At 43.3% G+C, this 72089-nt stretch overlaps 1 long non-coding RNA gene across 1 annotated transcript; it reads right to left on the minus strand.

The window, feature by feature from the left end:
• Positions 1-7364: 7364 nt before the first annotated feature.
• Positions 7365-47791, minus strand: LOC116815402 (uncharacterized). The gene is made up of 3 exons (XR_004371474.1): positions 47537-47791; positions 8198-8283; positions 7365-7692 (listed from the first exon to the last, which is right to left on the minus strand). It is a non-coding gene; the product is annotated as an uncharacterized LOC116815402 (long non-coding RNA).
• Positions 47792-72089: the final 24298 nt, after the last annotated feature.

Genomic DNA, 72089 nt, shown 5'->3' on the forward strand with positions numbered 1-72089 from the left:
TGAGTGATGCTGACCACTGGTTTTGCTTGTGCACCTATTGCTGATACCCAAGAACACTATCCGCTGGCTGCAGTGTGGGCGGGGCTAGGATAGTCCTGCAGGGAAAGATGGGAAAACAGGGCAGCTCCTGTACAGCTGCAGGGTGGGTCTGAGCAGGGCACGGGGCAGAGGTAAAGCCGGAGCAGCCTGGTTATCCTAGAGAGCCATACTCTGCAGCACAAGGGATGCAAGGAGCAGACAGCCCTGAGATGGAGCTTGCAGTGTGGATTTTCCTCTCTCCTTCCCTCTCTCCCCCTGTGTCTTTTGAGTTCACACTTTAAATCTTGGTTTCTCCTTCAAGAGAATCAGTGAGCAACTTTTATTTTCTGACACTGGGCGCAAATTGCCAGAGTTCTGTTCCTTCTCCTTCTGAGCACACACTTGTTCTTGTTTGTGCTTCCTCTTGGCCTCGTTAGTCAATATTGCTAGCACATAAAAGCCCTGTCCTAAAGTGGAACACAGTACATGTTTCCTGAGAGTATGGGAGACCTCCTGCCCTCTCACTGGCTTTCCTCTCTCCTAGACATCTCCAGTGAGGTTGGGTACAGAGGTCTTTGTGATGTATAGATACAAATCCAGTGTTTCCTGGAAAACAACGGCTTTTGGAGATGACTACCAGGATTCCTACAGGGGATCTGTACGTTCTATTGCACTGAGCTCTCATGCAAGGATATCTTTCTCTCTCCCAGTCATGCCTTTCAGGGACTCAGGTTCAGTGATCTTCAGAACCAGGAACTGTGTTGTCTGGAGGAATCTCAGAGAAAACATCAGAATTGGGCAAGTCAGAAAGAGTTGAGAATTTACAAACTCTTGGGAAAGTAGGATTCCATCCATGCCCATTCCAACCTGAGGCAAGGGTCTATTTAAATTGCTACCAGTCTACTTCCTCTGGGAAAACTGCTCTCATGTCATCAGTTCTGTCTTGTCAGGAAAACCAGGCTCTCAAACTCCAGTTCCTCTGAATTATTGTATGGTTCTTTTTGGCTCCCGAGCCTCTTATTGTCCAAAAGTTGAGTGATGCAAGGAACAGCAATTGCAGCTTACTGTATAGGAGACAGAAAACTGTGCTTCATTTCTTCTCCTGGCTCTGTGAAGGTCTCAGTTGTTAAATGCTCCACTAGAGGGCTCGAGTTCATGGACACAAAGTTCTGTGCTACCAAGGAAATGGACAGGTCAGAATATTGCAGATTATTAGGTGCAGAGAATGAGTTTAACCATCAAGGTCATGGCGTTTGCTTAAGGAGTCCTGCTGCCCCCAGATGCCTGTTTAATTAAAGCTCCATTTACTCTCAGGCAATTCTCTCCATTCCCATCTCAGGTGGTAGATTCTCAAGGTCTTTGTGAGTAACATTTCCCCTCAGAACCTACCCCCGCTCTCCCTTCCTGATTCTTTCAGCAATGGTGCAGTGACATCATGATTTCATGCCCTGGGAGGGACTGTCATGTCACAAAGCTTCACCAAATTAAGACGCAGCTGAGATGGAAATAATTCATGAAAGCTGCTTTGTGATCCTAAGAGGGAAGCACAAACGGGTAAAGTTTCCTTATTGTTCCAGTGTTAAATATCTTGCCAGGATAGGCAAGTCCTCGTCCTGTGAATCTTACAGGCAAGAGTCTGATTCAAAGAGGCACTGAGAAATGCAACTCCCATTGACTTCCCTTTGAGCTGTAGGTACTCATCACCTTACATGGTAAGCCCCTTAAACCACAGACCTGTAAGTTAGAATACAGAGCTGTACAAAACAAGCACACAACATTACACTTGAAACTCTCACGAAGCAGGTGGGGTCAAAGAGGCAGCAAGGAGTGGGTTGCAGCACACAACAGGCTGTGGCAGGCATACAGGGCAACAGGATAGAAAGCAGAAAGTCTAGGATAGGGGCATAGGAGGCAAAGGGAGTGGCTGAAAAGGAAGCATAGGCAGACTTCAGATTACAGACCCCCTTCACCATTGCCCTGCGTCACTTACTCACACCAGAGCAATGGGCTTGCAAAGTGGCTGTAAAACCTCACTGCTCCAATCTGACTGTTTCACACTCACTTTGCCCATACTATGGGGGCAGGCAAAAGTGAGCCTGGCCCTTTGGACAGAGATGTTGTATCATGTGTGATGGGTCATTGGGTGTGAGTGAGAGCAATGTGCGGGCTAACATTGACTTGTTTCCCTTTAGTCAAAGCCATCAGGTATCTGACTTTTCCAGCTCTCAAATTCACCTTGCTGCATTTCAGCTGGATTTCCCTTCACTCATTGCACATTTCTGTGCACGTTTATCTTTCCTGAGCGTACAGCCAGCCAGCATCAGTTATCCTGGGACGTGTGAACTCTAATCACATCATTGGATCACTTAGCTGAAGGACAACAGCTGGCATGGAATGAAAGGTGTGAATCACCAGAGTGTGAAAGGAAAGGAGCACCGAAGGGACTTAGGTGAACTGGCAAGTGTCCAGTGAGAAGGTACAGAGGTCAGGAGTCTCCTGAACTCTCCTCTGCCCTGGGGCCTTTCAATGCCCTCCATCTGGGTCACTTGCACCCCGCCCGAGGTTCATTATCTGAAGTGTGGACTAGTTGTCACTGAGACACAGACAGCTGGAAGGAAATTGATTCTGAAGTCACTCCTGCTGCTCCAGCCACACTCTAGCTTTTAACTGGTGAGTGCCTCTGACTGGCTACATGACCCAGGGAATCCGCTTGTGCCCACACACTGTCTCTCTGCCACCGCCACTGGGGGTGCATGACAAGCCAGCTCAGGGGACAGGGTGCAGGTGTGGCGTCCAGCTGCTGGTATGCTCCTGCGAGCCCACAGGTCTGTTCCAGCAGCCAGGGATGGCTGGCGACTCAGGACACCCAGCCACATCCCCTCTCTGTGCCTGAGGCTGGGAGACATGACGACAGCTCCACACCAGCTGGGGATTCCTTTATGTACCACCACCAACCGGGGCGGCACACTGGGACCCTCATTCCTTTCCATCATGGGAGCAGGGCTTGGTGACCTCTCGAGGTCCCCTCCAGCCTGACATTTCCCTGATTCAATGCACTCTCCGGTCCCATTGTCGCTATCTGTGGTATGGGAGTGGCTCCAATGGGTTGGGCCTGCCCACATGCATAGTCACAGACTGCCCCTGCCCCAGTGGACATGACACAGGGTGGGGTGAGAAACAGAAGTGCAGAAGTGACTGTCATGGGCTGTGGTAAAGCTGGCAACAGAGACCAGGTCTCTGCCCCCTCTCCTGTATCTGACCCACAGCATTCTCCTGGGGGCAGCATGCAGTGTAGCTCACAGCAAGGCAGGAATTGAATGCGAATGCCTCTCCCCATTCCCCATACCCCGCAATCCCTGCTGATGCCTGAGATGTTTTGATCAGGCTCTTGTTGTCTAAGCACACAGTACAAAACTCTTTCCCCTGCGCTGAGCAGAAAAGATGTTGAAATGCCGTTTCCTGTGATAACCGAAAGTGGAGGGAATTCCACCTGTAATTCTTGTCAAGCAGAGGGATCTCTTTGTAGTTCAGTGAATAATTCTACAGCCGATGTTAATTTAAAAACAAACAAACAAACAAACAGAGATGAATACATTTAACGCTGGAATTATTTCCAGTACATTTCAGCCTCTTTTTTTCAAAGTGCTGCTTTAACAATCTCAGATTCAGGAGGAGCCGGGTTGGGAAAACCTTCCTTGGCTGGGTTCTAGGCTGCAGCTCTGTCTCTCAGCCCCCTACTGATGGCTTTGCTGTACGATGCTTTATCTACTCACCAGTTACAGTCCAGGGGCCAGTTCCTTGTGACTCCATTGATTTCAATAGAGCTCTGCTGATTTATACCAGCTGAGGATCTGACCCAAGTCCTGCCATCGCTGCTGATCTTACGGCCTGGGATGCTGCTGGGACTGGTGATGGGATCTGCAGCCTTTTGTCCGTGTGAACTCGGCTCAAGTAAGCAATAACCAAGGGTGACCAAACAGTAAGTGTGAAAAATCGGGACGGGGGTGGGGGGTAATAGGAGCCCATATTTTAAAAAGCCCCAAATATTGGGACTGTCCCTATAAAATCAGGACATCTGGTCAGCCTAACAGTAACCAAGGGTCACGGCTGAGGATAGATCAGGGGCCTGAGTGTGGAATGTCCCAGTGCAGGCCCATCACTGCAGACACCCCCATCACCCTGATTGGCACCCTCAGGGGCTGTGTCGGGGGCTGCGTTGCAACGGCATCTCTAGAAGTGAGCCCTGTAGCGGACTGCGCAGCCTAGGGGAGAGGCTGCCCTGGCCTGTGCCCCACCTGGGGTGGAGCTGGAGCGAGAGGCTGGATCCAGGGCTGTCAGCCTAGCGCTTTGCAGCTGCGGCCTATTCAATTAAAAAGAATAAGCCAGAGCTACCCTGAGATTTCTGGGGAAGTGGGCGAATCGTCATCGCTCTCCTTTCTATCCCAGCAGGAGCAATCTTAAACACTGCTACAAGGCCTTTACACATCTCATAAAACAATTGCTGAGCCTTGTCCAGCCCCTGTGGGGCACCGGTGAACCAGAGCGCCGCAGAGAAACAAGAGCGCTCTGTCTCCCTCCCCTCCCCTTACGTAAAGCCCAAGTGTCTGCCAATCTAAGTGCAGTGCTGTCCTCACCAATCTGCACCTGGTTCTTTCCTCTGAGCCCCAGGGCCACGTAGAACATCACCAAGAGAGGGAAAGGTAGGCGTTGGGAGGGGGGCGCAAGGCTTTCAGAACTCAGAGTGCTCCCAAATTCCAGAGGCTTTAAGAAAGAATCACAGTTACTGCTCTGTCTCATGCCCCACTGAATTCTGGAAGCCGGGTGCAGGTATCCCCTGCCCCACAGGGAAGGTCCTAGGCTGGCAGCATGTTATTTAAGCTGCAGATTAAGCCTGCTGGCTAGCATGCCCAATGGAACAGCATTTCCAGCCTTATCCCTAGGTTTGGAGGGCAGGGTAAAGTTTCCCTTCCCCACTTCTTGGAGATTTCTGATGAGACTGGGTTCCAGGAGGGCTGCGCATAAACCAGGGCAGGTGGTCTGGTGAACAGGTGTGTGGAAGGTGCCCCAGGCAGAGGGCAGCACGGGGATTGCGAGGGGGTTGTGGCAGAGCGAAATGGCATGGGGCAAGGGCGGTGGGCTGTGACAGTAAGGTCAAGGAGTCTGAATGAGGTGTGATGGTGGGGGGAATCTGGCAGTAGCCAAAGACTGAGGCAAGGGGGGGATAGGGGTTTGGGGGATCCCCAGGGAGGGGAGACCCAGATACTGTGAGGTACTGCAGGGGGCAGAACCCTGAGAGAAGGAGCACCAGGGCCTGGGAGGGACACCAGGGCCAGCGGCAAGCGAGACAGTGTCTCCTGAAGGTGCTTCTGAGTGGACACAACTAATTCCCAGGACAAACAGCAGGAGGCACCACGCTGGTGAGTTGCCGCATCGCTACAGACCCCCACAATTCACTACTGTGGATTGTGATTAATGAGTTAGACAACAGGAATTGGCTGACGACACGAGAATTTTTCCTTGAAGAAAAATGTCTTGGTAATAGCCAATGGTGGTAACGGATACATTGGGGAAAGATGGGTGGTTTAGTTAGTGCAGGGCAAATCTCCAAAGGTTTGAGTTGAGATAAAAGTTCAGGTCTCAAACTAGTCAGAATGTACACGAGGTAGCATATAGTTATAGGTGTACATCTGATTTTGTTTGTATCTGCGTTACTGCGACAATGTGCACAGTCATGATAAGTGTGCACATACCTGACTAATAAAAGATTTAACCAACCCTCTGCACAGGTACCTGTGATAACTATACATGCAAATTAGTTCATTCAGGTCTGAAACTGCCCATGCATTTTTGCATGGGCAGATGCACATGTGTATTTCTGAAAATCTGGGCCCAGATATTTATCCAAACACTGAGTCTGAAAAATTGGTCTGGAAAGCTCATGGAAACCAGTGGCCCCTCATGAATTTCATTTCAAGAAATACAACAGCATTTTGGCTTCCAATAACAGTTGGAAGCCAGAAGTTAAGAAATGAACAATCATGATAAATAATAGGAGGGAAAGTCATTGAAACTTTTTTTGAAATCCCAAAAAGATTTCATTTGGGATCTGATCTGAGTTTGAGTGAAGGTTCAGGTCAGTTCTCTTGTTATATGAACCAGTTCACCAATCCCTAGTTTTCACCAGACGTCCTCTGTAAAGTGTGCCTGCGTGTGGCAGGGTCTCTGGGAATGATACAAAGAAGCTCATTTTGGAGCATGTTTCTAAGTGTAAAAGAGCATCAAGGCAGCTCTTCTCTCATGGTTCCCAATGCCCTTTGCGTAGCACTGATAAGAAAATAGAAAATACCCAGCAGATTAAGATATGTGCTTTCCATTCTGATAACCATTATCTGATCTAAATTAGATGCAGTGGACCCAGCCGTAATGAACTGGCTCCCGCCTCCTCTGTTCTGTTCACTTTTATCTTACAGTGGTTGGCCTACTGTATCTCTAATCCTCCCATCTTTTCATTTTACACCTCCTGTTTCCATTAAAAGCTTTATTTCCTCAAAGCTCTGGATGGCAGGAATTCAAAATTAACTCAGAATGTTTCCTGGTGTAAGCCACTGTTGCTTAAATCTGACCCCTACTGCTGACAGGCCTGCAAAGCCTGATAATGCAGTGATAGGAAGTGCAAATGTAGAGCCCTGCCTCAGTCCAAGGGGTGGGGGCGGAGGCGCAGCGTGAGCTATTTGTGGGAGGGCAGGAAAATTCTTTGATAACCATATGGCAGTGCAAGAGAATGTCACATTGGGAGCTCTGGGGTTAGCCAGAGTGATGGCCTGTTATAGTCCTACATGTATCGAGCCTGACTGTGCTTCATTTCACACCCGCGTCCAGCTGGCATGAGAGGAGAATCACAACCATTGGAGGTTTCAGGACCTCGCCTTCTGAAAAGAGTTGCTCCAGTGGGTATTTCTCTCCTAAAGATCCTCCTCCAAGCAAAACAGAATGATTGTTCATGCTGTGGAGTGTTGTGCCTCTCCGGACACTTAGGGCAAAGACACACTCCCTGCCTGATTTCAAATTAGGGGCCAGGATTTTCAAGGTACCTAGGTGCCTAAAGATGTGGATAGGCCCCTGTCCTGCTTGATGTTACCTTGGTTTCAATGGCAGATGCTTAACTTGTTTAGGTACTTTTGAAAACCCCACAAAGTGCCTACCCTCATTTTTGGGTGCCTAAATATCTTTGAAAAGCAGGTCCCAAGAACCAGAAAGAATAAAAGCAAAGACTGCATGAGACAGCAAACAGTGTTTACGGCTCCTCTGACAATTTACAGTCATTTGAACACAAAATGGCTGCCCGTCTCTGCAGATGGTTGAGTCCTTGCAGGTTTAAAGGTGCAGAATGCGGAAACCAAAGGCATCACAGTTGCACGATTAAATACGCCACGGGGGAGATCTCAGATGGTTAGATATTTAGTCTGCACAAGATTGTGAGAGTTTGGATGTTTCTCCCAGCCTTTTTCCAACTTCCTGGGCTTGCAAATTCAGACTGGAAGCCTGATGTCCATGTGCTTTCTTGTGAGACATCTGGAACACCCAGCTTCCCGTCAGGTGGGAGGAAATTATCCTGTGTATATCACAGTACCGCCTGCTTCCAGTTCCAGCCATGACAAGAAGGTACAGGGACAGCTGGGGAAAATGACAAAGGACAAAGAAAATGCTAATTACACTTGTATTGGGTGGAAAAGATTCAGGTCCACATTGGACTTGGCTGTCAGGAAAAGGGTGGGGGAATCTAACTTTGTACCATGAGCCCGGTGGCCAGATGCTAAGATTGAAGCAAGCACTCTCTGTGGAGTACTAAAATGTCCTTGCATTTTTAGGTTCCTTTCCAGAACTCCCTTCCTGCCCCTCCCTGACTCATACATTCCATCAACCCCCCATTCCCTATCCCCTCAGCATAAATAAAGAAATATAAAATTTTCTTTCTGTTTCTTCCCACCCCATGGTGTAAACACAAGCCAGGACAGCCCCTTTGCCCTCTCAGTGGAGGTTGGCAGAGTGATTCCTGGGCAGAAAGCCCAGTGCTCTTTGCCTCTAGGCACAGTGGGGAGATCTACGGTCAAGCCACTGAGCCAGTGGCAGCCCCCGCAGCCCCCTATGTATTAGAGTTTCCTCCTGCTCTCTCATTTACCAAGGTGGCTGAAATGTGGCTGTGTGCAGAAAGAATTAAAACTTCCTCTTGAGAAACAGGATCTGCAAACATTAACATTGTTCCACCTGAAAAGCATAAGAATAAATCAGAAAGGGGTGACATGCATGCAAAGAACGAATAGTAATAAAAATGATGTGCAAATGTGCCACAGAAAGGTAATTACTTTTCCCTTCATGGCTTACACTTTACAATCTCTTCTTGGGAATTTGGGAAATGGAATTAGAATGAGGAATTTGTTTTATCTGGAGTGTAAACTTGAGCTGGGAGGTAACTGCCCTCCATTTGTATTCATCTGCGTTCGTCTGCGTTGACTCCTCAGCCAATGAAAGCCATTAACCTTCCTGCTACACCTGTGAAATGAGCACGCAGGAAGCTGTGGAGAAAGTGATATAGCACACACGTCACCCAGCACATTTGCTGTCACCAGGGCCGTGTGGATGCAATTTGCAGACCTCCCTGCCCAGACGGAAAGGATCAGGGCTGCCAGGGACTGCCTTTGCTGATGGATTATTTTGTCACATCAATCACATTGTTGGTGGAATCACCTGTATGAAAACCAATCAGCTTGCTGCCATCCCATCCCATGTGGGTCTCACTGGGGCTGAGGGCGAGCAATGCTAATGACATTGCAAAATGATGCTCTTTCTTTTAGAAAGAACTCCTTGGATCCTTGGATCACCTCTCCCCCGATCACCCATCCCTTCAGAGAGCCCTGTATCAGAGCCACAACAGCTATGTAGATGGAGACAGGATACTACAATAGGCAGACCCCTGGTCTGATTCATTATAGCAAGCCTTATGTGTCAACATTCCTAGGATTGCAAAGCATGCAGTAGAAGAGAAGGATTATGTGTTATGTCTTAGAGTTAGCATACATCTATGAGATATGTTGCATTGAACTAAAACACTAACTTACATTCAGTCCCATCAAGTATCTCTGTAGAATTTGTAAGAAGGAAAAATAAACATTATAAAAGAAAACTATCTGAAGCAAATGAGTTTTTAAACTGTTGATGAATCTAACTGAAGTGACTTCAAAATTATTTTTCACTATGAGAGGAAGCAGATCTTTGTGAAATGAGCAGGAAAAGAAAATTTCAACTTAAAAGTTTTGGAATGATAGCAAAACAATGTATCTATTATGTCCTCACATCTGCATCCAAACAAATAGATGTATAGTATTACTGAAGAGAATCAACAGGATGAGATGCTTTGTCATCAAAAGCAACCTCTTGCTGACAAGCTAAATGAATGTTACTTCACATGACAAAATCAATTCTGCTCTCTATTTAAAAGCCTTTAAACACAAGAAAGGTGATCTGTCTTCTTTATAGTAGCTGCAGGTTGAAAGGAATGGTGCCATATTAAAAAATCTGCTGGTGGAAATCTAAAGGTCATTTTCATAGCATCAACATAACTTTTTGTGTATGTAGGAAAAGAGTGAGGAGAGGAGCATGGCTTTGATTGACCTTTGAAGTTATATTAATCTTCTGGAAAGTAAAAAGTTTTGATTAACCCTCACAGCAAACTTAAAACAATTGGTTAAGTAGCATCTTCATCCCCAGCAACAAAAGTCCTCTACTCATGCACAGCAGGAGCAGAAATGGTGCAGGATTCCCTCCACCAGTCTGTTCCCGTCTTGGCTGGGAGAAGCCACCTGTAGGAATGAATATTGCAGCTCAGTCTCTGTGGCCCATCTAGTCTTCAGCATCTTTGCTCAGATAGCCAAAGGGGGAGGGAGGGAAGTCTGTGAACTAGGGTGACCAGATGTCCCGATTTTATCGGGATTGTCCCGATTTTGGGGGATTTTTCTTATATAGGCTCCTATGACTCCCCCACCCCCTGTCCTGATTTTTCACACTTGCTGTCTGGTCACCCTACTGTGAACTCCTGTGTCATTTTCAAATGCATTTAACAGAGTTGGAATTTTCTGAATCTTTTTTAAATGATGTTTAATATTTCAGCATGGCAATTTTGACTAATGTCTGCTGAGAGTTTTTAGTAGCACTGTATGTGAACATACTGACTCATTATGACTTGTGTGGAATGCTTCTGTGTCCGCCATTGTGGTAAGAATTGACATTGCAACTAGAGCTGAACAAATAATGGAAAAAAAGTCAGACTGTTCTTTAGAACTGAAAAGTGAATTAGAGATTGGACATATTTGCAACCCTTTTGTGAGCACTTTCCAAGAATATTTAAGTGCCGGAGCTTTATTAGCCAGAATGCTTGCAAAATACAAATTTTAGCTTGAATGCCTGAATATTTCTTGACAGTGAATGTTGCTTTGTATATTCAGCTGGAAAATACACGATTTGTGCTGTTACATAAGCCATCATATCAGGAAACAGAAAGAACAGTGTGTGACTTATAGAACCAACCAACACAGTGCGAAGTATGAATATTACAAAACATTACATCTTTGAAATTCATTTACTGTTGATTAGTCACATGGACTGTTTCTGTTAATTGGTTGGATGACACTTGTAACTAACCAGTACAGCCTTTATAGACAATGATATTGGTAGGTAAGTAGAAGATAATCCAGTAAGGGAACAGAAACATTGAATTACCAAAGGGTACAAATTGTAATGTTCCCTGAAGAAACTAGGAGACAGTTATGAATCCATTTGAGAATTTCACTGTCTGTTCACAGGCCTTTCACAAACAAAGACAAAATGAACTGTATAAATGTTTCCCTATAATTATTTGCTCAGGTCAAACCAAAACCATCCAAGTACTGTGTACTAGGCACTATAACATCCTAGGCTCTATACCAGCATCTCATAGCTCAAGGAATATGTTTCTCCTTGCTGAACTTTCCAGTTCCAGGATGTGGGAAGTACAAGACCCAAAGGTAGTTTAGTGTGAACAGCAGGAGAACCAGAATCTGTTCTCTTGTACACGTAGTACAAATCTCCCACTGATATCAGTGGGAAGTATGCAGGTAGCCGGAAGGCAGTGCATAGACTTCTTATTCTGCATAGCTGATCATTTGCTTTGGAGGGCCAGACCTTTCAGTCAAAGTGCCTTAGTCAGCATATCGGTATTTCTGGGTTCTGTACATTTACCAAGTTTATAGCAATTCATCCTTGAGTTTTCTGCTTCAGCATGTTGCCAAGAGAGACACTGACAGATAAGAGAGAACAATTGCACATAACCTCAATCACCCAAGGATAACAAGGCTCAATACATCTTTAAGATATTGGTAATATTTGTATCTATTCAGCTTTTTCAGTGCTAAAGGCAACAATTTATATCTATTAAGAGCAGACAGTTGGATGTAAAGTTGACTTCTGGCATGCACCTTAGCCCTAGTTTCTCCTTGATGGGTGCCAGATATACTCAAGGATTTTGCCTGCTGCTCATATGGGCATTTAGTCTCAGAAATGTCATTACGCTCTAAAGAGCGGCTTTGAAGCACCAGCCCTTCAACCTGCCCAGCTGCTTCTAAGACTTTTATTACTTTGCTGGAAAAACATAAACATGCCAAAATTCCTGAATTGTACTGAAAGTCTGGCCTGCAGATGATGCAGCCTGGTATTCTGCTACTGACTGATTAAATGGGGAAGGTCACTTCAACAATATAATATCTCGAGCTGACAAGCTGATCATTGAGTCATCTCCTTAAATCTCTTCAGTTAATTTCTTTGCAGCACTCTTCAAGATTTGAAAATCAAAACCAAACTGAACCCTGATGGATTTATCCCCTGGAGTGTACAGCGTTCTCTGGATTTCCCTCCCACTGTGCTAAGATGTCACACACCATGGCCACCACTTGACAAAGCATCCCTTTTTAGGACAGTAATTAAGTGCTGTCCTGAATAGGAATGAATTTAAGCACATACTTAAGTGCTTTCCTGGATTGAGGCCCATACAAGTATTGTAGCAATTAAGCACATGCATGGATGTTCCTGAGCAGGATGTGTTGTTGCTCTGTGTCTGAGTACAGTATAAGATTTTCCCTGGAATATGAGGTTAAAGTGACACTGCCAAGGCCCCAGATTGAATACTGAGTACAGATGTGGTCTCCTCATCTCTAAAAAGATATACTGGCATTAGAAAAGGTTCAGAGAAGGGCAATTAAAACGATTAGGGGTTTGGAACGGGTCCCATATGAGAAAAGATTAAAAGAGGCTAGGACTTTTCAGTTTGGAAAAGAGGGGACTAAGGGGGGATATGACAGAGGTTTTTAAAATCATGAGTGGTGTGAAGAAAGTGAATAAGGAAAAGTTATTTACTTTTTCCCATAATATAAGAACTAGGGGCCACCAAATGAAATTAATTGGCAGCAGGTTTAAAACAAATAAAAGGAAGTTCTTCTTCACGCAGCACACAGTCAACCTGTGGAACTCCTTGCCTGAGGAGGTTGTGAAGGCTAGGACTATAGCAGAGTTTTAAAGAGAACGAGATAAATTCATGGTGGTTAAGTCCATTAATGGCTATTAGCCAGGATGGGTAAGGGATGGTGTCCCTAGCCTCTGTTTGTCAGAGGGTGGAGATGGATGGCAGGAGAGAGATCACTTGATCATCACCTGTTAGGTTCACTCTCTCTGGGACATTTAGTATTGGCCACTGTAGGTAGACAGGACACTGGGCTGGATGGACCTTTGGTCTGACCCAGTCTGGCCATTCTTATGTTCTTAGATTGAGGTTTTGTAAAAAATAAAGCCAAGTGTTTAATGAAAGTTACTTTGAAACATAATATTTTCACAACTGCTTTTAACATCTGTGAAAATGGCTTGATATACCAGTAATTTAACCATTGCTGTGCAGTGCCTTTTAAGGGGTGGCAAGGGCCTAATTTGTTTAGGTGTTTTTGTCAATCTCACCAGGTGCCTATCTGCATCTCTTAGACATCAAAATTCCTTTGGGAATCTGGGCTTCTGTCACAACACATTTTTGTTTAGTATAGTTCCAGTGTGAATGAAGAAGGCAATAGGTATTGGGTAGCCCACAAGAACCAAGAAATGAAACAGACTAATTTGGTTTCCTCATCTCAGATGAGTGAAAGGTAAGAAGTAAGGCATAATTCAGTAGATTACATTTGTCGGATTATCTCGTTAATAATCAGAGATTCACTGGAAGAATGGATAAGGTAAATCCTTTGAATCTATTCATATTAATTTTGTCTCTTTAATTCATACTTCTTATCAATTTTCTTCTGGCTCTTGCTAGTTTCCCAGATGCCACTAGATTTCTGATGAGAAGTTATAACGCTTCCTTTGACACATTATATGTACCTTGTCTTTTGGGCGAATATTTGGCAGGTATATGGGATTATCATCATTCTCTTATCTATCACACTACAGATAGGTAAAGCATCTGTCCATAGATTTAATATTATTATTTATTATTCTTATAGCAGTATAAGTGTCTGTCAGAGACAGCACTCTATCCCAAAGTGTTTTCAGACTAATGATAAATATAATTATTAATAATTAGCTCTTCCATCTCTAGAATTCAAACATCCTTGCTAAGATAAGTATCATACTGAATAATAATACCTACATATCTGGTTCTTCATCTGTAGATCAAAGCACTTTGCCAAGGTGATCAATGTCATTATCCCGACTTACAGATGGGGAAACTGAGGCACGGGGTGGTGAAGTGACTTGCTCCAGATCACACAGCAGGTCAATGGCAGAGCCAGGAGTGACAGCTAGGTCTTTTGACTCCCAGTTCACTGGCCAATCCACTAGGCCATGCTGCCTTCCCTTACAGCTGATCCACTGTGATAATGTTACAGTTTTGCTCTCATGGATTACCTGAATTTGTTCATCTCACTGGGCAAGAGTGAGGCTAAACCCTTTTTTATGTTTTTCTTAGGGGAGCCAGTAGGAGGTAGCATATAACTGATCTGAAATAGACTTTTAATATTACCTTTTGTTAGCAAATTATTGTTATTAATATTGTTGTTATTAGAATTAGAGAAGCATCTGCAGACTTCAGCACCAGAGTGCTAAGGAAAGGTACACACACATAACTCAGTGGCAGTCCCTGCACGGAAGAGCTTACAATCTAAATATCAAATGAGACACAACAGGTGGACATGGCAAACAGGCAGGAAGAGCACAACACATGAGGACAATGACAAAGCATGATAAGCAGCAGTCAGGGCATTATTGTCAAGTGTTGTGTAGGGACCAAGGCACAGTTAGTTTTAAGGAGGGCTTTGAAGGGAGACAATGAGGTGGCCTTGTAGATGTTTCTGTGGAGCTCCTCCTTTGCCTAAAGAGCAGCAAGGGAAAAAGAATAAATGAGCTTGTTAGGAAATTTTACAAAAGAGCAATCAAGACTAGCATCATCTGTGGCACAGAGACAGGAGTCGACATGGCAATAGCAATGAATGCATGCCATTTCCTTCAATACTGCACAGTGCCTGCAGAGCAAACCTCTTGATGGACAGTCCTAGAAATGGAAATATAATCAGGAGCTGTGCGCATATGTCAGAAAGAGAATAGACCCCATGGATCCCAAATCAGCATGAAACCTAAAAACTCACACATTTTGCAAAATATGTAAATTATTCTTCACTAAAAGGGATCTTGAAGAATGACTGTAGTATGTACAGCAGTGGATGGCCTTCCACCCTTGGAGTCTAGCCCCCTAGCCTCTGCTGATTCTAAATCCTGTGCAGCCGACTGGAAATGTAGCAATGATTAACTCTCCTGGACATGGAAGCAAAAGGAATGTTATTTTTTACCAAAATTCTGTGTCTCTGGAGCCAGGGATTGAGATGAGGCAGCAACATAGGCTTTTCGAGAAGGGATAGAATCCCTGCCCTACTGAAATCTGTGGGAGTTTTGCATTGCCTTTGCTGTGCCTGAGATTTCACCCCCTCACCAAGGTGATGCAATCTCCTGCCCAATCAGGACGTAATGGAAAAACAAACTATGCCATTCAGTAGTTTTATATAAGTTTTATTTTGTTCTCAAAGAGCATCTCAGACAAATGTAAATCTATTATGCAATCTTCATTTGAGTGAGTTAATCCCACCACAATAATTAGGGAGCGAGACAGTCTGTGCTATGGGCACATCTGTATCCCTGCTCAGAGAAATCACTAATGCTTTTATATTCTCGACGAGAAGGACAGGAGCCAGATGGCTTTGGGAATGAGGTCTCCACATATAGCCAGGAAGTTTGCCTCCTTCTCCTTTGGAATAAAATAGATTCTTGCCTGAAGCCTCCTTATCCTGGCATCTGATTTTTCATTCTGAATGTTGTGAGTCTCAGGTTTGTTCCAGGGCGCATCACACGCACTGCAACGTGTCTAAGGCATCGGCCCTCCGTTTAGCTCACCTCCTCAGACCTGATTAGCCATGTTGGGAGCTCCCCAGAGGAAAGACTACCAGCCTTGTATACTGTTGGTAACTCACATGAGCAGCACATAGCCCACTCATTGTCTCCCTGGGTGCCACAGACGAGTCTGACCACTTAAAGTGGAATTATTTCTGGATGGCAAACCATAAAGTTAATTTGGTGCTAAACCCTTTAAATGGAACCAACTATTCAAGTGTTAGTGTCTCTTCCGGAGGTCTCTGCCAGACAGAGCAGTTAAGGGTCTGAAGCCAGAAAAAGCCTGTTGTACAGTGGCCATGGTAGAAGACTGAAGTGCTATTGTTGAGCAGGGCCTCTATTAGGCCTCTAGTATTCCAGGAGTTAGAAAACATTGCCTATTAGGAACTCATCCCCTGGGTTTCTCACATTCGGATAGGCACTCGTTGGCCGGCAATGCTCACATAAATGCTCTGAAATGGAAACTGACATTTTCAAAGCAGAGCACAACCAAATGCACAATGCACTTGCACTTGAGGAGCCAGCAGAACTGTAAATTCGGAGCTGCAAGCAGGCATTAAATCAGCAGTAATAGCCCACCGAATAGCACTAACTCAGACAGAACCGTCGGGATGTTTAAGTAGATGCACTGCCCATGTTCAGTTGCCTTTTGCTTTTGCTCTTTCTCATGATATTCCTTAGCCTTCCCATTAGTCAAGGGGTATCTCTATTTGCAGTCAATTATTGTCACTACAACTCTCCTCATTAATTTCTGAAAACAAAATTCATAATACAATAAAGCAGTAAAGGAATCAAGTGTTTGTGCAACCACCTGGTCCTCAAAATTCAATCATACTCCCAAATGCATTTTGTTTATTTTTTAAATTGTTATTATACTGTGTTAGGTTTCAATGCACAGATGAGGAAGCCTGGGGTGCTGAAACAATTTCTATAGTGGGGGGGCTGACAGTCATTTAACTGAACTGCAAACTCTGTAAATAATGGAAACCACTTCAAGAAGGGGAGTGCTCAGTGCCCCTAGTTCCAGCACCTCTGGAAGAAGTAGAACAAAGGGCTACCTTTGCCTTCTCAGAAATATCGTAGAGCAAAAGTATCAGTCTCTCAATGCCAGGAAATGGAGACATGACCGCTTAAAACAGCTCAAGATTTTCAAAAGCAACGAGTAATTTTGAAGGTCTCCACTTTTGGGGTGTCCTGATTTTCAGACAGTGCTGAGCACCTGCCTTTTAAAACCAAGCCCACTGTGCTTACCTCAGGGCACCCAGAATCACTAGTCACTTTGAAAAATCTTGGCCTTTAGGACTGGCCAGGGCCACAAGAGTTACAAATCTAAGTTTTGAAAAGTAGATAAAAGTAGTGTCTTCTGGTAAAGTCATTGGAATGCTGCAAAACCTCTAAAGCTACTGCAAATGCTCAATTAATAAAGTACATTCGTGGTTAAGCTTTACAAATGACGCTATGGAATGTTTGCAGCTAAAGATTTTCCTTCAGGTTAATATTTTTTGCTAGCAGGGTCATATATTATTTAATTAATGGAAGAATTATGATGTTCCCGTAAATTACTTTTTAAAAGAGCGTTATGTGTCCTTGCTCAGGTGTTTGTTTTGTTTCGTTTTGCTAAGGCTAGTTCTGTATTATGTTCCTAGCCATGTTAAAACACTTATGTTTTTTCTTTCTCTTTTTCTCTCTGTTTTACAAAACAGTAAACACTCTTTAAACTGAAATAAATCAATGAAGTCAGAGGTAGTGGGCTTATTGACTTCACTGAAAGCATGTGGAGAGCACACTGGGCTGGGAGTCAGGAGACCTGGGTTCTTTTCACAGGTCTGTCATTGACTTACTGTGTGACCTTGAGCAAGTTACTTCAGGGGAGACTTTTGAAAATACAAAGGGCATTGCAATGCCTGCTTACAAACATAGGGCCGGAAGGGGCCTCCTGGGTCATTGAGTGCAGGGCCCTGCTATTGCAGGCAATGCTGTCATGTAATCCTGTTCTGAGACTTATCAAGCTCTATATTAAAACCATTCAGGTTTGTTGCCTCCAACCACTCCTTTGGGAAGTCTGTTCTTAAACCTCACTCCCCAAAGCCAATGGGAGCTGGGTGTCTAATTCCCCTTTGTGCCTTTGAAAATATCCCCTTCTCCTGGCCAGGTTTCCCCATCCATAGAACAGGAATAAGGATACCTGGTCTCCTTTGTAAAGTGATTTGAGATCCATGGATGAAAGGTTCTGTGCAAGAGTGAAAACAATTTTATTATTGTTGTTTATTTTGCCCTTCGTTCCCCAATACCAAGACTAGTAGTAAAATTCTTACAAGGTCTCAATAGGTTTCATAAGTTCACAGAGAAGCCATTGAGAAAGTTCCTATGTGTTACAGAAGATTTGTCCTTCCTTTGCTTGCTCTGACAGTGTTGTTCCTTCATTTTGCTCAGGCTTGGCATTGATTTTGCTAATAAGCAGGAAAAAGAACTTTGCAGACTCCCAGACCTGTAACTGAGGGTCATTTCTGCAAATGCTGTCCCTGTTTCACTGAGTTGTTTTCACAAATTCTGGGTGACTCCCCTGGTCCAGGGTTCCGAGTGACCCAGAAACGTGACCAGTCAGACAGTGGAATGGAATCAGCAGGAACCAGACAATGAATCCCAGAAAGAGGAGGGGGTGAAGCAAAGCAGTCACCTTTGGATGCTCTGGCCTGTAGATGCAGTGCTTTTGAGAGGAAGAACCTACTCCAAATTTTCCTGAACTAAGCTGGCAGGAACATCGTAACTTTCATTGGTTTCTTGTTTCCTGAAAGCTCATAGCAGAGTCCTTCGTGCCATAATTAATCAAAGGCATTCATTGCATCAAAGACAGTAGCCAGACTACTTTGAACCCTCTGATACAGCTACAGACAGCCTGGTGGTGGTGCCAATTTTCAGCTGCTTTGCAAGGCACTCAGGTATTTTCAATTAATCAACTGCACACAAAAAAAAACCTGTCTGCCAATATCCACAAGGATGTCTCTCTGCACTTACTGTTGGTGCCCCTCTGTGCATTTACCCAGCACAAGGACCTGTCTAGCCTCAGATACTAGTCATGTGACATGACATAAGAGAACTAAACTAATTCTGTCAGCCAGTGCCACAGAGATTAAGGCTCTGGCTATTGTGTGGCGATAGCACCGTGCTCAGCACCAGCACAGACAGGGAGGGCTCTCCGTATACGATCCAAGTGCATGTGGTTGTGCTGCCATGGGTGGTTCCTGATCAGGCAGGGATGGGGGCCATTACTAGCCCCAGCTTTCTAATCATGGGTCAGTTGTGTTGTTTCAAATCAATAAGTTCTTTTCTTTGACAGGAACTCATTGGCTTCCTTAACACATGTCCTTGTGTCATTGCTGTTTTGTGATAGACTGCCTGGTCCTGCCAATATGGAACAAGCTACTTTCCTTGCTGACGATGAATGAATGGCACATGGGTCAGAGATTCGGGTCAAAAAAGTGCCCAAGAATCTAGTTCTTTATCCAAAGCCACCAGCCAGCTGTCTTGATTCCTACAAGTTCAGGCTGCAAAGTGCGTGAAAACGTGCTTCCTGAGAGCATGGAGCAAACTCAGCCCGGCTCCGCATCAGCTGCTCGAGGGATAAACCCAGGTATAGGGCCCCTAACAAAAGCAAGTGCGCTCCAGGGTTGTGCCCGTGGCAGAGTGTGCCCCCAACTTCCATTATACCAGTGAGCCCTGGGGCTAGCACAGCCCTGAGAAGTGAGAGGTGCTGGCAGAGGAGGGGAGGAACCAGCATAGCCAGTGGATGTATTTGATTTAGTGATCTTAGCAGACTCTGGAAGTAAGTCTCCTATGGAGCCTGTTTGGGATTAAACCTGCTCTCCCCCAGGTGAAAACCTCCCCAACCGCAGGCTGGCCTCCTGGGTAGAGTCTGCACGGCTCTGTGCCAGCCAGGTTGAATCTGGCTCTGTCTGTGGTTCTCCTTCAGTTTCTGGCCAGAAACTCGGGCCTGGTCTACACTATGCGTTTTAACCGATTTTAGCAGAAAACTGATTTAATGCCACATCCGTCCACACTACGAGGCCCTTTACATCGATATAAAGAGCTCTTTCAATCGGTTTCTGTACTCCTCCCCAACGAGAGGAGTAGCGCTAAAATCGGTATTACCATATCAGATTAGGGTTAGTGGGCCGCAAAATCGACGTTTGGCCTCCGGCGGTATCCACAGTGCACCATTGTGACACTCTGGACAGCGATCCAAACTTGGATGCACTGGCCAGGTGTACAGGAAAAGCCCTGTGAACTTTTGAAATTTTCCTGTTGGCCACGGTGAGCTCTGATCAGTAACAGGTGACCACACAGAGCTCATCAGCACAGGGACAAGCAGTCCTGAGAATCGAAAAAGAGCTCCACGCATGACGCGACGGGAGATACTGGATCTGATCACTATATGGGGAGATGATCAGTGCTAACAGAACTCCATTCCAAAACATGAAATGAAAAAATATTTGAAAACATTTCCAAGGCATGATGGAGAAAAGCACACCAGGGACTCAGTACAGTGCAGAGTGAAAGTTAAGGAGCTCAGACAAGCCTACCAGAAAACCAAGAAGCAAACGGAAATTCGGTCAGGGCCGAAAATAGCCACTCCACGCTGAGCTGCGTGCAAATTTTAGGGGGCGCCCACCATTACCATCCCTGTCCGTGGATTCCGAGGTGGGGTTGTAAATCTCAACCATGGCTGAGGGATTCGTGCGAGGGGGAAGATGAGGAGGAGGAGGAGGAAGAGAAGGACGACCTTGCAGAGAGCACACAGCACTCCGTTTCCCCAACAGCCAGAGCTTTTTGTGACCCAGAGGGATTACCCTCTCTAGCCCTCCCAAGCCACTAGTCCAGACAGTGAGCCATGAAAGCGACCTTTGGTGAGTGTACCTTGTTAAATATAAACAATAATTTAAAAGCAAGCATTTTTAATGATTGATTTGCCATGAGGGCTTGGATGCATTCGCGCCAGTAAATGTTACTGGAAAGTCTGTTAACATGTCTGGGGATGGAGTGGAAATCCTCCAGGGACATCTCCATGAAGCGCTTCGGAGGTACTCCAAAAGCCTTTGCCAAAGGTTTCTGGCAAGGCAGCCTTGCTCCGCCCACCATGGTAGGACACTTTACACGGCCGTGCATGTAGCAAGGTAATCGGGTATCACTGCATGACAAAGCATAGCTGCGTATGGTCTGGTGATTGGGCATTCAAGAAACATCCGTTCTTTATCTCACTCTGTATACTCAGCAGAGTGATATCGTTATGTAACCTGGTTGAAATTCAGGAATTTAATTAAGGGACAGAGATGGCCATTTTCCTACTGGGCTGGTTGCTTAAAAGAAATCCTTCCTTGCATATAGCCAAGTGGGGAGGGGAGGAAGCTAGAACTGAGCTTTTTGCGTTTGGCTAGCAGGATCTTCGCCAGTTACCAGCCACGGCGGTGGGGGAAAGGGGGTGATTAGCATGATCTTCCATGATACCAGCATACGGTGGGGAAGGGGTAAAGCAATCATCCTAGAGAATTGATGGGGGGTTGGCTTCTGCTGCTGCATGTTAACAGGAAAGAAGCATTCAAGGCACTGTTTATATGAGGCTGGAGAACCGAAAGACAATGGCTTACCATGGCCGCAGGAAGCTGATCGAGTGCCCAGACTGTGTCTGTGAGATCTTAACATCAGAGCCGCAGGCACTCAATATAAGAAGCAAAATGCGACTTGTAGTGAAATCACATGTGCTATGTAAGGTGAATATGTTGTGTCACTGTGAAGAGAGAATAACATTGTTCTGTAAAAGTATCTTTTTAAATACTTCTCTCCCTTTTTCCCTCCCTCATGCAGCTGGCACATTTTTCAATCTCCCTACTCCATCCCGAAGGCTATCTCAATAAGGCAGAGAAAAAGAAAACGCGAGATGAAATGTTCTTGAAATCAATGAAGTACGCGCAATATGAAAGAGCTCATCTGAATGAGTGGAAGGACGTGGTAGCAAAGTACAGGAAAGATGCCAGTGAACGTGAGGACAGGAGGACCAACGTGAGGATAGGAGGGACGAACGTGAGGAAGGAGATATGCTCGAGGAGGAGAGGTGGCGGCAGGAAATAGAGTGTAGCAGGAAATCAGCGGGTGGATGGCAGACACTGGAGCTGCTGCGTGATCAACTGATATCCTCCGACGTCTGGTGGATCTTCAGGAAGTGCAGCAGCGGTCACAGAGTGCGCTGCAGCCCTTCGTTAACCACCTCACCACTCACATGTCCATATTTTCTCACCAGATGTGTAAGAACTCATGGGGAAGCTTCATGCACCCACCCACCACCCCCATGGACAGTCCAACAAAAGGTGTCATTACATTGAAATGTGTTTAAATGCCTTTTCCTTCCTCCTATCTCTCCCCAAACCACACCCAGGATACCTTGTCAGTTCTCGGCCTCTTTTTATAATTACTTTTTAAATAATGAATACACGATTTTAAACGATAGTGACTTTATTTCCTTAAGCAAGCTGTAATCGAAGGCGGAGGTGGGTGTTGTGGGTTGCTTACAGGGAAGGACTTTTAATAAAGGGTTGATTTTTAAACGATAGTGACTTTATTTCCTTAAGGAATGAAGGGGAATGCTTACAGGGGGGGGGGTTCATGAAGGGGAAACAAACACAGCAGTCACACCGTACCCTGGCCCGTGATGAAACTCGTTTTCAAAAGCTTCTCTGATGCGCACGCGCTTCCTGGTGTGCTCTTCTAATCGCCCTGGTGTCTGGCTGCGCGTAATCAGCGGCCAGGTGATTTGCCTCAGCCTCCCACCCCGCCATAAAGGTCTCCCCCTTACTCTCACAGAGATTGTGGAGCACACAGCAAGCAGCAATAACAAAGGGGACATTGGTTTGGCTGAGGTCTGAGCGAGTCAGTAATGTGCGCAGCAGCGCCTTTAAACGCCAAATGCACATTCTACCACCATTCTGCACTTGCTCAGCCTGTAGTTGAACAGCTCCTGACCACTGTCCAGGCTGCCTGTGTATGGCTTCATGAGCCATGGCATCAAGGGGTAGGCTGGGTCACCCAGGATAACTACAGGCATTTCAACATCCCCAACTGTTTTTCTGGTCTGGGAAGTAATTCCCTTGCTGCAGCAGTTTAAACAGAGCAGTGCTTCTGAAGACGCGAGCGTCATGAACCCTTCCTGGCCATCCCACGTGGATGTTGGTGAAACGTCCCTTGTGATCCACCAGTGCTTGCAGCACCATTGAAAAGTACCCCTTGCGTTTACGTACTGGGTGCCCTGGTGCTCGGTGCCAAGATAGGGATATGGGTTCCATCTATCGGCCCCCCCACAGTTTAGGGAATCCCATTGCAGCAAAGCCATCCACTATGACCTGCACGTTTCCCAGAGTCACAACCTTTCGTAGCAGCAGCTTAATGATTGCTTTGGCTACTTGCATCACAGCAGCCCCCACAGTAGATTTTCCCACTCCAAATTGATTCCCGACTGACCGGTAGCTGTCTGGCATTTGCAAGCTTCCAGAGGGCTATTGCCACTCGCTTCTCCACTGTGAGGGCTGCTCTCATCTTGGTATTATGGCGTTTCAGGGCAGGGAAAGCAAGTCACAAAGTTCCATGAAAGTGCCCTCCTTACGCATGCAAAAGTTTCGCAGCCACTGCGAATCGTCCCACACCTGCAAAACTATGCGGTCCCACCAGTCTGTGCTTGTTTCCCGGGCCCAAAATCGGCGTTCAATGGCTAGAACCTGCCCCATTACCAGCAGGATCTCCAAAGCGCAGGGGCCCGCGGTTTGAGAGAATTCTGTGTCCATGTCCTCATCACTCTCGTCGCCCGCTGCTGCCGTAGCCATGCCTCCTCCTCGCCTGGCTTTGCAGGTCCCGGTTCAGCATAGACTGCACGAGAATGCGCGAGGTGTTTACAACGTCCACGATTGCGGTATTGATCTGAGCAGGGTCCATGCTTGCTGTGCTATGGCGTTTGCACAGTTCACCCAGGAAAAAAGGCGCGAAATGGTTGTCTGCTGCTTTCATGAAGGGAGGGGTGAGGCTGTACCCAGAACCACCTGCGACAATGATTTTTGCCCCATCAGGCACTGGGATCTCAACCCAGAATTCCAAGGGGCGGGGGAGACTGCGGGAACTATGGGATAGCTACGGGATAGCTACCCACAATGCAACGCTCCAGAAATTGACGCTAGTCTCAGACCATGGACACACACTGTCAGATTAATGTGGTTAGTGTGGCTGCGTGCACTCGACTTTATACAATCTGTTTTACAAAACCGGTTTATGTAAAATTGGAATAACCCCATAGTGTAGACGTACCCTCAGAGATGCACACATGCTCAGTAATAATAATGGGATAAAATCTGCCTTGGGCTCTGAGGACCAAATTCTGGAGCCCTGACAAAGTCTGGGTAAAAGCACCATGTGCAGGCTATCCCTGCCGAAGTGAGGGGGGAAACCTGCCCAGGAGAAGGGGATGTTTTCAACCCACCGTCCCCAAAGAGATGAGCACCAGCACAGCTACTTCTATAACCTTCACACTTCACTATGACAGAAACCTTTCTCATCCCCCTGATGCAAGGTCTGGCCTGTGGAGCTGCATAATTGTAGCTGTAATGAACATGAACCTGTTCTTCACCTGTCCCCATAACGCTCCTCTGCACTGCCAGGGAGAGGGCTGCTGGTGGCCCTGTTCTGCAGCAAGCAGTGGGGCAGAGAAATTCTCACAGCCTCTAACCCCCTCCTCTGCACTGCAGCTGCGTTGTGTGTAAGGAGCTCTGCACTCCTGGACTAGCAAGATCTGGCCCGAGTTGATGAGGTAATCATCTGTGTCAGTAACCCCCCAGTTTATGTTCCAGATATCAAATGATAAAAGCAGTTTGATGCAGATGCCAAATATCCAAAAAAAGAAGGAAATTCTGCTTTCCCCTCCCTCCCGCCCCCTGAATCCAAAGCAAGAGCCTCATTAATCCTCTAGTACAGAACTCCATGTCCCCTGCATGTTCCCAAGCACCCATTATTTCTATTTTTTAGCAAAGGTATGGGAGAACAAACGGGTTTAATCAAAACCATCCCCACCTCCCATTGTTAATAATAATAATGTCATTGCAATATTAAGCCAGTTAATTCTCACTCTCACTTTATTTGCTTTTGTTTTTGCACTCTCACACTGTGTTTTCCAATTTAATTAGTTTCAGTATTTTTGATGGCAACAGGTCTTGGTTTATCTTTGCAGCTAATACTCCTAATTGTTTATCCTTCCTTCAGTACTATCTCATTAACTTTATAGGCTACCATTTCCACTGCATCTACAGAATTAATTTCTTCTGTGTGGTGAAGTTCAGCCTTAAGGTACATTTCTGAAAACTTTCCCCTCTGTCCTTTCTCATCCTCATGTGCCTGAAGGAAGTAAATAGGATCTTGAAATGACCATTCCCCTGATGAAAAAACCTTGGCAATTCATCATTTTCATAGCAATCTGTGCCCTTCCCAGGGTCAGATGTAGAATAAAAGCAGAGCTGGCTGCAGATATGAGGACTGCTCATTAGCTGTGTGTAGATTTATTTATTTTACTCTCTCTGTTAACTGACATAACACAGAAGTCATGGACAGCACACACCCTGCTGTGGCAGGATGCCTCAAACCTGCCTGGGAGGGGCCAATTATGGAGAAGTCCACTCCACTAGCTCATTCAGTCCTTAGCATGTTTGTTCTGATTGCCAGTGGCAACCAGGAGCCCTGCAATCAAATGCTGTGATAGTCTCAGAAGCTAAGCAGGTTTGGAGCTGACCTGCGATAAGATGGATGATCCGGGTAATGGTATCGGTCATTTCCACAGAGTCAGTCCTAACCCAAAGTTCCTGCACTATGCTAGTAGCTCTGGGCTGCTGGCGGGGCCTTTCTGAGATGAGACATAAAGTTCTGGTCTGAACCTATTGCTCTTTTCACAAATATCCTGGCAAGATTCCAGCCCAGGCAATGGCATTGAGCCACTTGAAATCCCCCTGGGTGCGGTACCAGGCCGGAAGTGTTCATTTCCTATGGAATGTGGAACTCAAATCATTCTATAGGAATTCACCACCACAGCCCTGGACCATGCTCCCAAGTCTCTGCTGAAGTTAGACACGTAAAGTGTGGGCTCTTGCCAGCAGGCCTCTCTTGGACCAGAAAAACTGGCAGCTGACCACCTGCCCATACTACCGAGCACTCAGCATTAAAATGCATCTGGTCAGTACTACATGCTTAGAAGCACAGGAGCTTAGTTAAGTATGTGGTTGTATGTAGCCATGAGGCAACAAGCTAATGTTATGCCTGCACAGAAAGGGAAAGCCTGGTAGGGTATTTGTTTGAAACTTTAAACTCCTCCACCTTATTTTGGGGCATTGTGACATTATTCAGAGCTCCAGCTTGCCTAGTCATTATTTTCTTGTCAGTTCAGAGAAAGCGGTTCTACCTGAATGGCAGAGAAACTAGGAAGTGAAGTCTTAAGTCCTGCCTGTGGCTTGACAGCTGCACCTGAGTTTAGAGGCATCCAAATGTATGTCTCAGGTTGTTAAACACTTCCCTTACTTTTGAATCCCATTCTCTTGACTCCTAACTAGAAAGAAAAGGGTACATGATGAATTAGCAATAGCTCCCCATGCTTTAATAGAGTGATAGCACTTCCCATTTTCACAGGAGGATTTTCACCCTTTAATTTCAGATGACAGATGAAAATGGAAAAGAAGCAGCTTGCTGACAGGAACGGAAAAAGGTGTCCAGATATTGCCAGCTGTGGAAGCCTCTATTAGATAACAGCAGTGAAAATATATGGTAATGTGGCCAAGTAGCGCGACATGCATTCTCATCATGGGCACATCATTCTTCCATTGTTTGCAAATGACACACAGGCGGTGAGTGATGGGATGCAGCCCTGCCTCCAATGGCAAATGAGGTTTCTTACAAATGAACTGGATAGATTCACAGGCAGGTGGCTATACAATGATCAGTGTTTAACAAGGAAATTGAAAGGTCCTGTCAGGCATTTTTACACTAATGATAGGTCATATCAATAAAAGGAGCTTGGTTTTTCAAGGTACACTTTTGATCTAGCTAAACAAGGAGGCAATTTAGAGGAGAAAATGCATGAGATCCTTCATGAATACAAATATGCTATCAACTTATTTCTGGTTGGCATTCCTTGTTTAAAATATAATAATAATAGTAACGATTTCATCGGGTAGGTGTTGCTCTCTGATGGTCAAATTTATTCCAGTGCAGGATCCCAGCCTCACACCATGCAGGCCTCATGTCACAGACAGAATTCTAGGTCCCAGTTCACCTCCTCTGCATCACGGATCGTTGCAAGGGCTGTGGAAGGAAAAGAATTCTCCACCCTCGATACAGTTGAGGATCTAAGTCAGTGACCCCTTGTGTGGGTCTCCAAACCCTGCCCTGTTTCCTCACCTCATGCTGCTGTGGAACTTGGGGCCAGATTTGAACTAGAACTGGTCAATTGTTCTATAGGAACATAGAAACTACCACAACTGGTGATTCTAGAGATGCATGTAGTCCTATATCCTATCTGACAGGCCAGTGACACTTACTCCTGAGGCAGGTAAAAGAAACACCAGAATGAACATTTATAGAATAACCGTCTCATAAAAGAAGTGATAAGTGATCCTATGCCTTCAGATAGTCTTTCTTTCTTAGCCAGTGATATTCTCATTATTTAATTATTGACTTCAAACACTCGTTTTTGTATCTTGTCTTGAACCAATTTCTGTATATTCATCTTTGAAAGCATTTGATGTAAAATTGGCCCACACAATTTTCAGGCTGTGTGTGGTTTGTTATGCATTCTCTAAGGCTATTCACCATATGTAATTCATGGCATGCAGTCGGTGACCTAATTCACATGATCCTGTGAATTCTGCACTACTCTTTGCACTCTAGTTTAGAGCAATTATTTTTAGTTACTATTAGTGTCGCTAAAAAAATTGTTAACTTCTCCCTCCAGTAAAAGGACCTGTTAACACCCATTGACTTAAATGAGTGCAGAATCAGATCCCCAAAAGACTGGGGGACATTGGGGCACTAAATTGCTCCAGGGAGAGATACAGTCTTTCACCTCCAGGTTACTTGATTCAGATGCAACTCAGTGGGGCGGGAGAGTTAAGTAGTAGGGCAAAGGATTCTGCAACAGCCAAGGAGCTCCTTTTAGGGAGTGCTGGAGTGGGTAAGAATATCTGTTTTGTAGAAATGAGAGAAATAGAAATTAGACAAAAGTGAAATTGATTCTTTACTCCTTTAGTTTCTCTTTATGCAAAACAGCAAATTTCAAAAAAGCTTCTAATATTCCCACTTCAAATGGGCATCACGTTAGGACTGAAAAGCACCTTCACCTTGCACATTTGATAGCACTCTTGATTGTCCGGGCTGTGGCGGTGTCTGAAGCTGAAACAAGGCTAAGGTTTGGTATCATACATATTGTATATGTTCAGTGGAGACAAGAATTTAAAGCTAGTTTTAACACCATCTGACTTCCACCTTTCAAACCCTTTTAGTGACTCCACTAATGACTTTGTGCTCACAGATGAGATGTTCTGGCTGGAAAAAAGAATCACAGTTTATACCTTCCATTGATTGTTTCATCCCCTACACATGATTTGCACCAGGAGAAGGCTCTGAAATCAAAACTCATACAGTAGACTCAGCACATGGAACTATTATTGCAGTTTTAAAGGTTATAGCTACTTCACATTTTTCTCCAAGTTCTCATTTCTACATTAATTTTCACTTCCAAGTTTGCTCTCTTTGGCTCTCTTTAGCTTCCCAATAAGATTCATAGCAAAAAACAGGAGGAGGTGGCATTTGAAATTAACTTTGCTCAGTCACGTGCATTTTCAATGGTTGGTTTCCCCTTTCAGAGTAGAGGAAGCCAGGAAAATGGTGAATATTGATTGGAGGTTTTCTTATTTCATATCTTGCAAAAGCACATCCTGGCACATCCAAAGCTGTTGAGCTCAGTTCTGACACTAGCTCTGCTATCATTGTGAAGACTGATATGTAGATTAGCACATCAAGCCATTCCTCTTTGCTTCAGAATTCCAGGATTCAGTACATCCAGCACAATAACTGGTTTTTGTTTTTCTGTTCTGGATACAGGAGTTCAGAAGCAGAGTGGATGCATTAAAGCCTAAATTAAATTATGCTTAGACAAATTCCATTTAAGTCCATTTAAGTCATAGTGTCTAATGATTATGAATTAGTTACATTATTTTCTGATTTTCTCTTGTGCACTAACCTCTCAGGGACAAATTACACTCATATCTGATTTCATTTGTAGAGCTGAGAGAAGACTATGTCCCTAAAATAGATTTTTTTTCACCCTAAGGGTACCTGCTTGCAATGTAGGTTCTGTACAGACATACAGGATAGAACCTACACAGAAGGCAGAGGAGTGGGAGAACGATACAATGCATCTTTAATATTTACTTTTGTCTAGTCAAATGTTCATGGCCTCCAAATGTTGAGTTCAGAAAGGAAAGGTCTGAAATTCTCCAGTACTTGTCTGAGTGAACTGAGATGCATAAGCGAGCTTTGCTGCAGGCCTTCGTGGGTCTGAGCCAATGTTTACTGAATTATATTCCATTCTTAGGCAGCTGTTAAAGATTCCAAAGGATAAACAGTTTCAGATTTGGGGGCAGGGGAAGGAGAAAGGGTGCGATGTTGTACAAAGCCCATACAATTCCCCCATGAAATCAAGACAAATCGATGGGTCTGATCACTGCACAGAATCTCTCTCTATTTCAGTTGAAGTGCCAAGCATTGCCCTCAGGGCAGTCCTTAGCCATAGGCAGAACAGGCAGTCGCCTAGGGCACCACTAGGTCTGGGGGCACCGTTCTCCTGGGAGCCCGGACAGATGGGAAACAGTGGAGCATGTAAGAGCAGGGCTGCTGGGTCCTAGAGAGAGCTGAATGCTGCACAGTCTGAGGGAGAGGATTGGCTGCTGGGGTCTCCGGGAAGGAACTCACCTGTAGGGTGACCAGATGTCCTGATTTTATAGGGACAGTCCTGATTTTGGGGTCTTTTTCTTATATAGGCTTCTATTCACCCCCACTCCCATCCCGCAAATATCAGGACTGGCCCTATAAAATCAGGACATCTGGATCGGGTCTCCCTACCTGGGGAGCATGTCTCTCCCTCGGGCTGGCAATGATCCATCTCATCCAGGGGGAGCTGCACAAGGCAGGATGAGCTGCTGTGGCTCCATGGGTGCCCCATCCCTGAGATCAGATGCTGTGCTAACTTCACCATGGTCCGCTGGGCTGGCGACGGTGCCCATTGGCGTGTGATCGGACCTGAGGGTTTGCTGCTGCTGTTGTCACTCTACACCCCAAGAGGTGGATTATGGGGTCCTGCGGTTTTCCACCTATCTCCTCTATTGCAGCTGTTGGACCAGCAGGCTGAGGGGTGAGCCAAACATGAAAGCAGTATTGCATTGCCATTTAGATTGTCATTTAACAAATTTGTTTTCCAAAAATGCTTGCTAACAATCCTGAATTCAATTTCAATATTATTTTTTTAAAAAATCAATATCTTAGGCAAAAACAGAAAATTAAGTTGTTGACAATTTGTACAAGTTTGGTATGGTGAAGGGAGTGGGCCAGTTTTCATCAGAGAAACAAAAAATGTTGACTGACTTTCCTATAGCCCTGTTACAGCTAAATAGAGCCCTCCAACAACTGTAATATGCTCGTCTCCTTACTAATGTATAGAGCAGGGGTCAGCAACCTATGGCACACGTGCCAAAGGTGGCACGCGAGCTGATTTTTGATGGCATGCGGCGGTGGGCTGAGCAGCTCAGCCCGCCACTGCTCTGGGGTTCCGGCTGCTGCCCCATTGCCACCCGGGGTCCTGGCCACCGGCCCCACTCAGCACCCACTGCTGGCCTGGGGACCCCCAAGGAACCCCAGGCTGGCAGCGGGCTGAGCAGGCCAGTGGCTGAGACCCCGGCTGAGCCACTCAACCCGCTGTCGGCCTGGGGTTCCATTCACTCAGATGGTAGCGGGCTGAACAGGACTAAATTCAATGAAATAGGAAAACAAGAGCAACTAATGACAAAGTGCAAGAACCTAGAGCAGTGGTCCCCATCATGGCAGTGGACGAGCATCCGCCGAAATGCCGCTGAAATTAGGCGGCATTTCAGCAACGACACCTCTGGATGATGCTGCTTATCGGCGGCAAGTGGCGTCATCCAGAGGCATTGCCTCCGAATTTCGGTGGCATTTTGGCAGACGCTCGTCCGCTGGCCAGTATGCGAGTGCACTGAGAGGTCCCTGCAGGCACCATGGCACCCACGAGCACCACGTTGGGGACCCCTGACCTAGAGAGCCTCCTGAAGCACAGCGATCATTTTGATTTAAATGGACTTGAACTGTACGAAAAATTGAGTACACTGTCATCAATGTTGCCACATGCAAAATCGATGATGGACGTTGTACAGTTTACTCATACCAGCAAACTTGTTGACATATATCCTAATGTGTACATTGCCGTTCGTATTCTACTGACAATTCCTGTAATGGGAGCATCAGGAGAACGGAGCTTCTCAAAACTAAAGCTCATTAAAAACTATCTCCGCTCTACAATGAGTCAGGAACACTTGACTGGTCTTGCTATTCTTGCAATCAAACAAGACATCACTTTGTCTTTGTCATACGATGACATTACTGATTTTGCAGCCAAAAAAGCCAGAAATATTGCTTTTAATCAAAAACAAATCCTTGTTTCAATACCTCTTCATAGAAGTTTCCAATAAAATGTTGACAAATTAAAAAAATTATATTATTTGCATCATTCTGTCAAATCAGAATTTTTTCTATAGTGCTACTTCTTTAGTGCTAGTCCATCAGCATTACAGCGGCTTAACTACGTTCAACTGGTTTTAATAACATGCATGTGGCAAATTTTCCAGTAGTGTAAGCTTATGTTTGTGTTGCTCAGAGCAAGAAGACAGGCACGGGGGCACCAGTTTAATAATCCCGCCTAGGGCACCATAAATCCTAAGGACAGCCCTGATCGACCTCCTAGTAAGTGTTGAATTAACTGAGCAATTAGGCCAATCACAAACGAGACAGTAACTTCTCCTACCCAACGCACACACTTCGGTGTGCATTTCATTACAGTGAAAAGTGCACGGAGGCCCAGTATTGTTACAAATGTGGAGAAAGTGCCCATTACCGTAGCATCTGAGGTCACTCTAGATGACTTGTATCCATTTACTAAGTATGAGGAGTAAATATATCATGTTCCATTACAGCACTGCAATGCTAAAAGACTGACATACTTATGGTTAATGCACGGGACTGGCAGTCAGGAGATCAGGCTTCAATTCCCAGCTCTGCCACAGACTCCCCATCTGACCCTGGACAAAGCCTTTAATCTCTCTGGGACTCTGTTTCTCAGTCTCTAAATTGTAGGTAAAAGCCCTACCCTATCTGACTCATAATGTTCACGAATGTATGTGAGGCGTTCAGCTACTGAGGTGAGGGACCCATAGAATTGCCTAGCTAGAGAGACCAGGCCTGTTGGCAGAGTACTGAGCATTCTAGACCTGGCCGTTACCAAGAAGCCTGGACAAAGTGCTCTGACAACGTTTCCTGAACCTGCCCAGGCTCATGCTCAGATGCATTTCTCGCTGAAGTGAATTCTGGAGGTGGGGACCTCCTGCCCAGAGTGCTCTGCTCTCTCAAGCTTCATTTTGGGGAATAGTTATCTTGAGCACTGCAGACAAATGCAGTTGGCCTGGCAGGTCAGAGAGGCAGAGACACAGTCTCGAAAGAAATCACCTGTCATAAGCAATCACTTTACAGCATCCCCAAGGTTTTCCGTACAATTTTCTTTGACCTTTAGTTAGAGGTACACTTCTAGGCAACCAATTTTTGTCAGCCCGTTGGAGAAACTTCCTTAAGACATGTTTGAGTCTATAGCATTTAGCTTGAGAGAGGCCTCAAGTTAGCCAGTCAAGCTGAGAAATATCAGGTTACTAAAAGCAATGGCAAAGATGTACCATGTATAACAGGGGAACTCCATGTGGGGTACTGACTCATGGCCTGTGGTTATCCCAGACCTGTTCTCCTAGATATGTGTTAGCTGCCCAGTTTTAAAGTTAAGTTTATAATATCAAAACAACTGGGTTCAGTCTCCTTCCTGAGATGTAAATCTATGACCTTTCCACCTATCTTTTATTGCACTTGCTGTGCTTCTGTGTTTACTTGGAGTGATCCATGCTGAGGATGACCGATGGAGAGCATAATAGCCCACTGATTCTAAACAGAGACGCAGACACTTGTACTGGTTTCACCATCACCTCACAATTTACAATGGGTTTTCTAAGCACTATCAGCCTGAAGAACAGAAATGTTTGTTTGTTAGAAGAAAGGTATGCCATGAAGACACCTGACATTGCATTAGATACAGTCTAGAGTCATATTTTTTTCCATTTGGACTACTACATGGATAGGTCAAACTATGGAGTATTGTACGTGCCATATTTTATAAGATAGATAATGATCTTTTTGGTGGTAGCTTTAAAAAGACTCCTCTATTGATAGATATCGGACACTAGCAGGATCAGGGGAAGTGGGGACAATGCTTCCCTCCTACGCAAATATGCCACTGCTGTGTCTGAGCTGGCTCCTTATTTTATCTCCTGCTGTCCCTCTGTAATGCAAACAATAAGGAGATGAATTTTTAATGCACCCTGACAAGCCATAGTGCTTCAGAACTACTTAGGAACTTCAGAGCGTGTAAAAGCCATGTCTGAAAGGAAAGAGTGAAGACTTTGGTTGAGGTTTTCAAAGCAGTCTTTGTAATTCGGACACATGACCCATTAGAATTACTGGAATTAATGGAAGACCTGTCTCTAAATCCCCTAGATTGTTTAAAAAATCTCAACCTCTGAGACAATTTCTGTCCAACATGTTCTATATGCAAGCTGTGTAGAGACCAATGTATATGTGCATGACGTATAAACACACATGCATAATATAACCTACACTCATAGGCCTAGATAAAAACTTCTCTACCAAAGTTACTTTAAACCTTTCACCTGTGCTTTGTTTCTTATCAGCAGTAACTGTATGTCCTCCACCAGCTCATTTCTCTTGGTCCTCACTGTAGCCTTCATTTTGCTAGGAACTGAACCCAAGAACATCATGAGTGCCTGGGGTCAAATGAACTGAGCTCATTGTGTGCTCAGTACTCAGGATTGAGTTCCCCATAGCCCTGATTACACCGTGGCTTTGGTTAGGTTTGTACAGTCTGAAATAATAGTGCCACAAGTTGGTGGCACCTTCCACGGAATCATACCTTGTCTGGCTACTGATCCCACCAGAGAAAATGGCTCTTTCTGAATTCCATTACCCAAATAGTGGCCACATGCTCTATTTTGTACTATGCCAGGTCTGAAGTGGCAAACATTGGCCCTCTAAACTCCTTAATTTTCCTCTGCTTTCCCAGGAAATTGAAATAAGTATGAACACAGTGGGGGGTCTAACTAACTAGGGGGAACACCTTGAACCTTATGCAGCAGGGAGCTAATAATTATAGGGGAGTCTGCCCTGCTTGGGAGGCATGGAATGGTATCACAGTATCAGAGCAAACATGATGACAGGCTCTGCGTCAGGAGGTTCTCTATGTAAATGCTGTGGTGTTTCTCTAACCTCTTATTGACTTTGGCTTCCAGAATCAATTTTCTTTATTAGCTGATGAATCTCTTCAAAAGACTTTCTGTACTGAATCTAGATAAATTATTTAAGCAGTAAATTGTTTCTACTCCAGCTGTGTTACATTGTGGTGATTTCATAGGCTATAGCACTAGGTTGAGGTTTAGGAACAAGGTCACCCTGAATGGAACATCTGAACATTAATAAGAACACTAATAAATGATACCTAAGGCCAAAAACTGGTGTACATCAGAGACAATAAGTAGGAAACGGGTTTGCAGCAGAATACTCAGATCTGGCAGCACGTCTAAGAGGAAGAAGTCATAGGAGACCATGGCATTAATTTATTTATGCAAGTGAGTCGCTGTGTTTTAAAGAAGAGTGCAACATTTTAATTGAACAAGATGTGGTATTGTGATGAATGATTGTAATCTGTCTATTTCATACCTGGTGAAAGCTGAGCTGCCATGTCTGTGGAATGTACCTAATGTTTCTATATGTCCTTGTGTTCTTACCCTGAGACTCCCAGAGAAACAGAATCTAAAGTGTTTCAGTGAAGGGAAGAGGAACATTAGAGCATGGTCAGCAATTCAAGCAACAGTAACAATGGTCCTCAAAGACATTAACCACTAACAGTGTCACCCTGCTGTATATCCACATACTCAGGAGAAAAGCATAGCTTCAAAATGAAGGAGTAGCTACTGGACACACACACGTGGGATCTCTCATCAGCAGTGATAGTGATATCCACCTACGGGCCTGGTTCTCATTTCTTTTATGCCCTGTGACTCCACTGATTTTAGTAGAATTCCTCTTGATCTACACTGGTTCCACTTGACATGGTCTGAGAAGCTTCAGGGCCAAAATTCTAATGTGAGAGAATTCTGCTTCTGAAAGTAATGTTGGCCCAACGGGTCAAAGCATTTGAATCTATGTTGATAGCTCACAATAGGAAATAATTGCTCTAAATGGCAGCTGAAGAAGTGCAAGAAGACACAGAAAGGACTGCTAGCTACAGAAACGCAGCTATTCGTACCAAGAACATTATTACACACTTCTGTGCTAAAATCCTGAAAACAAGGGACCACCTTCTTTCTCAATAGCCCATTTCGGAGATCAAAAGGCTAATAGATGTTTTCAGCAAAACAAAATACCATGGGGAATTCAATTTTTCCTAACTTGGCATCTGATTCTTTGTAAACTCAAGTTAAACCTCAGATTTAAAGAGGTGTTTTGATCCTATGGAAGGAACACAATAATCCCTCCATACGAGGGTAGAAGTCACTTGAATAAGGGATCTTGATGTTTTGCTTGAGCTTGTCCTTTCCCAGATATGCTGGTCTGTGTACATGTGAGACAGGAGCTAACTAAGGACCTGTTGAATGCATTCTCAAGAGCTGTTCCTGCTCTTGGAAGGCCAATATTTTAACACGAGTCAAACTGGACTGATTGTAAATGTGCTGGATCAGATTCCATAGTGTGTAACAATAGCTCCACGTTGTTTTGGTAGGGCAAATCAGGATGAAATGCTGTGCCCACTGCTTTTCAAGACGACCGTTGTTATTTCTATTTTTCTTTGCGCTCCACCTGGCTGTTTGCTGTACACATCAGTTTTCTTACATCTTCTACTCACAAGGTAAACGCCTCTGTGGTTTTTGTAGTAAGAGGAGGCCCTGAGTTATAAACCTTGGTATCAGAGACCTGATATGAGGCCTAAGGCCTGAACTAAAGTAATGATCAAGACTTTGCTAACATAAAGCAAAGTTAAGCTGTGAGCCAAAGGCAGGCCCTGCTCACAGAAGCTGGCAAGGAAAGGGCTGATGCTGCAAGAAGATACGTACCTAAAAGGTACTAAACACTAGATATCAGAACATTCACAACTTGTACATTCCACACAGATAACAAGGACAAACTGACCCATCCCAATGACAGGGGCAAAAGGGTATATGATGGCTAGAGTTGTTTTTGTTCAGACCAACATATACAAGGTGAGATGCAGCACCTACTACGTAGAGGGGTGTACCTGGCTACGTAGAGGGGTTGTACCTCAATAAGTCAGGAATGATGTGTAACTTGTTTGTACCTGTGTATAAGATGCATCCTTGGGGGGTGTCTTTGTCCAGCCGAGGGGAGTGGAAAAGTCCCGCCACTGACTGTGCTGAGTCCATTGCCAAGAGGCACTTTCTTGTAGTATGCCCAGTAGACTAAATAATCTACAGGGAACTGCCATTGTGTCCATACGGCAATAAACCTGGCCGATGTGACTTTGCACCTTACTAGACTCTGTGGTCATTGGGGGTTCTCTTCGGGTCTGCTGTGTCAGCTATTTGCGCAAAGCTGGGACGGCACACAGAGGGAACACACGCACGCAGTCGAGTGATACCAACTTTGGAGAGAGCAGAGCACCACACCGGTAGCATCTGACAACAGTTTTGTTCTGTGATTGTGCAATGCCTAGCACAATAGGCTCCTGATCTATGAGTAAGAACCCTAGGCACTCCCACAATACAAATATATTAATAATAGCGAGGGCTTTCCCAGATGCCATGTTAAGGCAAAAGGCCTGATTCTCATTTGTGCTAAAGGACCTTTTACACCACTCTGGCAGTTTAAAGGGACCTTAAAGTGGATGTAACTGGACAGCTCTTTTGTATTGCCAGAGACTAAGTGTAAACGAAAATCAGGCCCCATGTATTTTGAGCTGACTAGTTAGTGGCACAGTAAATTGTTGTATAGATGGAGCCTAATTATGTAGGGGAAATAGTGAAACCAACTCTATGTGAATTGGTGTCGAATAGACAAAGAAATCAAACTGCGAAAAACCTATTCCCCTGTTTTTTAGTTACCTTCTTTGAGTTCTAGTAACTGAAACCTCTGGATTAAAGTTGAAGGTAGCAACAATATGCTCCACATAATACAAATGAAGAATGGCCTTTTGGGCTCTTGGGAAATTATTTTTGCATCCTTAAGCTGGGAGAAGTTTGTGCACCTCAGCTTACACAGCCCCTGTGCTCCCTAAGTATGGAGAGTCTGTGACTTTTTAATTGAGGGAAATAGCAAGTGTGCTCTATGCTCTTCCTAAATGAGTGCTATGCACTTGGCTGAATTTATGATGGCACTTTTGTTTTGCACTTGGGGATTAATGTAAATATATTGACTTGTATATGCAATAGGACTGCTTCAGAGAACTCTGCTTGCCCTTGGCAGAGGGGATAAGCTGCAGGCAGCAATGTCGATTCATTAATTCATTTTTGGCACACTTGTTTTCTCTATCTAGTGAATTACTGTGTTTTTCTCAGACTGAATGACTAATACCTTATTGATTAAAGCATTTAAATATTTACACTTACCTTGCCTGGGTGCCTGTGCCCTTCCTTTTCTATTAACCATTTCAGATCTCAAATGACATTTTTATTTCTTTCTCTACACAATACAGTTATATGCAATCACCTACCTTTTCACATGTAGCTATAATGTCACCACTTAAGGCAATAGTGTGGGCTCTAGTGGTTAAGAGTGGGAAGCTGGAAGTCAGGAAATCTGGTTTTTATTTACCTCTGTCACTGACTTTTTTCCCCCCTTGGACAATCCACTTAATATTTCTGTGTCTCCATTTATTAAATGGGGACTGTGATACTTAGGTTGCTCTGCACTTATCAGTTGTGCCAATATCACATTTCACTTAGGGAGTGTGATTTTTTACCTTGTAGTTATACCTGTAAAAGCCCCAGTGTAAATGGAGTTATTACCAATGTAAAGGTGCCCTACTGTGATGTAATTATTCCCCTTCCCAGATGGGAATAGCTGTAGCTGTGTAAAGTAACTTTATGCCATTATAATTATACCCATACTAAGATACTAGAACTACTCTAGATTAGTTTAGGCAGTTCTACATGCTAGTGTAGATAAGTCCTTATCTACCTTTCTAAAGCACCTTTAGAATCTTAGATGGAAGGTAGTTTATAAGGCTATTATTATTACCACCAGAGATTATTAATGAATTATTGTGGGTATTATAATACTAGCATAATAATGATTCTGTAATCTGGGGCTGAGAGCTCCTAAGAGTGAATCTGGACCATGTGATGGACTGAAATTAAAGGCCCAGGTGACGTTTTAGTGCTCATTCTAGATCTGTGTGTTACTTTCTCAAGTAAAGAAGAAAGTTTATGGGCTGGATAATAGAAACCCTGACAGTTTCACTTCATAACTCTTTATGTAAATTGGATGTAAATAAGCTCAACCTGGTTCCAGTAATCAGCTACGAATAGAAAATTCAAAGAACACAACCATACAAAACAGAATACAGATCTTTGGGAGGGAGAGAGAGGAAGGGTGAAGCTAATGTTTTAAATAACCCCTCAGCTCCTGGGAGCCTCTGCACCCATTTTCTTTATTGGTCATTCTCTGTAAGTCTTTTAATATTATCCAAGCATCTGGTGTACGTAGAGGGGAGTAGGGGTCCGGGGTGTGTATGTAGGAGGATTATTTGGGGTACTAGTAAGAGGAAGAGGTATGTGTTATGAAGTTGTTTGTGTTGGTTGTTTGGAGCAAAGGCACATGTGCTATGCCAGTGTCTGTTTGGGTAGGCAGAAGTGAATGAAAATTTACCCCCTAAGTGCTTTGCTTTGTGTTAGTGGATCTGTGTCTTGGGGGGTGTTGTGTGTGTGGAGGAGGGAGTTGTGGGGGGTACGTAGTGGGTGCAGAACATGTGTGTGTATTATGCAGGGTGGTTGCAGTGGGGTGGATGGATGCGGGGGAAGCCATGTACCACATAGTGTGGGTGCAGTGGATTGTATGATGTGGCCTCTGGATGTGCCATGTGTTATGTAGGGTGGGTGTGTTGTGTGTGTGTGTGTGCTGGGCAAACCACACTTTTCTTGTAACTTTGCTTGCTGCTGCGAGAGCAATAAAGGAGGCAAGGACAGGGAGGGCGAAGAGAGAAGGATGAAGGGTCTGGGAGCAAGAGCAGCGTAGCTCATTTCCGAGTGCCTGTCCTATCAGCTGCTGCCAAGGGCAACCAGCCCCTTCTGCTCTTTCTGCCAGAAGGAATGTACCAAAGGGAGAGGAAATCCCCAGGAATGCGAATGACAGGGCACAACAGCCACATGCTGTTGTATGTGCCTGTCCCAGGGCAGCCGATCCCTGTGGACAGACGAAGCCCAGCACCCCTGGACCGGAGCGGGGGAGCCCCCCCCCAGCTGATTAAAGAGGTTTGGGCTACACTTGGCCTATAAGGACTGCTTGTGGGCAGGTGGAGGAGGGAGACAGCCTGTGCCCTAGGGAGGGAAAGCCACCCCAGAGCAGAACTAGCTCCTGTGCTGGGTCCCAGAGCAAGGAGCAACTCAGCCACGGGGGGGAGCGGACCTGACTGAAACTAGGAAGCTGCTGGGAGCAGACGTGCAAAGGACCCAGGGAGGGGTGGCCCTGACACCGAGGCTAAGGATTGAGGTAGTGAAGCAGCACGTGCTTTGGAGCTGTGGCAGAAACCTGGCCCAATGACAGTGCCCTACAGAAACATCTCCTTCTTCATTGTCTTAAAGCCCCATAAATGTAATATAACAACCTCCTCAGCTCTTCATGCATTTACCCATGGCCAGGGGCTCTAGCTTAATGAGACATTCTGGCTGCAGGCTGCAGGGCAGATATGGCACCTCTGGCAGGGGGTGCGGTGGGCCTGCTTTACTCCCTTCCCTGGGGAACCTCAGGGGTGTGGAAATGCCTGACTCCCTTTTTGCACAGAGAAGGTCCCAGCCTCTGTGTGGACAGCGTGGGGGATGTAACCAAGCTGAATGTAAGAACATATGAATGGCCAGAAGGGGTCACATGCTCCATCCAGCCCAGTGTCCTGTCTCTGACAGAGGCTGCTGCCAGATGCTTCAGGGGGAATGAACAGAATAGGGCATCTGCCGTGATCCATCCCCTATCGTCCAGCCTCAGCTTCTGGCAATTGGAGGTTTAGGGATGGCTCATTTGTTACTAGCTTTTGTGCTGTACTCTTTGGGGCTCTCTCCATGTGATCTTTGGGGTGCTTTTCCCCCTCACCTATTTTCACAATTCCTAGCCAGGTGCACTCTCAGGCTCCAGTACGGACTCCCAGCATTGTTCCCCAGGCAGTATCACAAGCTGACACTACACTTTCCAGCAGGAACTCTTCGTTTGGCAGGTATCCCATTTCCCACACACAGCACATGCCAGACATTCATCGAGGCTCAGATTCTGCTCATCCCTCGGGTACTGGAACCTCATACACACAATGACCCCTTGCACGCCTATTACATACCCCCACTTTACTTGGAGCTTGCTATCCCTAAATAGAAGGCTGGCCCCAGGTTCAAGTCCCTGCTTTGCTACAAGCTTTCCTTGGGCAAGTCTCTTATTTTCTCTGGGCCTCAGTTCCCCATCTGTACAATGGGGCTAGCGCTTCCCTGCCTCCCCGGGTGTTGTGAGGGTTAAGATGGTGAGGTGCTCAGATCCTGTGGTAGTGGGGGACATGTAGATGCCCTAGGCTGTCCTGTGGTCCCTTCCCCCCATATGTGACACTTTCTGACCTACTGGTCCTTTCCTTCTGATGAAATGGTTCATAGTAAATATTCCTAGTCCTGCTCTGAGGCCCATAGGGCACCGTCACTTCCACCCTCTGTGGTGACCACCTGTGAACATTCACAGTACAAAACATCCCTCCAAATGTTATCCATGTTAGAGGGAAGGAGGAACAGTGGACTGTCCTGAGGATAGACAGGGTCTGAGTCACATACAGTTTGATCCTCACCTGCTACTTTGAACTGGCTCAGCAAACACCTTTGTGAGTCAGTTTTGCCTCCTCACTTTCCGATGTCATCCACCCCCGCTAAGAACGTACAACACCCGTAGTTTAAAAATATGGAAAGATGTTGGCTCAAGAGCTCTTTTAAAGGGCTTGTTTGATGCCAGTCTGTAAGGACTCTAGGTGCGTGGGCTGGGCTCTGTTGCTTAGCAGTGCTTTGTTTGTGCGTGCACACCCAGAAGAGTTAAAAGAGGAAACAGATTGCAAAGATTCCAGAAAAGGTAATATTATGAGAATAAATAGAAACTATGTACTGTCAAGATCAGGAGGGGGAAGCTCAAGTGATGGAGACACAATTAAGAGATGTAACAAGCAGCAAATGACAAACATATCCCACATAATTAGGACTCCTGCATCTTTATACTTCTCCTCCTCTCTATCCATTCCCTTCCACAGCTTCAGCACCAGCCTGCCTCCTGTACTTCACTTGATTTCACTGCAGGAACTATATTAAAGACAGAAGTCTGAGGGTGAAGTCCACCCCAGCGATATATGTGAATTTTAATTAGTTCTTTTCTGTACATTCCCAGCTGAGTGGACAACGTAAGCCACAGAGAACTGGGGGTGCCCTCAGAGCCAGTGTAGAAGCTGTAAGCCCCACCCACCCCACATACATTTTTTTTATTATTATTTCAAGCTCAGGCCTGTAAGGCCTAGAGAGTCTTTCAGGCCTGGGCCTTGTGCGGCTCCTTGGCTTGACTAAAATGTAGTTTTCTGAGCAGAATCCACCTTTCCTTCAGATTCAGCTGTTACGTGCTGTGGATTCATATTCACAGCCAAGTATGATTTGGCACGCTATACTCATTTTTCATAAGTATTTAGCAAACAAAACATTTAAAAAAGCCTAGCCAAGTGAGGCCAACAAGATTTCTCTGTAAATATGATGCATGGCCCTAATTATCACTTTAGGGGAAAGCAGTGCAAGTTACCTGACTCATCAGACAGGCACATGTAACAACCCCAACATACCTGGGTTTCAAATCAAACTGGTTCAGAGGTTATCCATCTGGATATCTGGCAAGTAAGATTTGCCAATGGAGGAAAGCTGCATATTTCCAGTACTAATGCTTTGGATTTCGATGTTATGGGAAATACAAAAGTCTATTTTCTATTAGACCTTTTACTAAAAGCAAGTGCATTCCACATGACCTTCAACTGCTTATTCAATTAGCCTTGAAACAGACAGTATAGCTGTTGCCAGGTTATTCTGTAGAAATCTTGATCAAGAAAGCAGTGAGGATACATGCAACTTATAAACAGAAGATATATCGTGATCTCATCAAGGGGTTTGTATGCCTTAATCCCTTATCACAAATAGCAGGGATATAAATTCATCAGTATTGGAGATACAGATAATCTTGCAAGTTTCAGCCATTTGTTAATTAATAATAGGCCTCCATGAGCAGTCAGCAGCTGGGTTCCTGCTCTCACTGCTTTAAATTCTTCCTTCCTGATTTTTTGTTTAATGTCTGCACATGCGCTGAAGAGCTCTTTCACTGCTTAGTCCCCCAGAGGGTTTCAGATGTATCTATTTTAAACTAGCAGCTTTTCAGAGCTGTTTCACTCACTGCGGTTTAGAGAAAGCAGCAAGAAACCTGCCAAGGCAAAACATTTTATGAAGTGAATAAAGGACACTACCTGCCCCAGAACAGCAGAGGTTAGCAATTAACTTGAATTGAAGGACTAAATGTAAAAGTATATCTATATATCTAGTTGTATACTTCAAAACCAATTTATCTGATAACAACCGCTCAGACATGCCAGCAGCAGCTTTGAGTGTGAGTTCATCAGCTTGGCTGCTTGGGAGATCACGGCCAGTGATTGCCCTGTCACTGTCACTTCTGGGCCCACTAGGAAACCAGGGTGACAGAGATTGAATGATCAGAAATAAATGTCAAGCAATGGGGAGTCATCGTAGAGGTTTTCAACAGAAAGGGCCAGGTGTGCCATAGTTTCGTGGGGGAAAAGAATACTCAGCACCAGACTATTTTTTTAAGAAGCCAGGTATTTAAAGCTCTTGAATTTGGAAAAGTAGCAGAGTAATAAAGTGCTCCTTCAGAGTACACGTCTCTGTGCTCAGTGGAAAGACAGTGAAAGACTTTATCAGTATTGTTATTTATTATGTTTGGCTTTTTATAGCACCGCCCACCAGCAGGGCATTGCTATAAAAACTAAAGGAAACTAAAACAAAGCGGAGGCTCCATAAAGACAAAAGGCTTCTGATTGGAGAGGGTGCAGAAAAGAGCCATAAAATGATTTGAGGGCTGGAGAAAGTGCCTCATAGTGAAAGACTGAGAGAGCTCAATCTGTTTACCTTTTCAAAAAGAAGATAAGAGAAATGGCTATGTTATGATATACAAGTACCATTAGAGGATGAAAATACTGCACAGAAAAGGGCTCCTTAATCTGGTAGAACAAGGCATAACAAGAACCAGTGTCTGGAAGTTGTAGCCATGTTCAAATTAGAAATGAGACCCAAAATGTTAACCATGAGGATGATTGACCATTGGGACCAATTCCCAAAGGAAGTATCTACCTCATCATATGTTCAGATCCAGACTGGTTACCTGTCTAGAAGATAGTATTTAGTCACACACAAGTTATTGGGCTCAATACAAGTGTAACTTTGTAAACCTGTAAACTTTGTATTGCCCTTGCTCCAAAAGTGGGCAGAAAAGTGCAGCCCACTGGGCGGTCTCTGCCAGCAAGGGCTCCGAATGTAACTCCAAGCTGCCCCATCATGACAGGTCCCCCAGGGAGACGGACAATGCAAAGGCAGGATGATCCACCCCTTTGGGCCCGGCTGCTACTACTGGAAGTCTGCTAAGGATGGAAAGTGTGCCTGTGAGGAGGAAGGTCCTGGATATAGAGGGGTCAATTCACACAGCACTGAAAAGCATCTACCACTGGGGTACAGCTGAGTGTTTACACCATACACCTATTTCATACGTCAGCCTAGGGCAAGGAGTGAAGAAATGAACTGTAGCCAATAAGGGTATGTCTGCACAGCCCACAGCAGCAAACCACCCAGCCATATCAACAGACTTGGATAGTTTGTGTTACCAGTCTAAAAATAACTGTGTAGACATACCCTAAGGGTCCAACTTTCAGAGTTGCTATGTACCTGCAGTCACTATTAATTAGCAGCAGCCTTAGCTCTTATCTAGCACAGAGCAGCTCTCCAAGCACTTTATAAAGGAGGCCAGGATCATTATCCCCATTTTACAGATGGCAAGACTAAAGTTAGTTATTTACTGGCTGATTGTGTAAAGGGCTGAGCACTGACAATTCCAGCTGAGATTGCAGGGTGATTTTAGAGAGGCAGAATAAAATAACCAGCACTGGGGTTTTTCCAGGGCAATGGAGCTAGCACCACAGCTCATGAAAAATGCTGGAGATTATTCAATGGCTATAAACCATCAAGCTTTGTGCATTGGCATCTTCATCTCATCCAGAAAGACAGCACCATATGCAGCACCACTCTGCACCCCAAGAGAGACACTGGGCCAGCATCAATAGCAAGGGTCCAGTGCTATCACTATCACTTTCCTGAAGTGCATTTGATGAAGTGGGTTCTAGCCCACGAAAGCTTATGCCCAAATACATTTGTTAGTCTCCAAGGTGCCATAAGGACTCATCGTTGTTTTTACTTTCCTGAAGGTCTCTTGTCCAAGGACTGATTCAATTCAGCTTGGGTATATATGTTTGGGGTTTTCTGCAATTCCTAAAGCCTGAATTCTCACCTCTGCTCTGCCTGAATTTAAGGAGGATTTTTCATCACCACTGAGACAGTATGAAAAATATTTCAGACTGAAGATGAAAGCAAAGGATGTTGCTCATCTGAGGACTTCGATAATACAAAGTGATTTTCCATTCTGACTGGAATTTGACTGCTATTTCAGCTCTCTGGACTCACAGTAGTGGGAAGGCAAACCACTGAAAACAAATGAACTCATTAAAAGGAAGAGAGAGACAATAATTAACTGAAATTCTCAAGAATAAAATGATCACAAAAATAATTTGGGTTTTGCAATCTCAGGTGCATTTTTTGCTGATCCTGTGTTCAAGCACTTCTGTATCATTTACTCACTGTACAAACTTCAATTGTAATGGTTGGATGTGATCCAAAATCCATGATGTAGAAATGATAAGTAACTGGGTGCACAAATTAGAACAATTATATCTAAATCAAATTTAGTTCATCATATAATCACAAAGATCAACATACCAAAGGGCACTTGCAGTAAATTAAAAGCTTGAGAGGTAACAATTGAACAAGGTTCCTGAGGAGTGTGACTAGAGATGAAAAAAGTGATTGATTGATTGATTGATTGATTGCAGAGTTTGGCAGAGCTCTGGGAACTCTGAAAAAATGTGAACTTTCATTTTACCCTGTAGAAAAGCTTTTCACAGCCTAAAATTCCTTTCATCACATAAGATATGAGTCTACAATCATTCTGCTGAGACTGCCATCCCATCATTTTGGCAGCTGGCAAATAGAACCCTACTCCAGCCCACTCCTACCCCCTTACCAGGAAGCTTGTTGAGAAGTGCAATACTTCGGGCTGTCTCTCTTCTTTTCTAATGAAGAAGCAGCCTGCTGTGTGAAGGGGACTATAGCTATATGCATATCCAGGGGTGGAAAATGATTAGTTGCTCCATCGAGATGGCATAACATTGGAATTCCATGAAAGGAAAAGTGACTCAGAAGACGATGAGTGATGAGCGTGAACACAAAAGTCGAATGGGCAAGAAACTTCACATATTCAGGCTGAGCTGACGCTCTTCATGTCTGTCAGCTTTGCACTTCATTTGGTAGCTGCATTCAGGTTTCTCGCCATTATCCCCAGGGACTCACCTGCACTCACTTGCTTTTTGGATTTTTTTTCAAATGTTTTTACAGTATTTTTATTTTAAAAAAATAAAAGGGAAGAAAGTGGAAATTAGTGGTGTCCAGGTGTCCATTAAGTGAATTCTTTTTGCCTTGGCTTCTGTGATACCTAACAAAACCCTTACTCTGCCCCACTGCATTTAACAGCAACATGTGAGGAGGGTTCATGCCAGTGGGCACTGTCACATGGGGTTGCAATTCTGGGGTCAAGGGACACCTCCCCACTATTCCACAGGCGAACAATGGTCAAATCTGATTTTTATTTTTATTTAAATTTGTTGGTGCTTGTAGACGTGCAAGGGGCTCTTTGTGCTGGCAAAAGCCAGGAACAGTGCACCAGATACACTGTGCTTTGGTACCGTGGAAATGAGCCGTTGTCACTAAGCTGAAGATTTGCACATGGTACTATTGATTTCAGGTGCCACAATATTTAGAGGCCCAATTTCAGACGTCAGACAGGGAGCTGATTGCCAGAGGGCAAGTGCTCAGAACTTTTTGAAAATCAGACCCCTTCATTAGACTCTTTCATGATGTTTCAAGCTGGGCACTGCAAAATCATTAGATACTTTTGAAAATCTTAGCCTATGTGCATGAGGCACCCTGTGTTATTATTTCTCATACCACCCTGAGTGAATTCCCAGTGTCTTCTCTGTCTCCACCAGTTTTGATAGGGAGGGTGTCACCCAAAAGCTAGAAACCTCCACCTGTGCCAACAGGGCTTGGTGGGTTGCCTATGCAAATCGGGGTTCTAGTGACCTTCAAAATGTGTGTCCAGTTCCCTCTCACATGCCCCACTGACTCAGTGCATTTGACCCAATAGGATTACTACATAACAAATTAATGGAACACAAAGAACTGAGGCCTTTTCCAATATCACATCTGGGTGGCTTGTCTATTTACATGGGATTGGCTGGGGGGATTGACAGGTATATCACAGTGCCACCACTCAGCCATAAGCTGCTCATACCGCAGTGGCGAGGGCACTTTTGTACTCAAGACCCCTGTCACATAGCAAGTCTCGGAGTGTGATCCTCTTATAAATTAAAAACACTTTTTATACATTTAACACCATTATAAATGCTGGAGGCAAAGCGGGGTTTGGGGTAGAAGTTGACAGCTCGCAACCCCCCATGTAATAAGCTTCCGACCCCCTGAGGGGTCCCGACCCCCAGTTTCAGAACCTCTGGGCTAGGGGGAGACGAGACAACACTCACTTTTTGGTTCAGAAATAAAAGATCTTCCTTTATGTTAATACACAGCCAGGATCAAAGTTCCATCACATTGTGAAGAATCAAATTAGAGCATTTCTAGAGATATATCAGAAGGTAAACAAGCAATGTGCTGTAGGGCTTACTCAGTATGCAATAGCTCTTTTATTTCCCCTTAACCACTAACCACATTCTGTTTGATCAATTCGCAAGAAAGCATCTTTGCTATGGGGCACAAAGCAAGTGGCATATAGTAAAGGCGAGGCACTATTTATCCCAGTTAAAGATAAGCACAACTGTCTTCTGCAGTTTAAGCCATTAATAAGAGCTACATTGAGTGTTTTGCTATAGGGCACTTACCTGGCTCTTGTTGATTTGCTGTTTTGTATGTGCTTTTTTTCTCTTTTTTTTTTCCCAATCTCCTTCCTGCCGTTAGAAGTTTATTGGATTCTTGTGTTTAAAATTGCAAGCAGGTACTTTGAACTAGTGTTAGTTCTTTAAATATATGCTGTATCTTCATGTGTCATGCAGCCAAGCACATCAGAAGCTGCAAAGTAATAGGCAATTACTGCTCTTAAACAGACAAGGCACTCACTAAAAGAATGTGCTGCATCTTAAATTATCCATAAACTCTCTAATAGTGCTTCTATTAATATCTGATTTCTGGCACGTTCCTAATTATCATGTTCCTTATCAAACCGCCACCTTCCTCTGACAAGTAAGTGCATGTGCAGAGGAGAAGAGGACAGGCGAAACTGTTAAACTGAAATCTGTTAAGTAAACACGCGCTAGGCTACTTGAAGGCCTGCGTGATTGTCTAGCAGTACGCACAGCATTGTATTACTCTGCCACAATGTGTCGGGGATGACAGCGTTAGCACAGGAATTTTTGTCTCCACAGAACTAGAAAAGCATTTTTACGTCAGCAGTGCTGAGCTGAGCCTAGGGTGACCAGACAGCAAATGTGAAAAATCAGGATGGGGTGGGGGGTAATAGGAGCCTATATAAGAAAGAGACCCCAAAACTGGGACTGTCCCTATAAAATCGGGACATCTGATCACCTTCCTCATGGCCACCTCCAGCAATCTCTCATTTGGCCTCCAGTGTCTCACCCATTATCACATAGCATGTCATTTTGCATTCCCCTCTAAGTGCTCATTTCAGGGACGAAATATTTGGAAGCATCACAAAGACAGTAATAAGAATCTACACCATGCTGTTTTGTCAAATTCTTCAAGGCTTTTCATGTGCTCTTTGACAGGAGCCAGCTCCTCTCTCTCTTCAGAAAAAAATAAGGTGCTACCACTGGCTCCCCCTGCGGTGCCTTCTGTTCTGTGCACTTTACAAACATGAGCCTGATTTGGAAAATGCAACATGAAAAGGAATAAAGTCACTAGAGTTTGGTTCCATGCAGTACTCAGTGCAGAGCTGTCAGCAGGAGGAACATGCAAGCACTGTATTTAAGACCTCTTGAACCATTACACACGCCAGCAGAATGAGAATGTGCAATTTTTTTTGAAATATTATCCTTTTGCCTTCTCTGCTTTTCCTCCCTATTAAACAAAACTAGAGCTTCCTTGGGAGAATACAAACAATTTGTTACCATAACAACACCTTTTCTCTCCCACTCAGCCAAGTTTAAACACCAGCTTCCCTTTGACTGTATTTTCCCCCCTGAGACTAACTGCCACCCCTCACTTGCAGAAGTAGCTGTGGTGATAGGCAAAGAATTCCTTTCCAAAGGCTGCTGGTTCAGGTGCCTGCCAGTGTTATTCAAATTGACAAAATCTCAGGCTGGATCCATCTGTACATGCAATTATTTCCCATGTTTTTTCAGTTTCACAAACTGGCTCTTAGCTCTCCTTAGCTGTGCAGCCACCTAAATAATTTGCGCATCAGGGAACAGAGCCATCGAATGATGTTCTGCCAATGTGTTACTTGGCCACTATCGCCACCAGTCTCCATTGTCTGGTTTACATGCTGAACGCTTTCTTCTGCTATTTGACCAGCTTTAGTGACAAGGGTATTAATTAGTCTGCACTTTCCATTTAACTCATCCACATTACTGTGAGGGCCTGTCACAGACTGGAAAGCTCACATCTATGCTCTCCGGAACCTCTTCGGAATGGGAATCAGGATGGAAAACCATTTTTTTAGAAGATTTCGACTATTTCCTGGATTCTATTTGGTCAGAAATGCTCTGAGAACAACTTCCTATGACATTCCTGATCCCGTCTGAAAGCAGGAAGTGCAGAAGAACACGGGATGTTTTAAAAAGGGAAGCGATTTATCAGATTTTTTTGAACTTCAGAGGAGTTCAGCATTGAGTCTGAGGTAGAGAGGAGGTTTGCACAATATTTTTACACTACCTGAACAAAGGATGGGTCTGGTTCAAATAGCCCCCAGATAATTATGTATGGTTCTCCTCTTTCAGTCGTTAGTAGTAGTAGTGTTTGGATAGGGCCAGCATTCTGCCAGGGCTTTTACAAACCCAAGGTTAGTTGTAATAAAGGAATTTAACAGTAGTTTGGTCATTTCAGTAACTTACTTGGGAGCATATAATTCTGCTGAGAAACTGACTTCCTTGGTAGCCTCTATTTTTCTCTGTGTCAAGCAATCATCTTGTCTCCACTCCTTCCTCCTTTCAAATTACGTAGTCAACATATGTATCTAGTAAGGTCCCAGTTTCTTATTTATAAATTAATCCTGACAAAACAGTGGTTCTTAAACGCTAGTAGCTTTGATTTTTTTTTTCAAATCAAGTTGAAAGCTCCCCAGACCTCTGAGATAAAATATAGCTTAAGAACTTTGTTTTTAATGCACTTCATGTAAGAATTTTTCATACTGCTGTCTGTTATAATTCTAGATCCTGCCTCTGGACTCTTGCTGTGCAGTTATATAACCTTGTTATGTAAATATCAAAATTAAATGCACAGGGTGAATCAACCAAACTAGATTCACTTACAGAGATCAAAACCATCATCACACGACCAACGGGACCAAGGCCAAAACAGCACAGTGAGAGAATTCAGTTGTCTCTAGAAATCAGAATCTGAAAAAAAATATGATGTAGATATCATTTTAAATATTAAGAGCCACTGAAGAATGTTCATGAGATGGCTGATTTCATGAGGGACTGTATAGTAGGTCACAGGGTTGGAAATGGCCAATGGACCCTTTCAGCTCTATCTTCCTAGTTCAAATCCAGCCTAGGACAGTAGTGACTGACAATTGTTAGCTGTCTGACAGTTCTTCAGCGGGTAGTCTCCATGCAGCTCTTGGAGGACTGGTGTCCTGGCAGATCACAAATCATTCTAGCTGACTCCTGATAGCCTGAGGCTGAGGACCAGTTGGCATGGAAGGTAAACCACCCTTTGCCAAGTCAGTCCAGCTCAGGGACAAGCTGTGTGTGCACAGATCATGTACAGCTAGTCTGTGCAAAAGTATCTTGTTAGCCTGCTCTCCACTCTCCATCATCTCCTGCCTATGCACTTGGGTCATCCACCTGTCACACCCACGTCTTTCCGACGGCAAGCTGTTTGGCATATGGGCTATTGCTTACTATGTGGCTCTACCATACCGAACATGGTAGAGCCCCAATGAAAGTGAGGCTTCTTGGCACTAGAAGAGTCTAAGTGAATGAATGAATGAATGAATGAATGGTGAACTTGTGCTGTTATTGACCATACTGTCTATGAAGAGAAAGAAGAGGCTTCCTTCACCCATGCTGTCACTTTTCACCTCCACTCTATTAAATTAATTGTATTTAATGATGGCCCATGCATTAACAGCCGTGCAAAGTGTAATATAGTATTATATTGCATTATAGGACAATGTATTTGGTATAAAATGTTACAAAATCCTGCAGCCTGTGGATAGCTTATCATTTAGGGTGACGTTTTTTCTTGTTCAGAAGGCCGGAAAAAAGTCAATGCCCTAGGTATTCTATCTGCGAATTACCTTAGCTATGGTGGATTTAAAACAAACTCTGAATGTTTTCAATGATTTGTTGATATATCAACTTGTCAGTACATGACAGACTGTACAGAACTTCTAGGACCTTGCTACACTGTCCAGGAAAGGGATCCATAATTCCTAACCAGTGGTCACTGTGTTGGAAGCTATAGTGTAGACAGGATGTAGACTTTAGGACCAGGGTTAGAAAACACTGCGGTAAAAATGCTGGAGCCTTATCCACACTCCCAGCCAATGGCAAGCTTACCAGACATTGAGATTTGCACATATGTAATTATGGGAGAATTGGACAAAGGGGTGTGAGATGCACAGAATCAAAACCTAAGGAAGGGTTTAGTTTGAGACTGTCCAAGCTGTCTAGGGATCTAGACACACAGCTCACATTATAGGGTTCATGTGTCTAAATCCCCTCATCAGTTTTGACACTCTCAGTGCTAGTGTGTATCAGCTACACATGTGGATAAAGAGCAGTATACAACTCTCATAGCCAAAAAATGTAGTATGTCCTGGTCAGAGCCACTCTCTGTGATGCCATTTACCCAAATGAAATCAAAGAGTATTGCATCAATGTGTGACTTATCCAAAAGACATAAAAGGGATTGACAGGAAGAAATATTTACATGGGCAGGGAAACTGATACAGAATATCAGATGCTTAAGAAACTCTCATGTAAAAGAAAAAAACATTTCTAAAAGTACAGAAGGCAGGCAAACTGAGTAGAGAGAAAGAAAGAAAGACAGAAAGAATTCCTAAAGCATGATACAAAACACCATAAGAAATAAGAGAATAGAATTAGGTATTTTCAACATCTCCTTTTATAGTATCAGATTATATTGATTTGCTGCAATCAGTTATCAGCTTTTCACTTTCAGCAGCCAAAGAGCCTGCGTATAATATGCAGAAGTGGGAAAATACTGCCAAACAGCTTCCATGCATATTCATTCAAATTATTAAATACATTTGCTTCAGCTGTGCTCACACTCCTTTTGTGTTTGCTTTCTGAAAATATCCTAGAAATCCATCTTTGCTAGGGTGAAAATATAAAAATAGCTCAAAAGCTTGAATATTTACTAGAAGCAAATTTGGAATTGCAGAATTAACCAACAACTGTGCAAATTTTGAATGTCAAAGAGAAAATTTTATGCTTGAAAATACAATTTGAAATTGAAACTTTTGTTGATGTATTCATAAATCATCCACTCAAGGAATGGAGACAATGTTATGTGACTTGTGCAGCTAGGCAGCACCACATAGATTTTGAATATTCTCAGCGAGCTGCTTGCAAAGGATCTGAACACCAAGAACTATTCTCTGAAAAAATTCATGAATAATTTTGAATAATGAATGAATTCAGGAATTTAGCGACATGTCCACAGACAATCCTCAAACAGAAAAAGGTATGGAATTCTGTGTATAAATTGCTCACTCTCTGTTGGAGCCCCATTTTCAAGGTTTCTAAATTAGGGTAGCCCATTCTTCATTTGGGTACCCAAATGCCCATTTTAGGCACCTAAGCCCCAGTCTTTCAAGTGATTCCATGCAGAAAATCTTACAAGATTGAGGTCTTTCATGCTGATTTGAGCACCCAAATTGGGAATTTTTACCTAGGCTTCATCCAGCTCTCACTGAAGCCAACTGGAATGTTGACTCAAAGAAGAGTTGGACCAGGCTCTAGGGGCCAAACTTGAAAAATAGGCTCACAAGGATTTTCAAAATCTTCCAACTGATTTAGCAGCATAAATCCTCTTAAAAGTCAAAGGGACCTGTGCTCCTAAATTATTAAGGCACCCTTGATAGTCCCTTTGCCATTGTATAACCCATCAGAATTCAAGTCACCATCACCTCATGGAAGAAAGTATTTGTTCAAAAATCAAAATCATTTACAATGTTAGTAGCTTTCCATACCTATGAGAGACACAACTTCTGACAGAAGTTTCTGAAAGAAAGAAAGAAAGAAAGAAAGAAAGAAAGAAAGGAAGAAAGAATTTGGTCTTCCCTAAGTCTGATGATAAGTCCATAAATAAAATTAAAATGCAGTTAAAATGGAGAGTTTTTTAAGTGAACTCATAAAAGTATTTGATGGAAAAACACTTTATTCTTATAACTTTTTTATGTCTATTCACATTTTTCCTTTCACTATGATTTTTTAATGACTTGTAATTTTTTTTTACTAATTCATTTTTAATCCTCCACAAGACAAATTCACATTCCAAGGAAACTCCCTTTTCAAAGCTAACTATTAATGGCACCATTAAGAAAGATGGTCAACAAAGATGTACGCAAGAATGCTCTGATGCACTAGGTTAATAAAATGTCTTCCAGAGACTGTTGATAAACAAGAGAATCCTTTCTGCATGCCAGAAGATGAAGGGCAGCTGCAAGCACAACATGCTGTAATCCCCCTAGTCCACAGGGTCCGCTGAGAGCAGAAGCTGTCTCCCAATTATTGACTGATAAATGTAACCAAAACAAGGCTCTTCAAAGGGACAAAGATGCTTTAGCAGGGCATCAACCTCTAAATGGACAGTCAAAAGCTGGAGGAAGATCCAGATAGGTCATAAATTCAAGATTCCCAGTGTTGGACTTTAATCTTCACATGCCATTCCCATTTTACCCATGTGTGTTTGTAAACACACCTGTAAACATTGATCCGTATGTGTTATGTGTCCCCCTCTGTGCCCAATCCCCAGGCGATGTGCATCTATTACAACTTTCATTTAGATCTGGAGGTGGCTGGTTCAGTCTTTAGGGTGTGAGCCAAGATTTTGGCCATCCCTTTCCCTCACCCTCACCCACGCTACCAGATAGTCCATGCCAGTTATCATGGTGATTTTTGCAATGTGAACATTCATCCATTAGGAATTGGACTGAAACCCTCCAACTCATTTCACACATCATGGCACATCAGAAGACCAGCAGGTAGAAACAGTTTCCCATAATGCTAACCTGGATTGAATTTACATTGGTAACCTGTACCCTGTTCAGCCATCTGAGCTGTCCAGTCCTCCATTCCCACATGCCTCTACTTTTTATTAACAGGCCTGTGTATGTTATGTAGTTTAAGAATTCCTTAATAACTGGCTACATTTAGTATATATCTGTGGATCAGGCCCCAAAAATGCTATCTGTTACTATATTACTGAATTTGCCAAATGCCTTCCATGGGCTTCACCTAGAGCATCGTTCTTTAAATGACACGTATTTTGTGCCTGTGCATTGGAAAGATTGGCAGAGCAGTGAGGAGAACGTCAGGTCCCAGGACTTCAGCACCACTGCCAACTCACAGCTGAAGTACACACAAGAAGATGAATCCCACCACCCTGGCACCATAGCAGTGAGGTAAAAATGATTAAGGAGATTGTCCATTTTTTTTATTCCTCACTAAATGTCATGCTTCGGGGGACTATAGCCAAGAAAAGTTCAAAGTAATAATATCAGAACTCTGCTTCTCTTTTCTGTGTGACATTTTATTGTGATATGAAATAGCAAAGGATAAAAGCACTAATGGGGATATTTGGTTCCTTCTTTCAGTAAGCATTTTAAATACAGACTGGCTGTGACTCACATTTATTATGATATATGCAAATCTTTAAGGGCCTCATTCACAAAGCCAAGCCAGGTACACGCATATTTTTTTTTTGTGGAATTTACTCTGTGTGAGGAAAAGCCTAAAAGATGATTACTGCCATCCAAAGTTTCTGCTATCCACCGCTTTTTGAATCATTATACCATTAGGCTCACATACAGTGCAAGATCTATTGCCCGGCATGGAACAAAAACCATATTCCCAGCAGAGACTGATAGTGTATGCTTTCCAGAAATGTCCATAAAGCTAGAAAGGGAAGATGGTCTTCAGGTTAACATGCTGCCCTTCTGCTCTCAGCTCTGCCATAGTCACACTGTGTGACTTTGAGTGACTCATATCTCTGAGCCTCAGTTCCCCATCTATAAAATGGACATAACAATCTTTCCTTTCTCCCTTCCTTTGTCTGTCTTGTCTATTTAGACTGTAAGTTCTTTAGGGCAGAAACTACCTCTCTCCTACAATGGGACCTTGATTTCAAGGGATGTCTGACTGCTACTGTAACCTAAATAATAAAAGACAGTGATATCAGAGGGTGACAAACATGTCACATTAGTTATCAGTGCGTCTGCCCTGAGGTCCTAGAGACACAGATCTGCTTCCACTGCAGATGCTGTTTGAAGAATGTCCTGCATGCATATATTCCAAAAAGAAGAAACATATTCTAGCCTTATATCCCCAACTTTTACAAAAGGGCACCAAGAAAAGGTGCTTTAATTATTGCACGAGTTCTTCTCTATCATCTCAGCCTCTATTAAAATGTTTCCTGGAGAATGTGAGCCCCTGTAATAATTGGATGCATATTTTCGCTTTAGTGTCTGAAGTGATTAGCTTTCTTGCCCTTGTATCTCTGTAGCCACGTAGATAGTGGTTGAGATGGGGATCCTTTTTGGATCAACCTTTCCCATCGGCACTCTTCCCTGATGACTGAGCAAGGCTGAGCAAGCCCTTCGGGAAGTAATTAGTCCATGTCACAAATCCAAAGCCACTTCAGAAGCATTGGACCAAAACGCTCAGGGGAAAAGCACTCCCCACCATACTGAGGGCAACAATCACACACTGGCGTGTGGAGAAGATTAAATGCATGTGACTTTAGAGTACATAAAGATCTTTTCAATGCCTAATTTCTATAGGATCAAATCCTGTCACCCTCATGAAATCCTCACTTAGCAAAACTCCAAGTTGGCCCCATATTTCTTTGATTACATGTATGTGCTTATTTTAAATCAAAAAGAGCAAGCGGCTACACAATAGAAAGGAAGCAAATAATTGAGCTATAAAATATAACTTTAATAAGATTTGTCTCCCTTTAATGTTTATGGGGTGAGTTGATTTGTGCAGGTTTTTTAACTTTCATTTCAGGTTGATTCCTATCCTAATTAGATGCTATTATTGCACTCCTACAAATAATCTTTCGAACCAAAGTCCATTCTGCCGAGAGTGATCAAAGGATGGTTTAATTAAATTTTCATGTTTAATTTTCTGCTTTCATTTCTGCTGTCTCTTTTTGTCTAATAAATGCTATCAGAGGAGGAGGAGGAGAACTAGCTGAATGGTGCAGACCTGTGCTGACTGCAGTGTGTTTTAGGGTCTGTTCCAGAGCCCAGTGGGAGTCTTTCCTTTGACTTCATTGTGTTTAGTATCAGGCCCTAGTACCGAAATGCCTTGTGCTGTAAGCTATAATCTTTTCCTTCCAGTGATGACCTACAAGGATTTCCTCCAATTTTGTTTGTGATTCTGAGCTTCAGTGCTCCCATCCTCTGCCAGATTAAATATTATTCTTAATTTAGGGCAATAACTTTTACATTATTAATTGTCTGCTACACAAATAAATTATACATTTTGTAAATGAATATTCAAATCCTAATTCAAAGCAGCAGATGCAAAATGAAAATGTTCACACACAAATATAATTCTAAATCATGGCTTGTTTTTATTTTTATGGGAAAGGAGGAGGCAAAACAAGACGAAAATAATCACCAAAAAGACGGTGTGGGATAGGAGGGGCAGGAGACCGTGTTTTATGGGGCTTCTCAGCTCAGGCTCCAATTTTATGTTGGCAGTTTGATGAACATGAACCCCCGAATGTTTGAGTGCAAGTGGAGGAGGTCATTAAAAACTTCAGATTTTACTCACCATCTCTCCTCTCTTCCCCGTGCCACATCCCACGTGGGATGAGATGGGTGTTCATACAAAGTATCAGGGTGAGCTGAGGGTTTTATAAAAGGAACCTAGGTTAAGTAATCAAAATGACAGATACCATGTCTGACTGCTAGGAAGGTCTCGATGACTCTGTGAAGATCACTTACATGTGCGGTTGTGGACATAAACAACGTGGGGCCATAATCACCCCTGCCAGATCTCCACTGGCTTTGTGGCAGTTATCCCAAGGATGCATTTTGACCCATCGCTAGAGTGGTAACCAAACCTTAGGCTTCAGCACTTCTGTCTGTCCCCCCAGGTAACTGAGAAGAGATTGTGCCTCTACTGATCAGCGCTGCACAGATCGGCTGGGTTCATTGTGATGGCTCTTATGGGACAGGGCTGCAGGAGAATGCAGGCAATCTCCCCTCCCCTTGCACAACCCGTGTGAAGGTCTCCCAAAATATCAAGTCCTGTGCAATGGGGTGTGTGGTACTGGAGACTGTGCCTTTAATGGAGCACAGGGTCTGCTCACTCCTTCGCTCTCTCTTCTTGGTGGTGCAGATCTGCACAGCCCCCTATCTCAGGTGTTATGAATGTCACAATCTAACCCCAAGGTGCTAGGAACAATGGAAGGTTGAACTTTTTTGATGCCCCTGTGTTCAGGTCACTGCTGGAGATGGGATTCAGGATTAAAGGCACCTACAGTCTGAGCTGTTATGGCAACTAAACTAAGTTTGTGCTTACAATTATGCTATGCAAATATTTCCATCCTTGAAAACTGGATTGGAGAAGTCATGCTGCTGTCCTGCATGGGGCTTTTCATTTGATTCGAGCTGAAATTGTGTGTGATGCATGTACCTTGATAAAGAGGCAAACTGATTCCAATCTGTACAGTGTCACACGCAACTGTTTAGTTATATGTCTCCTAAACATCCAAGAAATGTCCCATTCTGTTACATCTGGAAATTATCTGGACTTTATAAGAAGTGAGACCCCGACCCTAGGAGATGGAAGGTTTTGCAGTCTGTACTATTGTTAATGAAAAATAAATTACAGCCCCGTACTGTGCAGTATGCATGCAAGCCCGTTTATGAGCATCTCTGACTTACGTTGCTTTGTGGTTGGCTTGCTAGGTAATTTTTGTTGTTTGCATATTCTGTATGTTGATCATTTCAGCCCTTCCACATGGATTAGTGACACTGTATACACCGGAGAAGGGGAAGAGTTACTCAAATCAGATTAACTGACTTTGACAAGATCAAGACAGTGCAATTTACTATCATAATTTGCTGAATATATGAGGGTATTCCAATCACTCTAGGAAAAGGCTGGGAAATATTTGTTAGAGTTTGGGGAATACTTTAGAAAAAAAATGTTTGCAAATATTTGCTGTGCTGAGTTCATGTCCCCTTTATGTTTGTTTTTCTGCACATGCAAGTGATCATATTTTTCTTTTAAGAAAAAAAAAATGCTTGCAAAAAACTAATTTTGAAGTTGCACCCACAAGATCTCCAGGAAACCACATTTTATATTTGCACATAAGAAATCAAAGGCTAGAAAGAGTATTGCATGCCTGTCCTGAACAAACACAATTAACCAGTGCATTGCAGCCCTGGATTGCTCACACAGACCTATTCACACACAAAAGACTGTTAAAAAAGCTTAACAAAAAATAAATTGATAATTTAAAAGAAGAAGTCTGACAAAATTATGACCTGTTTGTAGATATTCCAGGAGAGGAATAAGGGGCTACTTTCAGCTCTTAAATGAGTCATTGCAAATTTGTTCACTCAGCTGTACATTTCACCTGTCTTCACACACAAAAATATGTAAAGACCCACAAAAAGGCTGCTTATTTATGTCACCTTCTCCATCTGCTTCCTAAACCATGAATGAGATCACAGCAGCAGACCGCAGAGTTTCCCCACTGCTTTGACAATTCCATGAGCTACCCAGCTATCCACAAAACCTTGCTACTGGTGGAGGAATAGAATGTGATAACAAAATCAATATGCATTGCTCTCATCAGCTATCTCCAAGGGAAAATGCAGTAACTGAGGCTGAAATATCTTAAAAACCTTCAGTGCAAAAGGCACCTCACATGCCTGGCGGGAATTGTATGATTTGGGGAGACAATAATAAGAGAAATTCCAGGGATCACAAGAATATTACTAGGCTCTCAGATAATCTTCTCTTCAGAGAACAGAATGTAAGGCACATGAGCAGAGAGTCTTCTTTCTGAATGCAGCCATTGACTGAAGAAAATCTGGTTTTGACATTCAGGGAATATTGTTTTAATCCCTATTTCCTAATGTTTTGTAAGCCACTGAGAAGCCCTCTCGGAGTGTTGCATGTTCGACTGTAATGAGAGATTGATTTTGTGAATAACATGCATGGTTAATTAGAAAATAAATCCTACTCAGTATTGATTCACTCACCTGCTCACGATACACTTCACAGCCTTTGGGTTCCTTAAACAAAAATAGTTTGTGTTGCTTTCCCCCTTGAGTGAGACTAGACTGAACTCAGAGTCACCTTTGCCAGCTAGTTTCCTTTGCAATGGACCCAAAAAGCACAGATCAAGGAAAGAAACACTTCACTGTCAAGGAATGAATTAAATTTTAACAAATTTTCCATTTGCAATTTTTTTTTACAAGAAAAAAAATATATTGCTGATTAGCAGAAAACACACATGCTCATTTCTGAAATTAGGCCTTCTGATTCCAACCTGAGTTATTGTTCCATCTGGCATTTAACTGACAGAAATGTAGAATAAAGCAAGAGTATCCTTGCTTTAAAGTCTGATATTACTAAAGAATTTATCAAAGTGACAAGACTACAAAAGCCATGCATTACCACTTTACTATTCCCTTACCATTCACGGGAGAATAATACCTTCTCAGAGTTGCATATGATCTGTTTCAATTATTTTTTAATTTACATTGTGGTAAAACCTTGACAATAAGGGAAAAAATCATGCAAAATACTTTCTATAGCTCTTGTTATATTAAAAAACTTCACTGCAATGAATACTCGGTGTTTTCTGTAGCAACCAACTAGTTAACATGCATTAGAAAAAGCACATTTGCATATAAGTATCATTTCAGCTTCCAGTATGTATTTTCTTTCTCAGTTACTGGTTGACTCTTGCCAGTATTGCTATGGAACAGGAGATAAAAACATACAAGTGTCAATACATCACTTCTAGGACCATATGTAAATAACCTGGAATCACTCTACTGCAGTGGTTTTCAACCTTTTTATTTTGAGGACCCCTCAAAGATTTCAAATGGAGGCGCAGGCCCCTTTGGAAATCTTAGTCATAGACTGCAGACCCCCAGGGTCCACAGACCATAGGTTGAATTCCACTGGTCTATTATTTGACACCCTTGTTGTGGTTCTTTACTCACATAGCTCCCATCACTCGAAACAGGGGACGAAAGATAAAGGAAAGATGTCCCATCAGTAGAGGAAAAGGAAAAGCAAGTAGTTCTGCCAAGGAGACTTTGGATGAAGTTTTGGAGAAGCAGGGTCTCGGAACTGTCTTGCCACAGAAGGAATAACATATGCAGTGGGAAATTATGCAGGCTTTATATGCTAATCATTTGCTGTTCATCATTAGTTCACAGGAACTATTCAGGGGAAGAAGCACAGTTACCTCAGCAACTGTGTGTCAGTGCATAGTGCTTGGTCTGTGTGAAATATGCAAAAAGCAACTTCAGGCCTGGACCAGCTCAATGAAATTCCTACTGACTCACCCAGTGGAAAGTTGCCTTTAGCTTTACCTTGTAAAATTGCTGCCAGTGAACTCCCAGCTTCCCAGATTGAATCTCAGTTGAGGTAAACAGGAGAGGCCTCCCAGATGGCAGAGCATACTGGTGGTTAACCCCCCTGCAAAGTCTGTCCATAGGCTTCCTAATATGACTGGAAATTTTTAGATTAATCTTTGTTGTTGAAAAGTGCTGATTTGTCCAAACCAAAACTGGGCATGAAACAGGGTCATTTCTGACTAACTCCCGACTCAAACCATGTCAAGGAAAAGGATTTTAAATGTTGCAGCACTTTCCAAATGAAAAATTCCAGGTTTCCAGTTTGAAATTACATTTTGTTTCCAAATTTAAGCTAATTAGACTGAAAAAATGTTTAAAATGGAAAAAACATTGAAGTTGAATCAAATGATGAAACTTTTTGATTGGCTGAAATAAAAACAAATCAGTTTTTGGTGCATGAATAGTTCTGAGAGTTTGACATTTCATCTTGATTTGAGATGGGGGAAAATGTTGAACTCTAAAAAAATATTCAGGGGATAGGAATGCCATGTCCCGTCCGTCTTTATGATAATCTGCAGATAGACAACTATCTTCTTTGAGAAACCAGATGCTCCTAGGTGATGTACACAGCCAGGGCCAGCTCCAGAGTTTTACCTCCCCAAGCTTTCTTCCTCAGCGGCACTTTGGCAGCAGGTCCTTCCCTCAGAGAGGCTTCTGGGTACACATCTGGCTCTGTTGATTTGTTTCCTTATTTCCTCATGCGGGTATCATAGTTTTGAGAATGCTTGGTGAAGATCTTGTAGGTGTTTGTCTCTGAGGTGTTGGAGCAAACATATTAGGAATGGCAATATGTAAAAACCTGTAGGAGAACACTTCAACCTCCTTGGACACATAATAGCAGATTTTAAGGTAGCCATCCTGCCGCAAAAAAACCTGCAGGACCAGACTCCAAAGAGAAACTGCTGAGCTTCAGTTTATTTGCGAATTTGACACTATCAGCTCAGGATTAAACAAAGACTGTGAATGGCTAGCTAACTACAAAAGCAGTTTCTCCTCTCTTGGTGTTCATACCTCAACTGCTGGAAGAGGACCTCATCTTCCTTCGTTGAACTAACCTTGTTATCTCTAAACTGATTCTTATGCGCATATTTATACCTGCCTCTGGAAATTTCCACCACATGTGTCTGACGAAGTGGGTATTCACCCATGAAAGCTTATGCTCCAATACGTCTGTTAGTCTATAAGGTGCCACAGGACTCTTTGTCACTTTTTACAGATCCAGACTAGCACGGCTACCCCTCTGATACTTGACAGCATGTTCCATGGCAAACTAAGACATACAGCCAAAGCCAGAAGCGTGGGGCCTGTTCCATAGAATCTGAGAGACCAAAGAAGAGTTTTGTGTCCTGTATCAAGATTAAGATCCAGTATGCAGGTGCCGAGCTGTGGAATTCCGTGAAAACTCTCTGGCCACCACCCATGGAAATGGAACTTCTGCTGAGTTAAGCCCGCATTGATTTTCGCTATTAACGTTTCCCCTGGATTTCCTGTCCCTTGCATCATATTCCTCTACACTCTTGCTCACTAATATCGATTTTGAACAGATGAATTGTTACATTCCGTTTGAGCTGAAGATAATTCCATCTACTCAGTCATCTTTAAAATTGTTATTTAACTGTCCCTCTCGCCAGTTTCATTTTTCTTTAAGCTTTCTATTTAATTAAGCCGCTAGCACACTCATTTCAATTTTCCCGAGCTACAGCTGATATCTCACTAGGCTTTGACATCTCATGAGATGCTGGGCTGTCCCTTAACTTCTTGCTTGTTTGCTTTCCTTCCTTCCTTCCTTCCTAACTAACTGACTAAACTAGCATGGAGGAATGTCTCCACAGCTGGCTCTATATAGTACACTGAGGCTGAGCAAAGATGCAAGTGATATATATCCTGGAGCTATCCATCAAACTGGAAAGTGTTTCCCTGCTATAAGTCTGGCTGGTGGTGGGCTGAGATAGAAACAATCAAGAGAAGATTGATAGGAAATAGCTTCCCTCTGCTCTAGTTATTTGACTGCTAAAGATTTTAAGGATGGCCCAGCTCAGTTAATAAAGAATTTGAAACCTTCTCTTGGCAGTTCTGGTCTGCACACTGGCAAGAGACCGACAGCCCTGTCAATCAATGTCAAAACTGTGCAAAGAATGATACATCTACAGGGAGAAATTATCCCTTTCCAGTTGCTTGGTGCTGTGCTTTCCAGGTCAAATTATATTATATTATCATTAATGCTAATGCTAACAATCCTTTAGATCTATAGTGTTCCTTTCCCCCAAGAATCTTAAAGTGATTTAACCTGCAGAATGTCCCTGCGATGTACATACTAGTCCCATGTTGTGGAAATACTAATGTGCTGTGGGGAACGTTCATCCCGGTGCAGAGGGCCAGCCTCAGACCGGGCTGTCATTCAAATTACATGTAGGGTTTGCTTCAGATTTAATTGATGTATAGGCTTTGTGCTGGCCCACTATGCAGGGGTGAGTTTTGCTCAGGAAGGTTAAGTGATATGCCCAAGGTCACAAAGCTAGTCAGTGGCAGAGCCAGGGGGAGCAGAACCAGGGAACCTTGGCCTCTAGGCATGCTCTCCAAGCCTCAGACAAGCTGCGCTCAGTCCCCCACTGTGCTGAATATACAGTTGGCACAGCTGAGAAGAGGCTGGGGGTAAGTGCATCTAAGGGCACCTCTACACTGCATTTTAAAGCCCATGCAGCGAATGTCAGAGCTCAGGCCTACAGACTCAGCCTCACAGGGCTTGCACTATGGCACTGAAAGGACCTGTGTAGACATTTGGGCTTGGCTGTGAAGCCCAGGGTGGGGCTTAGCTCTCCTTGTCCACCTTTCTAGTCCCTTGATCCTGGGCTGGCCAGAGGCCAAAATGGCTTCCATGTAATTTATATCAACCCTCAGGCGTCTCCAAATTACCCCACTTGTGGCCAGTTGCTGCACCAGCTGGGATCTAGGAGAACATCAGGCACCTCTGCTTCTTCCTGCCTCTGGAGTGCACCCAGTGTCTCTCTTACACCGGAAGCAGCAGAAAGTGGGCAGCACAGAACATACTTTGTTTTAGAAACTGGTTCTAAGCACCAACAGTTGAGTCCACGACTGAGCCTGGTGTTTCATCATTGTCAATGCTGTCCTGTCTGATGTGGCAGAGAGCTGTTAAGAGAACCATCCATTGCAGAAATGTTCCAGAATCCTAATTTAACAGAGATCAGGGTGAAATCCTATTTCCATTGAAGTCAATAGTGATTGACTTCAGCGGGCTGGATTTTAGCCTAATGCTCAGTAATTTATCAATTTGCTAGTGTTCTGCATTTTAAATTTTAAAATGTTTCTCTGACGCTTCAAAGCTTTTGCACTTCTACAAAAATCCTTCTCTGGTAAAAGCAACTTTTATTTTTAGTCTTGCTTTTTACTTAAAAATCAAGAATTCCCTTTGGATCAGACTGTAAGCAATGAATTGCAGAGAAACTTTCTCTCCAACCTCATCTGAATGATGCACATCTCAGGGGCTGGAAAATTACTGAAAATTATAATAGTAAGTAACAAAGAAGTCTTAAATCCAAGCTCTATGGCCATTTATAATCACATCAAGTGTGATTCATTTCACTCTCAAATCCTGCCTCATTCTCTCAATGCTGCTAAAATGTATAACTTCAAAACCATTGCAGTAGAAGACAGAAATTCAAATCTCGACCGACGATAACCTTGAATTTTAATTTTTGCTTTGAAATTGGGATCCCTTTTGGGGAGGGGGGAAATTAGGCATATTTGACAGAGCCCTAAAATGTGGCTTGTGGCTCCTCTTGCTCCATGACTGTAGGATCAGGACAAGTCTGATCAACTACAGGCTTTTATTATCACAGCGCTAATAATAATGGTAATCCTTAGCACTTCCATATAGTTCTTTATGTTCCAAAGTGTTAGGCAGACATTAGCTAATCTCAGTTGCTGGCAAACTCACACAGCAAGCTGCTTCCATTCATCTCTCAAACAAATGGGTCGGTCATAATACTTGCTGATGTGGGCCCCAATCCTGCACATGTTTTTGCATATGCTTAATGTGACTCATGTAAGTAGGCCCATCGATCTCAATGACACTACTCATCTGTGTAAAGTTAAATGTGTGGATAAGTGTTTGCAGGATCAGAAGTTAGACTGAGATCTCTCTGGGTAGGAACCTGCCTTTGTATTGCAGCCTGTATAATAGCTGGGGCTTGTATGCTATACTGTAGTGCTAATAGTCATAATGTGCCTGTATTGGTAACAGCACAACTTATGTAAAGCTTTACCCCTGGCCTTTCTCCACTTTCCTACATGTTCCTCCAGTGTTTTTGTACTTTACCACTGTGGGCAGCAGGTGCCCCTTTTATAAAGGAATGCTAATTCTAATTCAGGCCTCACACTGACACCTTTCCCACTCTTAGTTCAGCTGTGCAGAGTTAATAGAGCCTTTGTTTAAATCTTCTATTTTTAGCAGGTAAGATAATCGTGCTGGCCTCATTCTGCTCCATACAGGACGGCAAGGTCAGACCCCAAGGAGTGACTGTGGAAGGCAGCTGTGAACAATAATGACACATGAAGGCAATAGCTTGGCCAGAAGGCCCCCACACTGAGCTAATGCCATGAGAGCAAACGAAGGCAGGACTCACTGCAGGATGGAGATGTGGCCTGCATGCCTCAGAGGGCTGTAGCATCACGCTGGGAAAGTAATGTGTCTCACTGGAGACACATCCATGATACGGTGATCGCTCAGAAGATTCAGCTATGGGGGGCTCTGGTATTTTGCCCTTTTTTAAAGGTATAGTAGAATACTCTTGGTTTTGTGTGTACCAGGGATTAGTTACCACCCCTGTTGATGAGCCGCCCTCTGCCTAATAGCTCACCCCATTCAGTATTGGAAATAGGCTGTTTTTCTTTTGCAGTTTGTTTGTAATGTAAATATTGGATGAGCCCAGCGCACTACCTTGCCGTGGACAAACACACAAGCACCAGGGGAATGAGAACAAATGGCTGTAAACGTTGCTGTCAGGAAGGATTTTGCTCACTGTTATTTTCTGATTACCCATTTTTAAACAGTCATTTAGAAGGTTGTATTTTATTCCCTTCTTCCAACCTTCAGTAGAGGAGGAAGATGCCTTTAGAAACAAGCTGCTGTTGTTCTGTACCTGAGATGCCATGGGTGCAGAGTGGATCACTCTGGGCTCAGACATGGGCTCCACATGTCTCAGTGGAACTGACATTTGATTTAAGCTTTAAAATCCTTCTCGCCAGAGGGTTCCCATGAGATTCCCAGTTTGAGTTCCAGGCTTAAATAGTCCTGCCAAGTCTGGGGACCTATCAGAACCTTTGGAAGCTGATTCAAACTCTGGGCCATTTGAGGCTGGCCCATCAATGGTTAATATGTGTCAAGTGCTGATCTTCAATCAATCTATAAAGTGTAGCAGATTAACTGAAAATGTGCTGAACCACTGAAGTGATGTTGCAACGTTTGACACCTCTTCTGTGGGTGTATGCAAAGTGCAGACCTGATTCTCCATCATCCTCCACCTTGTTCATTCATTTACACCAATGCAGCTGGGTGTAAAACTCTGCCATTCTGAGCTGATGTAGCCTTTCACACACAGTGTGCAATTGTGTAAATAACCACACCCAGTGCAGGACAGGAGAGAATCCATCTCTATATCTCTTTACCTTTATCCCTTTGACACAATTGGTCATGAGGTCCAAGTTTAGTTTATCCTCTTGGTTTCATTTTGAACTCACAGGAAAGCTGAGCTGAAAGCTGAATGTGAATGTTCCTTTCTGCACCATACTTTCCCCCACATCCTTCCTCTCCTGGTTGTTTAAATAAAAGCAAAGGTTGTTAACAAGGCAGTAGTTATCTAATGAACCTCACATTCTCCAGCGATAAGTGAGCAACTTAATGTGACTCTGCAAACTCAGACTTTAATGGAGCAACCACAGGGTCTGTAAGAAAAGCATAATTGCCTCTGACTCAGAGTCTCAGTTGTGAGTGATTCAGTGAGTGAGCCAAAAGAAAGTGTTTGCCTGCAAACAAGTGTAAATCTCTGATAAATGTTCAGGATTCTGTGTATCGGGGCCATGCACTTCAGCTTGGTCGTGCTCCTGAAAAGTTTCTTCTCAGTAAATGCGTGACTTTCCTTTACAGTCAAGTTAAACAGAGACTGCACATCTGAAATGTAAGGTAACCATCTTCTAAGGAAAAATCCGTTAAGCTAAACTTGAGAAGAAAATCAGACTGACCATTGACCTAGGTCTTCAAAAAAGACTCAGTCTGGCCCCTATTGAACTTACTGCTTGAAGCTCCATTGGTTAAACTTGGATCAGGATTAGGAAAATTTAATATATTTTCAGTGATTTTTTTTTGACCCAAATAAATAAGTTTTGTTAAAAAGTCATTAAATGTTCCGAATCCTCAGTGAAACAAAAACTTCTTAAAAGTTCAATCTTTGTTATTTTACCTCCCCTACTCCACCTCACCCCACACCCCACTCCACCCACTCCTACACATTTGTCACCCTTTTTTCCTCTTTCTTTTCCACTGGTAAAGGCGAGAAGGAAAAGGAGAGAAATGCAGAGGAGAGGAACAGGGGATAGAAAACTCAATTTTTATTTTGATGTTCAGATCTTCATTGAAAAACCAGAACATTTCAACTAAAACAAAAATTTTCTGTGAAATGCTTCATTGTTGGTCAAAAAGCCATTTTCATTGAAAATAAAGGTTTTGATGAGAAAATGTTCAACTGGCTTTGCAGATCTGCAAACAGTCTCAGAATAGAGATGTGCTGGCAATTGCAGGGCCCATCTTGCCATTTCCGAGCACATTCTAGGATGCACTGGAGATACAGCTGGTTTTCCCATCCCTCAAATATTTTTCTAGAGTTCAAATTTTTTTCCCATCCCAAATCAGCACAAAAAGTCAAAATCTTGACAATATTTGCATACCAAAACCCCAACATTTTTTTCAGTTTGGGTGAACTAAAATGTTCCATTTAGATACATTTGAAATGTTTCATTTCAGTGTCTGTCTAATTAGCTTATATTTCAAAAAGAAAAGTAATTTTGCCACAGAAAAACATATTTTTTGTTTAGAAAATGTCAAAGCATTCTGACAATTTCAAAACTTTTATTTCAATTTCTTTTCAAGTTGGGAGATTTGTCAAATTCAAACTCATTTCACAAACGGTTTCAGTTTTTAAAAAATGGCATTTCTTGTTGATAAATTTCCAACCAATTCTAGTTGGAGAGTCTTCAGCCCAACAGCTTCTGGAGGGTGCTCAACATCTCATATGATTGAATCATAATAGCTAAAGGCTCACTGAAGGAATTGGAAAGATACTCATTGATTACAGTGAACTGTGAAGCAGACTCTAAAAGCGCAAGGTCCAAGCAGTTAGGTGTATGCTCTTTCTCTCTACCATATGTTATCCCAACTCCCAGTGAGACCCACTGATATCAGTGGGCTACTGGTAGTGTAAAGTACTATTCAACTTGAGTAAGAGTATCTCTCTCTGGCTTAAAGTGCTATCTGCTTTCCTCACAGAGATGTGAAAAAAGTATATTTGTATATTTTCTGCTTCGAAATATATTTTAAATGTTTTAAGTGAACACATCCTGAAGAAACAAACAGAGGAATATTTTATTACTGAATGCTGAATATATTGGCTAAATATTTTGTATAAGGTGTTGCACCAAAATTAATATAACGACCAAATCCTGCTTTCAGAAATACTCATGCAGTGCTCAGTGGAAGATGTACATATGTACTGAAGGCAGAATCTGGTCTCAGATCAACTGCTTAGTGATCAGTCTAAGGGCTTGTCTACACTTACAGCAGTGCAGCTGCACCACTGTAGTGCTTAGTGAAGATGCTGCCTCTGCCGACAGGAGACCATCTCCAATTGATTTATGTACTGCACCTACCCCAGAGGCAGTAGCTATGTCGACAGGAGAAGTCCTGTCATCAACATAACTCTGTCTAAATCGGAAGTGCTGTCGGTATAAATTCATTGGTGCATTCCACACCCCTGAGTAACATAGTTATACTAACAATAGTTTGTATTGTAGACCAGCGTTCTCTATAAAATTATCGCTCAGTCAACTACTCTTGTTTTGTAGTTGACACAGACGCTAGAGCAGTGGGAAAGCTATACATTCCTAGCTCTTTAGTCTTGAACTTCTTTCCTCCTGAACCAATGGGTATATAGACTCATAGATTCATAGACTCGTAGGTCAGAAGGGACCAATATGATCATCTAGTCTGACCTCCTGCACAAAGCAGGCCACAGAACCCTACCCATCCACTTTTATAACAACCCCTAACCCATGACTGAGTTATTGAAGTCCTCAAAATTGTGGTTTGAAGACCTCAAGCTGCAGAGAATCCACCAGCAAGTGACCCATGCCCCACGCTGCAGAGGAAGGCGAAAAACCTCCAGGGCCCCTGCCAATCCGCCCTGGAGGAAAATTCCTTCCCGACCCCAGATATGGCGATCAGCTAAACCCTGAGCATGTGGGCAAGACTCACCAGCCAGCACCCAGGAAAGAATTCTCTGCAGTAACTCAGATCCCATCCCATCCAACATCCCCTCACAGACCATTGAGCAGACTTATCTGCTGATAATCCAAGATCAATTGCCCAAATTAAACTATCCCATCATATCATCCCCTCCATATACTTATCAAGCTTAGTCTTAAAGCCAGATAAGTCTTTTGCCCCCACTACTTCCCTCGGAAGGCCGTTCCAGAACTTCACTCCCCTAATGGTTAGAAACCTTCGTCTAATTTCAAGTCTAAACTTCCTAATATCCAGTTTGTACCCATTTGTCCTTGTGCCTACATTAGTACTATGCTGAATAGCAGGACCCGCATGTGTGAATAAGGATGAGATGATGAAGAAAGCAAGTTAACATAATCAGGCACCTGTCTGCAAATGTAATCAGGTGATGTGGTTAATATCTGTATCCTTCTCAGTTCTGCTTGTAGCAGGCTCCTTAAAGGGGTAAGGCAGCATAAAGTATTTATAAATGAATACACGAATGAAAGAGTGATTCAGTTAAATATATTTGGGATGGATATAAAGAAATGTCTATGCATTTCACGTGACTTTGGTTAGTTTAGAAATTAACTGCATTCTAAATCCTATATAGTGGAGCACTGTTTGCTGGTATCTCTTGTGGTATTGCTATTTATTTATATTCATAATATTCAGAAAAAAAAATCTTTATTGAGAAAACCTCCTTTTTTATGCCACTATAATACTAGGGGTTATTTTACTGCTATATTAGAAGTGAATGTTTTTAAAAATGGAGTGTTTCCTTTTGAAGAACATGTTATCGAGCTACTGTTTCCCTTAGAACTTGAATATATTCATCAGTTCCAGGAACGAGTGGAACAATATGAAAAACCAATGAGAAAACCTGTCAAAGGGTAAAATTTAAAATAGAATTTTAGTGGTGTGTGTCTCTGCTCTAAAGGGCAGAGTGTGTTCAAAGTAATTAAAGTGGTGTCAAACTTTAGGAGAAAAACATTTCAAATATTATTTTGAAAGCTGAGTTGTAGTGTGAGATCTCTACTAAGATTTCCCCTCTGAGGAGAAGAGCTGAGATGCTGACTTAGTAGATCTGGACTAGAAATAAGTGTGTTGCTCTCATTCTAGTCCCTGTGGGGCATTCCCTGCCTCACAAAATTAGTTTGGTATAATTCAATGAACTCTCATTTGCAGTGTGAAGAAGCTCAGCTCTGGGATACTAAGATAGTGAGGAGCTTTGGCAGATGAATATGAAGGCCCCAGTAATGAAGTAACAAAGGGTGCCACAGGCACCAGAATGCATTAGCAAAGATTGCATGTCTCCTGATGCTCAGCAGTAATTTCTTGTCCAAAATTTCAGACCTATGCATGCATGTGGGGATCGGGGTGTTGGCACACCTAAGTCAGATGTGTAAAAGTTCACATGCCCTTTGCATATATTCTTTTGAATATTAACTTTTACCCTTACACTGGACTGCTCTTAGGGGCTCGGTTGGGCACTAGTGGTTTGACCATTATTGGAATATAAAGTAATTATGCTTGTAGTATTTGCACTTTTGAGTTTATGGAAACCTTTGTAAAGCAACTGTGTGTTACTCAGAGTAGGTGAGTACTTATGGAAATCTGCCAAGTGCTAGATCCTGCAGGGCTCAGTGTTTGGACACAGAGTACAATACTGGTGCAGGAGAGCTAAGCTGTGGAGAAACCATGCAAGAGGATTGTATCTGCACACATTTTCATGTGCTGCAGGGCAGAGCTCAGGTGCAGGGCAAATTCAGGACCTAAATGCAGATGTGGGAATAAAATTTCAATTGAATTATGCATGCTGGACTGGAGGTGAAGAATTCATTCCTATATGCTCTCTGCGTATAGGAATGTATATAGGAACATTCTTCTCAGTCGTTTGCTTCTGCGTAAAGATTATTGTTTTCTTGGGGATTAGAGTCAGGTCACTCTCAGAGAAGGGCTCTCAACTCTACAATGTGCTTCTCCCCTTTAGTTCAGCAGGTACCATGATCTTCCAGGTATCCCTGCTCAAACAGGGTGAAATTCACCCCTGTGCAAGGAACCAGTAGAAGACCTAGGCACTAAAGTTCTGCCTGAGGCAATCCCCGTTTGGCTTTTATTGCACAGGGTAGACTGCATAGGGAAGTTATTGAGGGTTAAGGGGTTCTCTGACTGATTTGATTATTTGATAATTTGATTATTAGTTATTATCATTATGGTTGTTTTTAAATAATCACTTTATTATCTGTGGACCTAGAGACATTTAATAAGACATGCACTATATACCCTATTAGATTAAATTAATAAAGGCATCCGGTTTCTGTAATTTGTTTGACTTCAGTGCTGCAAGAGGAAAATATTTTTGCATTTCTTAATAACAGAAGTTACTACAAGCATCTCTAACCCTGTCCTCACTCCAACCCATGTATTGTTTGTGGGCAAATACTATAGAGATCAGTATTTGTCTCTTCTATTGCTAGTTTGGCCCTAGGCATCCAAGCTTGTGATACAAACTAACTCTGTTTGGTTATGTTGTATTTTTACAATGGTGTTGGCTCCTAATTGGATGCAATTTCCCACAAGGAGATAAAATATTTAAAAACAAGAATATAAAAGAGAAAGTCAGCCTTTATTAAAATGACTCCATCATTTTAAATTGATGCCTTCAAGTACTCTTTTGTAATTCACCCTTATAGGTATAAAATTATCATCTGAAGGAAGATTGTTAATAAAACTGACATTTCCCCATCAGTCAACTTAATTCACAATATAACACTTTCCAAATCCAATTATGTCTGTCTGATGACTGACATTCAGTTCAACATTATTG

Source organism: Chelonoidis abingdonii, chromosome 23, assembly GCF_003597395.2.
Source record: "Chelonoidis abingdonii isolate Lonesome George chromosome 23, CheloAbing_2.0, whole genome shotgun sequence".
NCBI classification, from domain to species: domain Eukaryota; kingdom Metazoa; phylum Chordata; order Testudines; family Testudinidae; genus Chelonoidis; species Chelonoidis abingdonii.